This window comes from Chrysemys picta, chromosome 9 (assembly GCF_011386835.1).
Source record: "Chrysemys picta bellii isolate R12L10 chromosome 9, ASM1138683v2, whole genome shotgun sequence".
In the NCBI taxonomy this organism is placed as follows: Eukaryota; Metazoa; Chordata; order Testudines; family Emydidae; genus Chrysemys; species Chrysemys picta.
In genome coordinates, this window is record NC_088799.1 from 26679913 (window position 1) to 26745960 (window position 66048).

The following is a 66048-nucleotide window of genomic DNA, read 5'->3' on the forward strand; positions in this document are numbered from 1 at the left end:
TGAAGGAGAATAAATTTAGACCAAATTCCCAAAGTCTTTAATCAAACATCTTGCTTATTACATTTCTTATTCCACAAGTCGAACATTTTCAACATTTTTAGAATACTACTTGGGAACAAAGCATAGCTATTTACAACAAGGTGGATACTAAAAAAAAAGGGGGGGTGGGTGGGCGGAGAGCATAAGATAGTAGTGAGATGATTATGATTAGTGTAACTAGTAGTCATCTGGACCCTTCAAATCTTTAGGAAGTTCACCTGTTCCTGTTTTTAAATGTTTTGAGGTCCCTTGAGTGTGCAAAATATTCATAGAAAACAAAACCCTAAAGTTTGAAAAGTGACTAGTGATTTCTGGTGCCCAGCTTCAGACATGTTAGAGGGGTTGGATATTTCCTAAGTGCTGAGAACCCTCTTTCTGAAAATCAGGTTCTTGTAAGGTGACTCGACTTGAGCACCCAAATCATTTTTCAAACTTTAATTGTTTCAATTCTAACCCAATATATCTAATTATTGCACCTATGGCAATCTCTGGTAGGCTTGCTGATGTCTTTAAATATCATCAAGTTTGAGGTCAGGATTATAGAAGAATAAATGGTTTCTGAGGAACTTCTGACCTGGGAAATCCTCAGAGCATACAGGGACTATCTTTTTGTTATGTGTGTACAGTGCCTAGCACAACAGGGCCTGATCCCTGATTGAAGCATCTAGGTGCTACCACAATACAAAGGCACAAATATTATTATTATTAATATCTGACATTTATCTAAAAACTGAATCCCTCTTCTGTTTCTCTCCATAAAATCAGATATGCTGTTTGCCACCCCCACCCTCCTTCCCAAAAAATCTCTGCCTCCCTCCCCCGCCCCCCCCCAAAGCTTCAATAGGACTCCAATGACTTTTAGTGATACTTGAAGGCAGGAATCTTTTTGCTGACTATCAGGCCTGCTCTTTGGGTTGTGCTATGCTCTGGGATTTCCCAAGTCAGAAGTTCCTCAGAAAGCATTATTCTCCTATAATCCATACCTCAAACCTAATGACCTTTAAAGATATCAGCAAGCCTAGCAAAGATATCTGAGACCGAGGGAGAGGGCGATGGTTATTATTCAAACTTTGTAGAACATTATACAGGCTCTGCTTTGGTTCATGATGAAGGCCGAGGTTATGTCCAACTCTATTTTTTTCTTCTGCGCCAGTTCACTCATCATTATATACAAGGGAATGACAAACGCTTGTAGTGACACTGTAGACATTATGGACTCTCACACACAGATTGGGTGTTGAGGTTCGATTTGACTCCCACAGGACTCTTTCCCATTAAATTCAATGAGAGTAGGACTGGGCCTTAATCACCCTGTTTCAGAGTAACCTCACTCTTCCTACTGAGGCCACTGACCATGTGATGCATAAACTCAGCCTCTCTCACTCTAAATCCATAGGATCCCAGGGCTATTTTTTATGTTGGACTCAGGCGCTGAAAAGCCCTATCGTTTGTAGCTTTAATTTCTCTATTCATCTTTAACAGTCGCTGCAGTGCAGGCTGCCTAACACTGATGTAAGGAAAACTTACAGAAGTAGACAAAGGGACTACCATTTTTAGCAGATAGCTGTAATTCATTCTATGCAAATTCAGTCCTCACTAATCCTACTAACTATACACATTATAAAGAATTTAGTGATGGTTTTGATAAAACCCCATTTACAGGCCACATAGGCCTTGGTCTTAATTCACAGTGAAAATGTATTTAATTGAGTCCTACATGCAATAAAATGTGAAGGAGCAAAAGAATATACAAGTATTAAAGTAATGAAGATCCTACTAAGTAGTTACAGAATATATTCCTGCTATGGGGTACCAGGCAATACCGATACCTACAAAAATATATTGCTCATCAAGCAGGCTTTCTGTTCAATTACAGCATTACTGATGAGCCAGCTTTTCCTTTCTGCCCACCTGCTGGAAGACATTTTGGAAGAGATGTCTTTTACTAATACATGGCAGTCTCAGGAGCTTCCTGCCTTCATGCTTGTAAGAGAGGTCACGTAATGCACTATAACAATTTAGATTATGCCATTGAATCCACAGTTTCAATTATAGGAGGCGTGTGTGAATATTTACTTAGAAAATTGAGGAAGTTTTCTGCAAAGGATGCTACTTAATGAAAAAGTAAAAAATTATTTGCTTTGATTCATTTAAAATTAAAAAAAATAGTTGTAGCGTGTACAAAATCCCCCGTAACAAAGTCTGCTATACTGAATTTATATCCTTATTACAGGATTAGGACCCACATAGGACTGGCTGACGTATCAGTGATAAAGAGGCCCTTGTCTATAGTGCTGGTCTATTGGTTATCATCATTCTCCGATGCCAGTGACTTCCCCACACATCAGAATGTGATTATCCATAGGGTTTTGTATAGTAGTCCTCATGATGGGCAAAATTTTCCAAAACTGCCCCATTTACTTTAAGAGTTCGACTATTTTTAAATGCACATATATTAAATCTATTATGGTCTACCAAATAAATATGTATTTGCATAATTTTAAAATTATCTCTGATCTGATACCAGCTGTTCCTTTGCAGCCATTATGGCCTATGGCATTAATACCTATTTAGGAACTTTCAGAGATACATTTACTGGCTCTTCAATACCATACAGTCTATCATACTATGTCAATGAATGCTTATGGACTCTTTAATACTTGGGTTATTGACATATTAGAGTGTTACTGTCCTACTATAAATGTGGCTGCTGCATATACACCGTATCTGTATTAAAAGTCTCTAAGTTGGACACTACTAGACATTTCTGCAACAGACAATTATCTGCATGTGAAGTAGCCACTTTTCTTGTTAATTTTTAATCCCTTATTCACAGAGGCTTTGCAAGACTTCTGTTTAAAAAATAAAATGAAAGCTGTGTGAATGCTAAATTTGTATTTTAAATTTTAGCCTGGAGCAAATTTAATCCCCTAGAACAGAGGATTTGCAAGACTTTAAAGTGTAAATGCTAAACTTGTATGCTAAATTTTAGCTTGGAGCAATTTTTTTAAAACAAAGTTTTAAACCTATGAAGATAGGATCTTATGATTTCTAGATAACGTAATTTCACAGTTTAAATGTAGGAGCAGGGCTGACTTTAGGGTTCCACAAACCTCATTGGGGTGGTCAGGGACGGAGGAGGGGGAAGCACTAATTTGTGTCTTTTTCTTGACAGCACAGGCCAAATTGGTGGCAGTGTGGTCTTTGCAACTCACCCTGAGTTTGCTGGCTCCTCTGGTTGCAGGAGGATACTCAAGTCATGGTGGAAAGAGGGATAAGAAATGCATCATCAATTTTTTTCCTCAGGGGGCAGGTTTCACATTTTGACTCCTCTTCCCCACAGAGGGAGAGGAAAGACCCTCAGTGAAGTGCAGCCTATCAGTTATGCACCTATTTGCAAAAGACCAGAGCTTTTGTCATTTGGAGAGGAGCCCTAACAATGGGCTTGCAAAAAGAAAACAGACCCTCCCCCACCCCCACATACACTAGAATCCCATTTCTAGGAGCATGGTGCTATCAAAGAGGCAGTGAGCCAAGCCTAAATGAACCCCTTCTACTAGTTCTGAAGGGCCATGGGAGAGGGAAATAAGAAAGGGGGTCTCCAACAGATTGTGGCAGGCACTAGGAGGACTTGTGGTTGAAAAATATGCTGGGAGAAGCAGTTGGGGTTGAATAGCGATTGATAAAGCATATAAGAAAGAAAGAAAGAAAGAAAGAAAGACATTGAGGGAAACCAACTGGAGGGGTTTGTTGAAGAGGGAAAGAAGGGGATTTATGACAGTGTTTGGGGAAGTGGTAGGGGGGTGAGTGGGAAATAAAGTTAGGTGATCTCCAAGGCTAACCTTGCAAGTCCTCTCTCCAATAGTCCTCAAATCAGCCCCGCTTGGAAGGAATGAAAAGCTAAGTAACTGTTTGTTAGCGGATTAATTTTTAGGACCATGGATTACCATTTAGTGTCAACAATACAGTACATTATAGGCGTTTTAAAATTGTTCATACACCCCTTTATCTTCTTTTCTGTAATATTCCAATAAATACACAAACATATAAATATTATGGATCAGTTTTTTCCTGTATGCGGAATGAAAATGTGTTTTTTTTCTGCAGTAAGACAACACTTTGTTCAACAAAACAATTAGACAGCATGATCTAAACTAAGACACTGAAAGGAGAATAATCAAATGAAATGGATTACTAACACTCGACATTTAAAATGTGTAACAACTGAGAGTTCAAGAGATGGATATTATTTTTGAACAAAGAGGATGGAAATGGGTAATAAATAGGAAAACAGAGTGGTGAAAGCAAAAACCAGCAAGTATTTGGGATTAAGTGAGTTTTTCCTTCCCCAAAGATCTCTTTTATAATGCCACAGACAATGTTATAGCACATATTGGCAGCAAAAGCTTTTAAATAATTTATTACTATATTCATTTAGTCAGAGTAATGCATTGTGGTCTGCCCTCTTCTGGAGCATGTTCACATACCAATCATTTATTTAATTTACAGCAGTGTGAATGTCTGCAATGTCAGAGCCATGAAAGGACTTTAACGGTAATTCTAAAAATAAAGCATTATATGCATACAAACTTCAGGATGTTAAATTATTTCAGTGATTTTGAAGTACAAGATCCCTCATATTTACACATTTCATTTTTTATCTAGCCCAGCAGTGTCAGAGGATATATTCAACTCCACTAGTTGATAAAGGTTTTCAAGTCCATTCTAGATTTCAGTGTACTACAGAAGTTCACTTTAAAGAGTTATTAAGCAAAGTATTCCTATTCAAGGAGAGTAGTTGTCTGGCAAATTTTACAAACAACAGATGACCAACATTTGAATGCCATAAAAAGTATTTTACAAGGAAAGGATTTTAGTCAGTTACAACTCAGAAAAATAATAAGATATTTACCCCCACTGTGTACTCAATCTCATCTCCTTATAGACCAGCCCCTCAAACATTCCCATTTTTAACTCATATTTAAATTCATAAAATTGTCCATACCATCTGGCCAGTGATTTTTTAAGTCCAGTGCCAGTGGCCATTACCAGATGTTTCAGAGGACAAAGCAGAAAATTCTGTAGTGAAAGTTTGTGGAATAACTTTTCAATAGTGAAGTTTATTCTTATGTCCCAGAAACTGGTGGTTGTCTAACGCTCTGAAATGAGGGCTATGTAATATAAATGTGAAAGTTCTCGTTATATATGTAAGTGACTAACTCTTTTCAGGTCTTGACTTCACTGATATTCAGAGGTGGTGAGTTTCATAAGTTAATCAGATTTTATATAGAAGTATTTTCATTTATCCAATATTAAATATGTTGCCATACAGTTTTCCTGAATGTTCTTTCATTCTTGCATTATGAGACGAGGTAAACCAAATCACCCAGTTTACCTTTTCTGCACCATAATTATTTTATCTCTATCATGTGCCATTTAATTCACCTCTTCTCTAAGCTAAACAGTCCCAATCTTTTCAATCTTTCATCATATAGAAGACTTTCTATTCCTCTAACTATTGTCATCCATCTGAATCTGCTCTGTATCATCAATATATTAACAAAAATATTTTTGTTGAGGAGTTACTCACCTAAGTCCTGTCCCCAAAGTCATATTACAATCTTTAAAAAAATCAAGGAAAGCAGCAGCACACAACTTTCCAACTCTAGAGGCAGAAAAAATGCATTATTTTTAAAAAATTGATTTTGCTCAATCTATTTTTTTTGTTATACCAACAGGAATGATGCTCATGGAGTTGGAATATATTTTCAATCAATAGCTTCTGGCCTTATCATATGACTCAGTTTAGCTTTGGGATTTAATCATCTGCAGATCCAGTTTACTGCAGATCATGAAAAACGATTTCCATTTCCTGACCAGACATTGTGCTAAACTACTTACGGTGATATTCTTTTGTGACAGTCTGCCCCTTTTTCAAGACTATGATAAATTTTGTACAAACTATGCCTTGTAAGATATCATCTGAAAGCTCAGGATTTGCTCATCAGTATTGTCCTGATAAAATATGTGGCAACATTGTATGTAAAGTTATAAGATTCTACTGTATGATACTGTAACGCTGAGTCAGCAAAGGTTAAACAATCAGCAAGCCGGGTGATCTGGAAGCAGCTGTTAAGGACATATCAAAGGGGTGTTGGCAATGGTAAACACGGCCATTCCTGATAGATAGTTATCAAAGGCACGTTAAGTAGACTAGAATCTTTAACTTGTTTGCCTGTATTGTTAGAGAATCAAAGTGTTTGTGTATTGATCTTTTAACCACAGCAACTTTCTCCTTTCTTTTATTATTAAGCCTTTAGTCTTATAGTTACTAAAAGATTGGCATCTGTGTGATTATTGGGTAAGATCTGAGACTCGTATTGACCTCAGGATAAGTGTCCAGTCCTTTGGGATTGGTGGACCTAACATGGTGAATCAGGTTTTCACTAACCCCTCACTATATTAGACTTGGCTGTCTAGATGGAAGTCTAGGGTTGGAACACTTAAGGGGACTGTATTTGGCTTCTTGATGACCAGCATGGTATTACAGAAGCTGTTTTGTTACTGGCCTGGTGAATCTAATTATAGAATAAACCACCAGCTCTGGGGATTGTCTGCCCTATTCCTTGCAGTCTGCCTTGAGTATAGCATCCTCAGTGTGCCCATCCAGGCACCCAGTCATAGATGTTAAGACATACTCCAAATCTGGGGAAGCAGCCACAAATCAGTTTCTCAGAGACAAAAAAGGCAAACTGATGCCTCAGCCAGGTGTCAATGAAATCAATGGATCATCACCCTGTTAAGTGACCATTCTTTGCATCTTGCCAAAGAAACAGCTGGAGGTTCCCATCCCCACAGACTTTGTGTCTCCTGAACCCCAGCTGGAGATGATTCTCAAAGAAAAGGAAAAAGTATAAAGATGGGGAACAGGTGCCCCAAATCATCCCTCCCTTCATTTCTACTCATTGCATTGACACCACTTGAAGGACAAAGGAAGCATCATTGGACTGGGGAGGGATCCTGGCAGAAGGAATTCAGCCAATAAGACTGATAAAACATGTGGTGAGAGAGACTTTCGCTTTGAATTCACTTAGCTTGTTAAGTTAAGCGTTAGTTGGGTATTACCTTTTATTTCTTTGTATCCAGTTCTGATTTTTATGCTTCAATACTTGTAATCACTTAAAATCTATCTTTCTGTAGTCAATACACTTGTTTTGTTGTTTCATTTAAACCAGTGCGCTTGGATTTAAGTGTTTGGGAGACTCCATTGAGATAACAGGATTTGTGCACATCATTTTCTATTCATAAATGATAGACTTCTTATGAACTTGTCTTGTCCAGGAGAGGGCGGCTGGGCAATACACACACATTTCTGGGGGAAAGTCTGGGACCGGGAATTTGCTGTTGTGCTCTGCAGTGTAATTCAAGAGTGGCTGGCTATAGCACTCATGCTGTGTAGCTAGGAGTAATTTACATGCTGGAGGCTGTGTCAGAACAGAACAGATCTTGTTGCTTTCACAGTGAAGCAATGTAAAAGGCATCCCAGGTTGCATAATTAAGGGGACACAGCTGTTCAACAGTCCAGGTTGTACCCTGGGTAATGTCACAACTCTATATGCCATAATGACCTGTTCATGTGAAATGTTGTTGCACAGAAAACTCTGTGCATGCATATGTAGTGAACAGGATAAATGAATGAAGTTATTATTAACAAATTTCTATGTCACTTTTCAAACTTAATTCTCTATAAACATCACTACACATGAATTGCCAAAACCATGACTCAAAGGTGTTTTCTACAATCTCTCCTCAATAAAACTGCGTTACCTTCATCTCCTTGAGGAGATGAGCAATACTGCACAAAAATGGAATTTAACTTATTCCTGCAGGTTGGCTTTAGGCTCCAGTGCTGAATGTGAAGGTCAATATAGTCTCAAAGAAGAAAAGAAATGTAAGTTTTAAATGTATAATATATTGAATACCTTTCTTATCTGTGTCAAGGGTATCATTCAGAATGTAATTTAAATGCTTTGTTTGGATAGGCTTATTTCGTTTTATTATTTAACTAGATCACATTAAAGTCCCAGTAAATGCATGGAATTATGTTTATTTTTTACTGTTTTTCTCTGTATGCAGAATAGCATTCTTCCTAACCCCCTCAGAGGCTAATTTTCTCCCACCACTCCTATGTTAGCTGACAGTGACCTATTATAGAGATTATTTTCCAGATGCTTTTATCATAATCCCTGAAAATTTATTCCCAAACACATCAAGGCAGAATACTTTAATGTTATCCTTGTGACTCTGTGGAAAGATGCATACATCTTGAGGAGAGGTTTGAAGGGGGAACAGGGTAGTGGCTTTACAGACTAGTCTGGGGAGGATATTCCATACATAAAAGAGCTGCAAAGTAGAAGATACAAAAGATACACTTGGGAAAGGAATGGTTACTAGGCCAACTGAGACTGGCATCAGGAAATCTTTCTGATACTGGACGTTCGAGCCAGTACCAGAATCTAAATAATTGGATTAATATATTTTATTAGTCTTTTTTTTTCTTTGAAGCTGTGCATTATTCCACATACATTTAATAGAATTCTCATTCTTCCATTCCCTCGCTTAATGTATTTATTGAGAAGTTCAACAATTATTGCCAGAGCCAGTACTTTAAAATAAACTGATGACAATTTATCATAAAGAAAAAAATATCAGGAAGGTCAACAATCCAAAGATGTTGTTAATAAATTTAAGAGTATAAATCTTGAAAGAGTTATTAAACTAAGTAAATCATTGCTGTATTTAGCAATTTGGGGAGGGGATCTGGTGGGGAGGTGATGATTGCTGCATCCTGGGCTTGCACCATCTACCCTGCCACCGTGATAGGGAGCAACACTGCCCCCCACCTCCAGTGAGTACCCCTGCTGCAGGTACCCCCTCCAATACCCTGGGCAGTATCCTCTCCAGCTCCCCTCCCACCCCCCTGGGCAGTATCCTCTTTTGAGAACCTGAAATATGTAACCCTAGACAGGAGGCCACAAAACAGAAGAGCACCAAGCACCAAGGTCTTCTACAGTTTCATAGAACACCTGAGAGTAGTTTTCTTGGGCTGAGAGACCCATATTTTGACCACTCCAGCTAAAAGAAAAAATTTAAAGTAAGGATAATGTGCATGATAACATGATACAAAGGAGTACTGTCCGGATGAGAATTATTCTTTCTACTTCCGATTACATGTTGAGTATTAGAGGAACTCAAATCTCTTTTTTACAACCCATCCGGTCCAATAAAAGAAGCCTCCTTAATTAAAGTTGGAATATACTACTAAAAAAAGCAACCCCCACTCAAAAGAACTAAAATAAGCCAGTTCAGATGCTTTAGAAATTTTTAACTGTTCAATCCAAAGCAAGCTGGCAAATCTTCTTGTCCAAATGCCCTTAAAAGATTACTTACTCATATTAAAATTTAAAACCGCTCTAAACTCATTTCTTGTAGCAAAGTCTTCCACTTACTGCATATTAGAAGGCCTGGGAGTAGCTATTTGTTAGGGAGATTACATGCAAGATCCATATCTAATAATGCTTTCCCAAATACTACTAAGTCAAGAGTACTGAAACTCCTGAGGTTCCACTGGGAATGGAAGTGATACCAGAGGAGAGCAATGATTCTTTAAGCATCCCTCAGTTCCTGGACATTTTGCAATATTACCCCAACAAAACAGTTACTTTGTTAAGAAGCTGAATTGTAATAATAGCAATTTATTTGCATGATATGCTCCTGATAGTCTGGTTTTGTTACGCAACTTCTTGCTCTCTCACTTTTCATACATTGCTTGGTCTCCTCCTCCAACTGGAAGAATTAGTGACAGATAGCAAGAGAAGGCTGTTATCAATTTAAATTCATTTTAAGATTCCTTGCCCAAAAGGAAACCTTGTTGAGGAAAATAATAAATATGCTCTTTACTAAAGTTATTTATTCAGGGAGGGAAGTGGCAAATGTAATAGATTTTAGCAATTAATTTAGAAGCATTCCTTTAGGCAGAGAAAATTTTCAGCACTGTGTTTTAAAGGCAAGAAAAGAAAGAATCAATTAAGTGTTTCAATTCAATCTCAAGCGTCCTAGAATATTTGCTAAGAGTAATGAACTACTGAGAATCTGTCCCCATTCTCTATCTTCCTTCTCTCCAGTTGGAACACCAGAATAGAATACTGCATACACAATCAAAGACAAATTATTAAACACAGGGCCCAAAACTATGGAGTCCTCATTTGAGAAAACTCCCAAAAACTTGAGGCAAGTTTTGCCTTATGGAGCAAATCCAAACCCCAGCACTCACACCAAGTATCTGGGCCAAGTGCTGGAGAGATGCACGTATGGGCAGAATTCCCCAGCTTGTATAGTTTCTATGGAGTCACTCCATGGCCATAATACCAGCTGACTCTAGAGCCCTTCTACAGACCCCCCTGTTGAAGCAGATGAGGTGATCTATGCAACAGGGAATCTCCTGGTCCCTCCCCATGCTCTGCCCCTACATTGCTATCATGCTGGGGACCAAAAGGAACAGGGCTTCATGCAGAAGATGCATGGATTCCCCCCACAAATTCTGCTGCACAGGGGCTTTCCATAGACACAGCAGGAAGGCTGCATTTACACCTAATTAAGAATTACAAGATCAGAACCTTAATGACAGCTTGTCAAAAGAGGGGTGCAGGAAGGTAGAGAGTCCAAACCACTTATCCTAAATAAAGTGTTTTGAGGTTGTACAATTAGCAAGTACCCTAGTTTCCCAGACAGCTGCAAACTCAGACCCTGTCTTGAGACTGGAGGTTCTCACTGACAGACTAGCTATTGTGAGATTAGTCCCAAATTCATTTTTACTTTTAGATATTTTCAGTGAAATATAAGATTATATATACAAACTATGTTAAACATTATTTTCTAGGTAGGATAATAGACATGGTGAACAGAGTGAGGAGACTCAGGGAGTTTGGTGGTATAAGGTTAAATGGATAAGTGATATTAATTTATTTTAAATTGCAAGCATACTGGGAACATAGATTAGCCAACTGCAAGTAAAGGTCTGCATAATTGGTTTCTTTCTTCTGAGTTCAATAGGTTTGCTGTGGAGAAGCTGTAGAGGTGCTGTAATTTTCTTGGCGTTGAGGAAAGCTGTAGAGTTTGCTGCCAGCTGGGAGAACCCATTCTGAGCTAATGTAGGGGCTGATTAATCTCTCACCTACTAGCCTCTTCCAAGGTGCTAAAAAGCCTGCTCCAGTCTCAAGACCAGGTCATCTTGGGAGATTAGTTTAGGCATGGATCAGTTTAGCAAAACTTTGCTTGATTTAGGCAGACACACATTCTAGCTTTGAGAGAGTTTTGCCAGGTAAAGGCCTGCAACAGCCTGAAAAGATTCTGCATAGCCTGGAGAGAGACATGTTCTAACTCAGAGAGTGTTTACTTTAATTGGGAGAGGTATTATGAAGTTGCTATGGGAGTTTTTGTAACTTAAGTTATTTCCGTTCCTACAGGATCTAAAATTAGAACTATGTTTTCCCTGTATTTTTTGATGCTTCCAAGTCTTACAGTTCACACCAGTTAGATTGCTGTGCAATGGAGACACACACGTGTTAAAAAGATTTTTTTTTTAAACTTAAAAATCAAATGTATACTTTCTATTTCAGAAACCCCAGTGTCAGGATTAGTAGAAAAAGGAACAAGTTTGTTTCTTGAAATTCACATACAAGAACTATGCAGATCTATACCAGCTGAGGATAAATATCTTATGTCTTCTTTAAGATCCAAATTTTCAAAATGGCCATTCATTTTGGGGGCCTCCATCTCTGGGTGCCTAGCTTACAGCTTCTTGAAACTAATTTTCATAAGGGCCGAGCACCCACAACTCCAACTAAAGCCAATGGAACCTCTGGGCCCTCAACACTCCTGAGGGGGGGGGGGAAAAACCAGACCTACCGTTAACTCAACTTGGGCATAAAAATTGAGGCATCCAAAGCAATTGGGCACTTCTGAAAATGCATGTGCTAAGTGTTTACTAGTGTGTTCTCTTTCAGTGATTAAAAACTGATTTACAGAAGTGACCTCAACGTTTTGGCAAGGCCAGGATTTGAAGCTTAAATTAAAACACTTGCAGGACAAGTTGCCTGGTATTCCCTGCCCAACAACATTCACACTGCCCATTCTGTCTATATGTGTTAGAAAACAATATATCCTCAGTCTTTTTCCCCCCCATTTTCATTTTTTTTTGTGCATTCATACAGTTTATTTATAATGCATTTGAATTGGCTACCCTGTAAGTCAATAAATAAAAGAGCATGAGCTCTTGATAAACAGCAGTTAACTTTTTATTGTTTAACTTCATTATACAGTCAGGAATCAGTTTTTTAAAATATAGGAATTCTGGAGGATAACATAACAGAAGTAAAAATGTAAAGAATTGATATGTAATTGCCTTAAATTCTCAGTTAATTTCATTACAAGTCTTCCATTTTCTTATGCCATAAACTTCATAGTATTACTGCTGCTTTATTCATTTTCTCTCCACAAAAAGTAAAATGATGTTACAATACAACTCAAATTTCTAGTCTAAAGCTTATATTCAGCAAAGTGTAAATCATGTTGGGGATGGGAGGAAGGGGAAAGAACCATTATAATTCATAATACACGAACTGCATGTGTATTATGGATTAATGGGCTAAATTGGTAAAATAATGTAATAGCTTCAGCTAATTTTGTTCACACCATAAAGCCCTAACTCAGATTGAATAAGGCCTTAAGAGCAAAATATGAAAACACTAGTGGAACACTTGCAGTTACCAAAGATAAGAGATTGCTAAATACCTGGCCTGCATTTCATTTAGGCAGTAATCCCATAAATACATATTTTCCCTTTGTCCATTTGAAAAAGATCTACCTCTTCAAAAGTTTATATGAATCATAGAAGTATCTAAAATTATTTTAGCTATTCAGAAGAGGCAGTGTCCATAGCTAATATTGAGAATAAAACAGATGTGGTTAACAGAAGTTTTTTAGAAAGAATTAGTTTGAAAATGCTTCTTTGAAAAGAAAGAAAATACAAGCTTTTAAAACTTTAGAAATATCCAGGAATCAAAGATGATCAAGTACTGGCAACTGATGCCAATAAGCAAGAAACAAGAAATAAGCAGGAAGCAGAAACAGTACCATGTGACTTAGGGCTTAGACCTATACATCCCAAACAAACAGAATAACCAACAGCTACATGTAGTTAAAGAATAGAGTGAAATAGGGTTACCATATCCAGCAAATAAAAAAAGAGGACCCTCCACGGGCCCTGGCCCCGCCCATTTCCCCACCCCCAGCCCCGCCCTAACTTCGCCCCCTCCTCCCTCCCACTCCCAGCCACGAGGAAAGGGCTGCCCGAGCGCTACCGGCTTCACGGTTTGCTGGGCAGCCCCCAGACCCTGCGCCCCCGGGCGGCGCTTCCCCAGCGCAGCTGGAGCCCGGGAGGGGAAGCACCCAGCTGGGGGCGCAGGGTCTGGAGGCATGGGGGCTGCCCGAAGCTGGTAGCACTCGGGCAGCCCGGCTCTTAAACAGAGCCGAAGAGTCGGGGAGGAGCAGAGCCGCCGCGGCCAGAGGCTCTGCTCCTCCCCTGACTCTTCGGCTCTGTTTAAGAGCCGAGCTGCCCCAGCGCTACCGGCTTCGGGCAGCCCCCATGCCTCCGGACCCTGCACCGCCGGAGCCCGGGAGGGGAAGTGCCCGGCCGGCGGCTGGGGTCCGGAGGCAAGGGGGCTGCCCGAAGCCAGCAGCGCTCGGGCAGCTCGGCTCTTAAACAGAGCCGAAGAGTCAGGGGAGGAGCAGAGCCGCCATTTTTCCGGACATGTTCGGCTTTTTGGCAATTCTCCCCGGACGGGGGTTTGAGTGCCGAAAAGCCAGACATGTCCGGGAAAAAGAGGACGTATGGTAACCCTAGAGTGAAATGTTTGCAGAAAGTATTAGAATACTTAAATTGGTAAAAACATCTATTTGCAGACAATTCACAAACAGAAAGCCCCCCTACTAAATTCACCACAAGTTGTTCACAGAAAATAATTTGCTTAGCTCTAAACAGGATTTCTCTTTCACTACCTGCAACTTAGGCAGATACAATGGGACATTCAAGATGCTGTAGAGCAGGGGTGCAAGTAGGGCGGTACCCTCCAGTATGCAATACTGGCAAGAGATTTTTAGAAGGTATGGGGTACCGGAAAGACTTGGGGCTAGCCCCCCCCTCTGGGGGGGCTGCCCTCTACTCCTTAAAGGAGCAGAACGGGGCTATTAAGGACATTCATTCTTTATATGGCTTTAACAGCACAATGCATATGCTAACAAACTTAAACAAAGGCTTTGTTTAAGTTTGTTAGCATATGTTTTGTGCTGTTACATTGGTCAAGGGTCCTCAAGAGGGGTGGGGGGACCAAACGTGTTTAAACAGTGTTTTTGATTCTGTTTCTCCCCATTGATCTGAATTATCCATGACATCCATACCGCATAACATTAAGTACAAATCATTAGAGGAATGCCTCTGCTTGCACTGACCAGAGGATGTTTGGATTCTGATGTCAGCCTAGTTCTGCAGCCTGATGTGAATCAGGTGTTGTCCCCAGTGTTCCTAGAATTCTTCTTTGCAGCCAAACTAGTCTAACATGCATTTTGTTAACTGGTACTCGAGCAGCAAAATAAAGAAAACAAATGCCTCGTTTTCCAGCTTTGCTGGTGAGAGAACTATAAGTGAAGATTATAATGCCAGACACTGACAGCCTTAAACCAGCTGCCTCAGGAATCTGCCAAGAACTTTGCTGAAAATATGTTCCTCATCTTATCACACATCTGCCCACCTTTATTCGAATGAAGCTCCTTCTGATCTGATATCTCAGGCATTGTCAGTTTTATCCAGAACAATTTACAAACTTGGAACCTAATCCTGTAAACCCTTAATCGTTTAATCAATCCCATTGAAGACAATGGGACTATTTGCATGACTATGGACCACTTTTGTTGCCTGGTAAGAGTTTCAGGAGTCTGTTCCTATAAAGGAAGTTGCATCCCCCATTGAAATGCAATGTTTGGGTACAATACCATAAAGCAGTTTAGGATACAGTTCTACTTACAATTTATCTTTTAATAAGTCATACATATGCTAAAATGGCTCCTCACCCAACTCCCATATTCCATATAAACAGACTGAAATACTACATATTTGGTGGGAAAGTGAGTAGTTAAGCATGTTGATGTTTGTATATACTTAAGGGGGGTAACAGAGGGGACAGGAGAGCATGGGGTCCCTGGGCTGGGGCAGGGAGGAGTCATGTGTCCCCCCTTATGTCCCTCCCATGAGTGCAGTACCGGCAAGAAATGATTTCTACTTGCATCACTGCTGTAGAGGCAAGTCTTCATAGCTATCTACCATTTCTGAACACTTAACCTAAATTGCCTTCCACAGAGAGGAGAGTGAGCTGCTTGCCTGTAAAGATACCCAAATGATAATCTGTCTTTCAGTCAGATTTGGGCAAGAAATCAGTTGGAAGACACCTCCTAGTGAACTACCTGCTTGCAACATATTTTGCTGGTCTGGCAGACACACTTAAACCTCCTTTTTCATATCCTGCCCTCCAGACGGACGCATTCACAAGTGCTTTTCTGTGAGATGATCTTTCTACTGAGGGCAGATGAACAGTTACTTGCTTATGAAGTTATGCCTGCTTAAGGGTGCCACTTCCCCCACATTTTTTCAAATCTCATTCTGGGGGAGTGCTGCATCACTTGTTAAAATGAACCAACTACCTTGCTAAAATCTATTGAGCAACATAGGCAGTTTATTTTAACAAATGCTGCAACCTCTGTGACATTTCAGGGCACAATTCAGACTAGTGGAGGACTGTGTCACTCTGCCCTGCAACCTTGGGAGCCTTACAATGCCTTGCTGAGGTAGCTCCTTCCAGCATGCAAGCCACATCCTCAATGTGTGTGTGTGTGTGTAACTTAGGGTTGCCAGGTGTCGGGTTTTCGACCAGAACGCACAGTCGAAAAGGGACCCTGGCGGCTCTGGTCAGTACCACTGACTGGGCTGTTAAAAGTCTGGTCAGCAGCGCAATAGGGCTAAGGCAGGCTCCCTACCTGCCGTGGCTCTGCACGGCTCCCAGAAGCAGCAGCATGTCACCCCCCTCTGGCTCCTATGTGTAGGGGCAGCCAGGGGGCTCCACACGCTGCCCCCGCTGCAAGCACCAGCTCTGCAGCTCCCATTGGCCAGGAACCACAGCCAATGGGAGCTGCAAGGGCGGCGCCTGCAGATGGACAGTGTGCAGAGCTGCCTGGCAGCACCTTCGCATAAGAGCCGGAGGGGGGACATGCCACTGCTTCCGGGAGCGGCTCGAGGTAAGTGCCACCTGGAGCCTGCACCACTCACCCCCTCCCGCATCTCAACTCCCTGCCCCAGCCCTAATCCCCCTCCTGCCCTACAAAACCCTTTGTCCCAGCCCAGAGCCCCCTCATGCACCCCAAATCCCTCATCCCTATCCCTCCCCCCACTTCAACCCCCTGCCCCAGCCCAGTGAAAGTGAGCGAGGGTTGGGGAGAGCGAGTGAGGGGGAGAGTGAGTGACGGAGGGGGAATGGAGCGAGCAGGTGCGGGGCCTCGGAGTAGGGACAGGGCAAGGGCAGGGCCCTAGGGAAGAGGCGGGGCAGGGATGTTCGGTATTTGTGCCATTAGAAAGTTGGCAACCCTAATAACACAGGGCAGTAGTGAAGCAGCCCACTTTTAAACAAGGCCACTTTATAACCTCCCTAAAAAGGCAATAGGTCCATGGTCTTGATTAATGATAAAACTAAATATCTACACTACTAGAATTTATATCATTTTTATTACCTATATTGCGGCAGTGCCTAGATGCGGCAAACAGATCAGGGCCTCCTTGTGCTCAGCGTACACTATTTACATACACATCTTAAAAGACAGTCCCTGCCTCCCAAAAATGTTTAATTTAAGATAAAACAGACAGAAGGTAGGTAACAGACTTCCTGTATGATGAGTCATTTTCTGTGCCTATTGCAGAGCAAGGAACTGAACCTTGATTTCTCAAATCCTAATCCAGTCCCTTAACTACATCATGACCATCCTTTCAGAACTACCTTACTCCACCTCCAACTGAAAAACAGTGCCTCTACCACTCCCTTTGGCATGAGACAGACATTTTAATAATAGCACAACTAAAAAGCCATGCATCTTTCAAGAACTGGACCCACAGAAAGTGGTAAAATGTTGTTAATCACAGTTCAGTATTATTTCTGGAATGCACTGACATTCATTGATTTGAATTAATAAAATAAAGCTATTTTTCAATCAGGGCAGTGTATGATTTATTTCCAGTGGAACTATGGAAACAGATCACAGTCCTTGCTGTAGTGATCTATCACAGCAAGTATTTCAGTGGTACAAAGAACTGTTTTCCAAACCAAGACCATAGTCCAGTGATGGATTGAGTTTCTGCAGTCCAGGAAAGACTTAACATGCAGTGCAAATTGCTATACGTAGACACGGAGAGCTCATGCTCATTTAATGATTTTCATCCAAGTTGAATGCATAACTCTTTTTAATAAAAATATGAACTTCAGTAATTTAAAAAGAAATGTTAGGCTTTAAAGGATACTGAAGGGTTGTGCCTATGAGTCAGACATGCTTAATCACAATTGGCCTAGTGACAAAACTCTAGAGGATTTTCTGCAGTGTGTTAAATAGCAGTCCATTTTCAGGCAACTTGTACACTCATTTTCCTTTGGGTGTATTCCAGGAACCACAGCTACTGCTGTAATTATCTTTCTCCTTCAGGAAGAACCTTAAAACTTGAAGATACTCAGGTGCACAAAAATAGGTTTTTGTGGTATTTGACGATATTTTTGTAGCAAATTGGTCAGGTGGCAGAGCTGTTCTTGTAGAAAGACTTGTAGAAAGAACAAGAATCTCGGCACATTTGCACAAAGCAAATTTAAGATTGTGCCCAGTTTTTCTTTAACCTTAATGGGAAGGCTGAATATAACCTAATGATTCTGGGGCAGAGAATAGCAATAGAATTCTGTTCTCCATGCCAAAAGAGGTTTGGGTTTTTTTTCTTTTTTTTCTTTAACTCCTCCAGAACTGAAACAGCGCAGGGGAGACTGCATGAGTCAGGAAAGAAAGCACAATAAAGTTAAAATGACATATTTAATACTAGAAAGACAAGGTGAGTGAGGTAATATCTTTTATTGGACCAATTTATGTTGGTGAAAGAATCACACTTTCAAACTATGCAGAGCTCTTCTCAGAGGTGAAAGTAAGCTGGTACGCCTCGGTACGGCGTACCGGCAAGAGCCAGTGCGCCATACAGGGGCAGCCCATCTTCCCGAAAGGGCCTGGGGCTCCCAGCAGTGGCTGGAGCCCCAGGCCCTTAAAATTGCCGCCAGAGCCCTGCTGCTGGATCGTGGGGTAGCGGCAGCAGGGCTCCGGGAGTTATTTAAAGGGCCGGGGCTCCCTCTGTCTCTTCTGCCCTGGGCCCTTTAAATAGCCGCCGGAGCCCTGACGCCGCTACCTCAGAGCTCCGGGGGCTATTTAAAGGGCCGGGGTTGTAGAAGCAGAGGAGTCCTGGACCCTTTAAATAGCCCCCAGAGCCCTGGAGTAGCGGCGGACCCGGGGCTCCCGCTGCCAGAGCCCTGCTGCTGCAGCTACCCCAGGGCTCCGGCAGCTATTTAAAGGGCCCGGGACGGTAGAGGCAGGGGAACCCCGGGCCCTTTAAATAGCCCCCGGAGCCCTGCTGCCAGAGCCCTGGGGTAGCAGCGGCAGCCGGGAGCTCCGACAGCAGTTTAAAGGCTTTTGTTTCCGGCTGCCGCTGCTACCCCAGAGGGGATGGGGGAGGGCACTGACCCCCCTCATCCCTGCCCCTTCTGCCCGAGGCCCCGCCCCTTCCGGGAGCCAGAGTCGGCCCCAATCCAGCCCCATACCGGTAAGACCCTATTTCTACTTTCATCCCTGGCTCTTCTTCAGGTCTGGGAAAGGTACTCACAATGTCACAACTAAATACAAGTATAAATAGTTAACATATTCTAAGGGACTATTCAAGGGGATGTGTCCCATTAACACATCACCAACAGAAGTTGGTCCAATAAAGGATATTACCTCACCCACCTTGTCTCTCTAATATCCTGGGACCAATATCACTATAACAACACTGCAAGCAACAGTAATGTACATTAGGAAAAATAGGAATTCTTCTCATCCCAAAGCATCTTTACAGGAGCAGTACAGCATCACCATTCATTTCCAGCCATGTCTTGTTCCTCCATTAAGCCCAACCTTGTCACATCCCTGCTTACAATGTCTCACCATCCAGTCAGTGGTCAGCCTCTAGGTCTGACTGACCTTGATTGTGTCTGCATTATTTTTGTTGGCATCCTATCATCTGTTTGTTTTCTACAGTGTCCCTACTATCATAATCTTTTTGATTGCTGCCAATCCTGTACCCTGATTTCACATCCTTCTTTCCTTCTAACTTTGTGTGTCTTAAAATCATCCCACTTAACACCTGCCATCTTCTGAAGAATGCCCATCTCTACTGCCGCCAGCTTTCTGGCAACCATTTCATTTAATGCAGCTTCTTACAGATCATAGGATAACACTATTAGCAGGCTGGTTTTATACATTTCCACTTTAGTACCAAGTGTAATGTTTTTTGTCAGTCCATAATTTCAATCAACGTCTGTGCATCACTCATACCTAAGGTTATGTTTATGTCACGAAAGTCACGGAATCCATGACTTCCAGAGACCTCCATTACATACTCTGCATCAGCCCCAGGGCCGGGTCTTGAGCTGGCAGCCAGTGGGGCCTTGGCAGGGTTCCAGCAATAGGCGACAGCAGCAACAGGCAACAGGGCCCCCTACAAGGTTCCAGCGACAGGCGACAGCCTCGTGAGGGGGCCCTCCTCAGGGTTTCAGTGACAGGCGACAGCCTCGTGCGGGGAGGGTGAAAGGGGGGTGCCTTGGGTGAGTGGCTGGGGGGGATCCCATTTTCTCTTTGGGAAATATGGTCACCCTGCATCTCCCAGTGGCCGTGGGTGAAGGGGGGTCCCCATCTGCAGCTTCCAGCTGCTGCAGGCAGAGGGGGTACCCCTCAGCTCTCAGCCAACATGGGTAGTGGGGGAAACCATGGAGCCGCAGCACCCAAAGTTACAGACAGGTCACGGCTTCTATGAATTTTTATTTATTGCCCACGACCTGTCCGTGATTTTTACTAAAAATAACAATGACAAAATCTTAGCCTTCCTCATACCTAAAGCACATCTCCTTTTAACGTCATCCTTGATGGAACCAATCAGCACTAATCAAGCTTCATAGGTAGGGCCCTACCAAATTCATGATCCATTTTTGTCAATTTCATGGTCATAAGATTTTAAAAAATCATAAATTTAATGATTTCAGCTATTTAAATCTGAAATTTTGTGGTGTTGCAGTTTTAGGGGTCCTGACCAAAAAAGGAGTGTGTGGGGGGGGGAGTCGCAAGGTTATTGTAGGGAGGGATTATGGTACTGCTACCCCTACTTCTGTGCTGCTGCTGGTGGCAGTGCTGCCTTCATAACTGAGCGACCGGAGAGTGGCGGCTGCAAGCCCAGGTCTGAAGGCAATGCCTCTGCCAGCAGCAGTGCAGAAGTAAGGATGGCATGGTATGGTATTGCCACCCTTACTTCTGTGTTGCTGCTGTCAAGGCACTGCCTTCAGAGCTGGGCACCTGGCCAACACCCGCCGCTCTCCAGCTGCCCAGCTCTGAAGGCAGCACAGAAGTAAGGGTGGCAATACCACAACCCCCCAAAATAGCGTTGTGATCCCCCTTCAACTCTCTTTTGGGTCAGGACCTCCAATTTGAGAAATGCTGGTCTCTCCCGTGAAGTCTGTATACTATAGGGTTAAAGCACACAAAAGACCAGATTTCACAGGGGGACACAGGTTTCATGGTCTGTGACACGTTTTTCATGGCTGTGAATTTGGTAGGGCCCTATTCATAGTTACATGTACTATTTTGCTTATTTTACAATTGTGCCCCTGTTGCATTTCAACACTTTATCTATTGTCCCTTTTCCAAGATACAATAAATGCCAAGAAGATGATATCGTTGTAAGTTCAAGTCAACATCACTAATTTTTCCAAAGTAGCAAGGAGTACCATCGTTACTTCAAACATGTCTGCCAGCTGTACCATTTCATGTGCATAAGCTAAAAATCTTAACTGTAGACTCCCAATGTCACACCCTCCCACTTGTCTACCATTCTTAAAGTCCAATTTAGGAACATGAAAAGAGATGGTGATTCCATTGCCCATTGTCTTACACCAAACTTTGACTTGAATCAATTGCTTAATTTTCCACCAATTCCTACAAAACTACAGGAGTCTTGATACATAACGTTTATAATTACAGTTATATTATCTGGAGCACCATACGATTTTACTACTTTCCATAATACTTCCCTTTAAAATGAATCAAATGTCTTCATGAAGTCAATGAAAACAGCAAACATCTTTAAGCCCCATTCTCGCTTCTCCTCCCCTCAACCCTCCAATCAACTGTTGGAGCATGAGTATCTGATCAATGCAACTTCAGCCTGCTCCCTTTGCCTACTACTTTCTCTAAAACGGGTCAACAGATTAAGACCATTACTTTCATCACATGTTTTCCTGGTACTGATAATAAATGTATACCTCTATAATTAGTCACATCAGGAGGCTCTCCCATCTTCAGGATTAGTACATTTATTGCCTTTAGCCAGTATTGGCTTTAGACATCCAGTATCTCCTCTTGCTCCCATACCTTCTTATATATTTTTTCCTAACCCTTTCACAGCACTTGACTTACTGGCTGTTAGCAGCTCAGCTGTCATATTGTCTATTCCTGCAGCTTTCCCATTTTTAACTGACTCACTGCATTTTCTATTTCTTCTTCTGATGGTGGTTTAGTGCTGATATCCATTCTGCCTTGCAAGCTACCTGGTTCATTAGCATGCCTAGAATGCACGCATCTGGATCAACAGGGTTCAGCCCTTTGTTAAAAAGGTCCTTCCATACTTCCAGCACCTCTTCGGCATTTGTCATCAGTTCACCAGTAGCCTCTTACCACTTGTATCACTGGCCTGCGGTTGCAGTGCTGTTTAAGAGGGATAGCTCAGTGGTTTGATCATTGGCCTGTTAAACCCAGGGTTGTGAGTTCAATCCTTGAGGGGGCCACTTAGGGATCTGGGGCAAAATCAGTACTTGGTCCTGCTAGTGAAGGCAGGGGGCTGGACTTGATGACCTTTCAAGGTCCCTTCCAGTTCTAGGAGATGGGAAGCCTCTCTGTAGCCATGAAGAAACCAAAGTGAAGCAGTGATCCTGAGCAACTAGTACACGATTTTTTTTAAACAAAAACATAGGTAGCTTTACACCAGGAGTGACCAAACTTACTGACCCTTTAAGCCACATACAATAATCTTTAGAAGTTCAAGAGCCACAAGAAATGCACAACTTGCCCTGTGGGGCAGTGCCTGCCAGGCTGCGGGACTTCTGCCCCAAAGCCTCCCCCACCCTGCTGGGCTAAAGCCCCTAATCCCACCAGGCCGCTGCAGGGCAGAAGACTCGAGCTCCAGATTTGTAGGCGGAGAATGGGGGAGGGTGCATCGGGGGCTCCAGGAGCCTCACTTTAACTGTAAAAGAGCTGCATGCAGCTCATGGGCCACAGTTTGGCCACACCTGCTCTATACAGTCACTCTCAGTTAATTCACGTCGGGGTATCCAAGAGCTGATCTTAACTGACCCTTTCGCTGTTCCAGTTCCCATCATCACAAATAGTGAACTTGATAGGAAGCATTTCTAGAGCTATGTGCCATTAGTACCAGAGAGTACTTTCTTGATTTGTTTTAAATATGAAAATTCTGTACAGCAGAATAGACTTTATAAAGTGATTTAGATTAACCTGCTGTCATTTTTCAGTTAGCAATACAAGTAGATTTATATAGATACTACATTGTCCACCTCTTTTCTCATTTGCAGTTTCGCCTCTTTACAATACAGAATGCTTACTGAGTAAAAAATGTAATCAGTCCTTGGTCTCTGAAATGACCCTGTTGCATGAAAGAAACACAGCTGTTATCATTTTAGCCTCTGTTGCCCTTACCCAGTTTTTAACTCCTCCGGTACATCAAGAGATTTCTGAAGCCCTCTCAATCTAGTCAAAGGTTTGAACTACCTGAGGTCATGGCATGAAGTACTGTACAGATGGTATCTGCAGATAGAGTATTTGAGTATTTCGTTGTGAACATGACAGACTTCCTTTGAACAGAGAGCATAGACTATATTTCAATCAGAGCCAAACTGCATTTTTGCAAAGTTACTGCATTTACCACTGATCAGAAAAAGTGTGGGCACAGAAATTTTGTATACCCAAGTTGCCTGTGTGTGTCAGATAGTTCACCAACCCACTTCACACAAAACAAGTGCTGTTTATCTGGTGTTATGATTACGATCAGTTGAATAAACAAAAGGTACTGTGGAAAACAATGGCCTCTTAAGGACTAAATTATCTCCAGTTACACAGAAGAAAGTATTTTGAAGCACTCTCTGTATTTGGATTCTGTAGTAAAGTGTGCCCTGAGCTAAATTCCTCCTGGAGTTACATAAATATATCCTTTGATCCTTTCAGTGGGTATATGTTTTAATTAGAGTTTCTTGCACTTTTGGAATTCTGTACAAAACATGGGTCTGAGAGGCAAGGTTTTGAATCAAAATCAACCCTTTCCTAAGTTTCAGAGTAGCAGCCGTGTTAGTCTGTATCCGCAAAAAGAACAGGAGTACTTGTGTCACAAGTACTCCTGTTCCTTTCCTAAGTCTGAGGCTGTTCATATCTAGGTTTTTGGTTAAGCCTTTAAGGATAAGGGTCAGCTATGGCTGTGATTAGTTTGAATCTGAATTTTTCCCAGAGGGCAGAGCAACTTACATGTAGTTTGGGTGCAGGCCCATTTCAAACAAGAGAAGGAATTTGACTCTATTGCATGGAGTGAGGACTGGGAGGGAGTGTCTACTATCCCTTCAGTATGTGCAGATATCCCTCATAGACCCTAACTGGGGCTAGGTACAATTAGACCTGGAAGTATGTGATATTCGATTATAGACCTCAATCAGTCACGTGCTATTCAAATTATTTCTTCCCTGCTTATGAGTTCATAGCTAATGGGAAGATGTTGAGGATAGTCACCCTTGTTTGCACTCCTCAGTAATACTTCCGTGAATTAGATTCCAGTGGATTTTTAACAAAACAATTATACATTTTGGGTATTAGAATAAAATATATATTATATTCATTTAACATCCTCCCACCCTTATCGTTGAGTTTGTCCTTGTTGAGAAATCTAGGCAGAGGAATCAATTTAAATCTCCAGCAGCACTTCCCAATATTCAATAACTTTCTCACATGAAGATGATTTTTTTTCTCTGAAAATAGGGATGGAGAATAGAATACAAGGAAGTAGGTTAGCTGTTTGATCTTTACGTCATTCGCAATCATCCAGTCAGGTTGAGCTACTGTTCATTAGCACATACCACAATTGATACTAATCTTCTTGGTTAAAAAGGCCCAAAGCGTTTTCATCTGCCATAATTAGATGCATGGTACAATACATTATTTTAAGCACTTGTGCAAATTGTCAACTTTGACAAACCACTATCTGTTGTGCACCAATGAGCTGTAGTGACAAAACTATGATACAGAGAAGAAGCCAATCATTAAAAAAAAAAGAGAGATGGGAACCCACGGGTTAATGGTTACTGCCTATACATCTCACTAACAGAAAAATAGCTCCATGTTCAAAGCAATTTAAGTGAACTATAGGCAACAATTGCTGTAAAAGACAGTTGACAGCGAACACTTGGGTCAGGCACATTAAATCCTAGTGGGCTTCCTTTGTGCAGCAGAACAGCTGCACAAAGGTAGGAAAATTCACTTGCTCAACACCCAGAACAACATGGCCATAGCATAACCTGGATTAGGATAAAAGCAGGTTGTGTGATAGACGGGGTATTTTAGAAACTTCACACAGGGCTACAAGCAGTTGGAAGCACTGTCTGTAGGAGAAGCAGAATCCTCAAATAGTACTATTTAGCTGAAATTTTGAAAGAGAAGATACTTCTGTGAAATATTAGTTACAGTTTGCTATGGGTACCAAAGCCCCATTCAAGGGAGTATATCCTACTGTGTGTCTTACTGACAATTGTCTGCATCTACTTCTCTCCCCTAACAAGAAATTAACCATTCTAAGAATCCAAACTTTTCTAGACAACTTGGAAGCCAGTTACTAAGAATTATTTCTTATGATTTAATCACATAAAGTTACTATAAAGGTAAGCTTTCTAGTGGCTGGGTGCGGTGATGATACAGACAGAAGAAGCACTGTAGAGCTGGGACACTGCACCAGGGAGATAAGAACTTATTCTCAGCCTCTCCCCATCTATCTCCATATTAATCATGAAATTGAATGCTCTAAGTTGTGCATTTATCAGACCGTATGCATGCACCTCAGCTCTCACACACATGTATACCCAGTGAGGGCAAAATGAACTGGTATTCAGGCTCTCTGGAATTCTGCAGCTATGCAATATCAGCACCACAGAATATAGGACATCTCCCTTGCCTCAGCAATTGGCCTGGAAAGAGCCCTGACAATGCCTTCACTTAGCCTGGGGATTGGGGAACTTTGTAAATCTTTCTGTCCCCATTTCCCACAGAAAAGAAATCATCAGGGATTCATAGACAAAACATATTTACCACTGTTTCATTTCAGATACTCTTTACTGTTTTTTAATCACTAGAGTTCATTGGCTCCTTTTCCTGAGATTACTAATGTTTTTTGGCTCTTTCCATTCATTGCAGGCCCATTTTATTTAAAGCTGGTCTCCTACATGTTTTGGTGCACAGATTAGGGTGACCAGACAGCAAGGTTTAAAAATCAGGACGTGGGTGGGGGGTAATAGGAGCCTATATAAGAAAAAGACCCAAAAATTGGGACTGTCCCTATAAAATCGGGACATTTGGTCACCCTAGCACAGATTGAATACCAGGGGCTCCTTTCAACCTTGTAGGAGTTGGAGTAAAGCACACCTTTTAAAGAAATACCAACCTGGTTTTTTATGCAACAGTGATGCAGCAAGATCTGTATTTGCACAGCAATGCACATCTACCACTAAAAATTAAGTGAGTTCCATACCCTGATCCCACTAATAAATATAGTCCACTAATATACAGTTAGGATTACCATATTTTAAAAAAAACAAAAAGAGGACACTCCACAGGGCCCCGGCCCCACCCCAACTCCGCCCCTTCCCCAAAGTCCCTGTCCCAACTCCGCCCCCTCCCCTGAACACTCCGCCCCCCCGCTCCTCCCCCTGCCCTGCTTCCCACGAATCAAATGTTCGTGGGAAGCCTGAAACAGGCAGGCAGCAGGTAAGTTGGGGCTGGGGCTGGGGCGGTGGGGGCGCAAGGAGGCATGGCCCAGTCCGGCCCCCCCGGCCGAGCGGCTCTGGCCCCGGTGTCTCCGGCCTGGCCCGGCTCGGGCCCTGGGGCGCCGGTCCCGGTTCCGGCCAAGCGGCTCCGGCCCGGCCCCGACCCTGGGTGAGCGGTGCCGACCGAGCACCTCCAGCCCCGGTCCCAGTGACTCCGGCCCGGCTCCGGCCCCGGTTCCAGCCGAGCGGCGCTGGCCGGCGGCCAAGCACTGCAGGCCCCAGTGGCTCCGGCTCCAGCCCCAGCGGCTCCAGCCCGGATCCAAGCCCCACGACCCCTCCCTATTTTCCCGGACATGCCCGGCTTTTTGGAATTTCCTCCCGGACGAGGATTTGAGGACCAAAAAGCCGGACATGTCCGGGAAAATCCGGACGTATGGTAACCCTAATACAGTCTAGTCATCTGAACAAAGCATTTGATAAGAGGACAGTTTTCCTATTCTTATTTTATATCAAATCATCTATTTTCATGTACTACTTTGGTCCCCTGCTTAAAGCTTATCATATTAAGAGTTCAACCTGATAAGAAAATGTGCGGTTTCTGTTACAATCTGCTCGGGAAGCAATCATTTATTACATTCGTAATTTTTACCTCCTTTGTACCACATCTCAGAGATTTCCCACTCTGTTATCTCACCATACAGTAATTCTCTTTCATGTCTCTCCTGTCTAGAAATTGGATGCATATTACTGTTATTTGCTCCAGGTCAACCTGATTGAGTCATTTTGTTTCACTGGAATCGTCATCACATTTTAACTCTGATTGGTTAAACTACTGCATAATGACCTAAAATGCCCATATCTTATTCTGTTCTCTCAAAACAGCTTGTAATAGTGCCTTTTAAATTAATTCCATGCTCAGCTGTAAACTTGGTTGCTGCACTTCATATTACTCTATTATTTCATTAGGAGGAGGCACTTGAGAGAATGTATTTGTTCTTTTAAATTTCCTCATGCTGTTTAATTTTCTTTCTTGTATTTTTGTTCTCCTTGTTTAAAGACTCTAGTGTCTAAAAATAAATAAAATACCAGGATTTATTATACAGTGTTTACCAGAGCAAGCCAGGGAGAGAATGACTTCGAATCATAGGGTTAGAAGGGACCCCAAGGTCATCTAGTCTAACTCCCTGCCAAGATGCAGGATTTGTTGTGTCTAACTATCCAAGACAGATGGCTATCTAGCTCCTTTTGAAAACCTCCAGTGAAGAAGATTCCACAACCTCCTGAGGCATCTGTTCCATTGTCCTACTGTTCTTACAGCTAGGAAGTTTTTCCTGAGATTTAATCTCAATCTGCTATGTTGTAGTTTGAACCCATTACCTCTTGTCCTGCCCTCTGTGGCAAAAGAGAACAACCATTTTCCATCTTTTTTATGGCAGCCTTTCAAGTATCTGAAGACTGCTATCATATCCCCCCCCCCTTAATCTCCCCTTTTCCAAAGTAAACATATCCAGTTCTTTCAGCCTTTGCTGATACGGCTTGCATTCCAACCCTTTGATCATCTTTGTTGCTTGCTTCTGAATCCTTTCCAGTTTCTCAACATCCTTTCTATACATTGGTCACCAAAACTGGACACAGTACTCCAGCTGAGTCTTAACCAGCACGGAGTAGAGCAGTACTATCACCACCCATGATGTGCATGCTATGCCTCTGTTAATGTAACCTAAAACTGCATTTGCTTTTTTTCCCAACAGCATCACATTGCTGACTCACGTTGAGGTTGTGATCCACCACAACTCCCAGATCCTTCTCAGCCGTGTTGCTGCCAAGCCAGTTATCCCCCATTCTGTATTTGTGCATTTGTTTTTTCTTCCTTAAGTGTAGCAACTTACATTTTGTCTTTGTTGAATTTCATTTTGTTTTCTATAGCCCAGTTCTCCAATTTATCAAGTTCCCTCTGAATTTTAGATCGATCCTCCAAAGTATTGTCAACCTCCCCTAGCTTTGTGTCATCCGCAAACTTTGATCAGGATGCTCTCTATACCTACATCCAGGTCATTAATAAAAATGTTCAGCACCAGACCCAGAACAGACTGTGGAACCTCGCTTAAGACTCCCTCCAATCCAACATCATTCAATTAATAATTACTCTTTAACCAATTGTGTATCCACTTAATGTTAGTTCAGTTGAGCCTGCATTTCTCCAGCTTACAGAATGTTCTGTGGGACTGTGTCAAAAGCCTTGCTGAAGTCCAGGCATATTATGTCCACCACATTCCCCCATCCACCAAATCAGTTACCCTGTCAAAGAAGGAAATCAGGCAAGTTTGGCATGATTTGTTCCTGGTAATCCATGCTGGCTGCTAGTGATTACCTCTTCATCCTCCAGGTATTCACAAATTGAATGTTTTATACATTGCTCTAGTAGCTTCCCAGGTATTGAAGTCAGGCTACTGATCTATAGTTTCCTGGTTCCTCCTTTTTAAAGATGGGCACTACTTCTCCAGTCTTATAGAATCATAGAATCGTAGGACTTGGAAAGGACCTCAAAAGGTCATCTAGTCCAGTCCCGTGCACTCATGGGAGGACTAAGTATTATCTAGACCATCCCTGACAGGTGTTTGCCTAACCTGCTCTTAAAAATCTTCAGTGATGAAGACCGGGACCTCTGGGACCTCTCCTGTCATCCATGAGTTTGTAATTATTATTGCCGGTGGCTCCAAGATTTCTTCAGCTAATTCCTTCAGTACCCTCAGATGAATAGCATCTGGTCCCCACTTCCCTTGAGCAATGCACAGAACTGCGGGGGGGGGGGGGGCAGGGGGGAGGCAGGAAACAAAGTTAGGCCATTCCAGTCATATGAGAAGCCAAGAAAGTCAGTTTAGGGGGAGGGATTTTCAAAAACATACATACAGCTGCCAGCAGGAGTTGGTTCAGGGAGATGAGTACCAAAGTTTCATTGCAGGTACCATGACAGATAGAGTTGCCACTACCAGTGTTTTTCTTAAAGCCCCAGCTCCTGCAATCATTATTAAAGTTTCTAGCCCTTATGGTTGCAGAGAAAACCTTGAAAATATGACCCCAAAGCACCCTAAACTATCAGAAACCAGAAGGCACAGAAAAAAAACAATTTTTTTGAAGTCTCGTGACTTTTAGGTAGGCTATGTCCTGATTATTATTTTTTAAGACACTTTACATTGCTGCTGATACCCTGCCATCATTGCCTTATCATTACTTTTAGTTTACAGGTCTCCACCAGTTTTCAGTCCCCAGCACAATGTTCCTGCCCAAATCAAATTGCATTAATTTTTTAAGCAAGATTTCTTGGTACATGATATCATATATACCTGATAATATCAGAGACTGAAAAGCAATTTTTGCAACTGGACTTAACGGACTATCAATTTAGTGTACTTTCTGTAAGTCCTTCGTCATAAAGAACCATTGCAGGTTCAAGCCTTCACTAGTATCACAAGCAATTACTGGTTCTAGCTTTTCTTGGATAATACTACAGCTGAACTATTTTTGTGTTTTTTGTAATAAAGACCTTTAAGCAGAAAGCTGAACTCTACTTCAGCTATATCATTTCTAGATTCCTTTGAGTAATGGTCTTTGTGTACAGTATGTCTCCATTGCTCCTTATCCTCCTGTCACCCATTTTTATTTATATGAATTCATAGGTGATTAAACCACCACTACTCCAATATTCTTCTACCTAACTTTCATGCTCCATCCTATCTTCAGATTACTAAATCATGATACACGCCAAACAGAAGCCATAAACAATCTGCAAAGATATACCTTTTGCTCCCAGAAGAAAGTCAATTCATGCGTACTGATCACGATGTAGTATTTCGCAACATACCACATGGTAGACAATTGTAAAGGCACACACTCAAGAAGAGAAAATAATCCATGTAGTGCATGATATGCTGAGATGACAGACTCCCCAACCATAGCAAAGAGAACAATAGAATCTCACAGGGTACTGCACGAGGAAGCACTTAGAAATTCACCTTGGTTTACACGCTGACCTTTGCCAACTTGAATGACACACAAACTCTACCAGAGGGGAGGCTGGAGTGGCAGAAACACTCTGCTCAAGAGCTTACTGTGACCAGTGCTAGAAGGAAGTTACATGACAAGACTATCTGCAGATTCAACCTGTCTCCTCAGGAGTCTGTGCTGGTGGGGCTACTATGGATCCCTCCAGTGAAAGCCAGAGCCGTCCCTCACACTAGGGGGGACCCTAAAGGAGAACAACAATGGGAATAGTGCCTGGTCACCCCTGAAGATACATCCCCATTTGGAGCAAATCTGGACTTGTTGGCACAATAAGCTGCCATTTAAACCTACCTGCACCAGCCACAACCTATGAAGAATAAATTTAGGATTTTGATTTACGTAAGAACACTGAAAGTCAGATGGTTAAACAATGCTCAGCTTCTGTTTGATAAGACCTGTGATCTTATTTCTAGGAGTGGTGGCCAAGTTCATTCTCTTGCCATCTTAATCTTAGAACTCAGAGGATGAGGCTAACATAAAGAGTCTAAACTGGTTTTAGCAAATGGGTCTCTCTCTTTGTGGAAGAGTCTACTCACCACAGGTGCCCTCTTGTGGCTGGGCATGGTGTAGTGGCTTTCCTCCTCTGGTGCTGCCTGCTGACAGCTGCTCTGGCCCTGTGGCAGTCTTTCTGTGACTTGGCCTTCTGGCCAGGTCACTCTTAGTCCTGCCCCTTCCAAGGAAACCTGAATCCAGCCCAACTTCAGACTTCTGGGCCTTGCTAACTCTTGGCTCCAGGGTCTTCAAACTCCCACTTTCTACGCTGGATTCCAGCCCAGGGATCCTGTATGAAGCAGAGGAGATCTGTTTGTTCAGACCCTCTGCTGTATCCCTGGGCTGCTAAGCCTTTCTCACAGCCTCTTGCCGGGCTGACTCTTATGCAGATCTCAGAACAAAGGAGATCCAATCAAGTTATAAGAAACAAAAAGATTCTGCACCAGGCTCACCTATTCCAAGCAAGTTCTGACATGGAGGAGTATGTAGCTGGGATCACCCAGCTGGTCTTTCCTTCCAGACAGTCTTTGGTTAGACTCTAGGCCCAGCCAGGCCTTCCTTCACAGTGTTACTTTCTTTCAGGTCAGCAACCACTGAGTTAGGCGTTTCCTCTTTCATCTCCCTTCCTCATCCCCCCTCCCCCTCACTTGACACCTTGCACAGGTGTAACAGGTGAGGCTAAATGGACCTTCTGGTCAGTGTGAGTCTGTATGCCCCATCACACTCCTCCACTCCCTCTCCTCAAAGCAGGAGCTCTGTTTCCCCCTAAATTCTTCTCCTTTTGCTGCAAAGACAATCCCTTTCACCTCTCTTCCCCTCCCCACTTCCATCCCCCCACTCACACTATGGCGAGTGCCAGAAGAGGCAACCTTCTTAGTGGGCAGAAAACCTCATACACTCTACACATCCTACTTTTGTTACTGTGGGGGTTAGAAGTATCTGCTGGGCATGGTGCACCTAGGGTCAGTTTTCAAGAATGCTCAGCTCCCATTAAGACACCTAAATAATTGGCCAGATTTTCCAAAGCACTCAGCACATTGGGTTCTGAGTTCTTTTTGTATGTCTGGCCAAGAGTTACTGTTTCCTTGTCCCTGTATTGGCACAAATGAATCAAGCTTCACATCAATAAAACCAGCAGTAGGTAAACTATATCACGCTGAATTTAGCTACTAACAATATTAACTAAAACAAGTGTAGGCCTTCTTAGAAGAAAAGTCACCAAGAGGATCACATCTTAAAGCAGCAGGAAACACGGGATTTATTTCAGGAGTCAAAATGCAAGCTGCTGAATTGCTCTTGTTTGTCAAATGACTATTATGTCATGTGAAAGGTTATTTCTGAGACAGTGCTTCTGGAAAATCTTATGTGAACACATCAACTTGCCAAGTTACGCCAGAAAAGTCAGTGAGCTAAAGAAAGCTTGACACATAGGCTTGAGTTAAATATCTGGCTCTGGTTCATTTACATGCCATGAATTAGGCTGAGCTAAGGAAGAGTCAAAACCACTGAGAATTCTGGCAGCAAGCTTTCAGTGAGCGTACAGTATATTATTTTATGAATTTTTTTGTTTTCATGTTCATGTGTTGCTTGTATAGTCTGCTCGGTGACTCTGCTTACTTTTGGCTTGTATACCTGGCTGAACCAGCCCCTCTTCCCACCTCACATCCTCAAATATCCTCCTTGCTCAGACCCGAAATATTTTTTTGACCCCTGTCACTTTGGAAAAGTACTAGGAAAAGATTTTAAATGATCTATTTACAAAGATGTTAGAAGTGTCTTATATAATTAGAGCCAAACTCTGCCCTGACTTTAGCTCCTGTATTACGAGTGACTCCATGAAGGTCATTCACAGAGTATTTGGACTTATATATACTGTACATTGAACTTTAATTGCAGAACCGAATGGAAAGTACCATTAAAACAATCTTGTTCTTGTTTGTATTAGGGTACAGTCCCAGACCGCACCACCTCATGGTGTAGGAAGGCAATCACCCTCCCTCGGTTTCCCTTCAGCTGTGGTGGTTCTCTCAGCCTTCATTGCTGTTCAGTTGCTCAGGTGGTGCAGCCCTCTGGCTAAGAGAGCACTCCTGGGTTCAGCTCTCAGTCCTCTAAGCCACCTCTTCTTTTTCTTGTACAGAGGAGACCCTAGTCACTGCATCCCTGCCAGGGTGGCAGCATAGGGGAAACCACACAGCCCAACCCCTTCTTCAGTTCCTTCTTGCCGGCAACTCCGACAGAGGGGAAGGTGGGGGGGAATGGAATAGATATGAGCAACACATCTCGAAGAACATCAGTTACAAAAAGGGTGAGTAACCATTTTTTCTTCTTCGAGTGCTTGCTCATAGCAATTCCAGTTAGGTGACTTCCAAGCCTTACCTCGGAGGCAGGGTCAGAGTCAAAGTATTGCAGAACGAAGTACCACTCTGCCAAAGGCCGCATCGTCCTGAGACTGGTGGATGATGGCATAGTGCAACGTGAAGGTGTTCTGAAGACCACGTGGCAGCCCTGCAGATCTCCTAAAGAGGTACGGGAACCAGGAAGGCTGTCAACGAGGCCTGCACTCTTGTGGAGTGAGCTGTGATGGCAGGCGGAGGAGCCTTTGCCAAGTCATAACAAGCGTGAATACACACTGTGATCCAGGAGAAGATGTGCTGGGAAGAGACTGGCAAACCTTTCATCCGCTGTTGTCTTGCGGAATGGCTTCGTGCGGTTGATATAGAAAGCAAACGCCCTCCTGATGTCCAGTGAATGCAGGGGTTGTTCACAAGGGGTGGCATGCAGTTTTGGGTAGAAAACTGGCAGAAAAATGTCCTGGCTAACATGGAAGTGGGACATGACTTTGGGAAGGAAGGCCGGGTGAGGTCTAAGCTGCACTTTGTCCTTGTACGGAGGCTCAGACGTGAGGGCCCGCAGTTCAGACACGTGTCGTGCCGAGATGATGGCCACCAAAAACAATGGGTAAATAAATACAAAGATAAGCAGAAGAGCTAGGAATTAGTGGAGCACTTGCGAGCAAGAGACCACTGTTCCAACAACCGTCACTGGTGGTAAGAAGGAACTGAAGGGGGGTCGGGCTGGCAAGGTCGTATATAGAGCGCCATATTGGCACCACTGCAGGGGGCTCCCCAGCCGGCCCGATGGTAGCTGCTAGGGAAAAGTTTCCAACAGCCGTGCACATGGCGCGTGGACAAACCTAACTGGAATTGATATGAGCAAGCACTCGAAGAAGAACCAACCTTCTGCAGGTCACTCATGGCTCCCCCTTTCACTGACCTCAAGCTGAATTCAATGCTCAGCAGGACTTTGTCATGCTCAGGAGATAGCCACCAGACTGGCAACCCTCCAGTCTCAGCGTTGTTCAGCTAATCCTTCCTGAACACCTATTCTTGAAGAGATAATGTCTTGGAACAGGGCTAGCCGGCCCCAGACCCACACTGTCCTTATGGGATAGTCCACCCAGATTAAATTGTTTAGTATAATTTTTACTTAGAAAGTTGCACTTTTAAGCACTACAGGTGCACAAGTAAGTAGTGTCCCATCTCATGTAAAATGTACATTTTGCAACTACTATTGTGCAAGCTTCTATCACTCCCACAGTCATTGACCGAAAGTAATTATGTGCACTTTGATCTACAGTAGAACTTCAAAGATATAAACACCAGAGTTACAGACTTACCGGTCAACCAGACACCCTGTGCAACCAGAAGTAATCAATCAGGCAGCAGGGGAGAACAAAAAATACCCAGCAAATACTGTACTGCCTTGGGGCTTTAGCCCTGGGACTCAGGGCTTCAGCCACAGAGGGGGGTGGGAGGTTGGAGCTGCAACCACAGGGTGTGGAGGATGGTCAGAGCTCCCGGGGGGCGGGGGGGGTAAGGGGGGCAGGGGTTTGGGGCTTCTGACCCTCGGGAGCACCAGGCTTTAGATTGGGGGGGGGGAAGTGCTTGGGCTACATTCCCGGCTTCAGCCCCATGGGGGGGCACTGTGGCTCGGGACTTCAGAAGCCGGGAATGGAGCTGTGGGGCTGAAGCCCTGAGCCTCCCCATAGGACAGAAGCCAGGAACGGAGCCACGGGCCTGAAGCCCTGAGCCCCAGCACTCCCCCACGGCCAGAACTTGAGAACAGAAACGTGGGGCTGAAGCCCCGAGCCCCGGTGCTCCTCCCAGGTCTAAAGCCCTGAGCCCTGGTGCTCCCGTGGGGCAGAAGCCAGGAATCCCCCCACCCATGTTCTCCCCTCCCCCGCCCCCCCCAGCTGAAGTCCATAACGTCTTGTTCAGAGTTAAGGAACATTTCAGAGTTACGAACAATCTCCATTCCCGTGGTGTCCACAACTCTGAAGTTCTACTGTATCTACAGATTTAGTTACAAGAGGGTGTGGCTCACTCATCCATGTGACGGATGTTGCAAACACACGCAGCTTCCGTAGGGGTTATTGTTTAAGCTTCCTAAAAAGGTACACTGCTTAGAAAGAGGGTGTGGTTACTGGTAGCTGCTGGCATATGCCACTCACGGATCTTGGAGAAAAAGCAAAGCGCATGTGCTGGACGCTCCTCAGAACTGCCGGGACAAACACAATGAAGTACAAGGGAGCTGCAGACCTAAATGCCTGGTCAGGAGATAGAGGTATGTGGGTCCCTACCCAGAGAGTGGTGATGTTTGGAGGACTGAAGGCATTGAGCAGACCACAGAGGGGGGTCAAAGTTATAGTTATCCCAATACTGGGACAGTTGGTATATATTTTATTTTTCCACATATACACATGAATACTAGTATGAAATGTGCTTTCAGAGCTCGATCTGCAAGGTGCCAAGCACTGCAGCCCCAAGCTCTTGCTTAATTTTAAGCTTGTGAGAGGTCGCTGACTTTTGGAACTACTAGTGTTTAAATTTAAGCATATACTTAAGTGCTTTGCTGGACTGAGACCTAGAGTGCCCAGTAGCCTAAAGAATCAAGCTCCCAGTGAACATTTGTGGAAGTGAAACTCAGTTGTTCAAACAGTCAGAAAGTGAACACAAAAGGAATGAGCATGTTTCAAGTTAACTCATCTTTAAATCTGAGTGAATATTCCCAGAAAAAAATTGCGGTATTGTGCAGCAGTATTAACTACACTATTAATGAATATATTTGTACAGCTTTGTATGCAAGAAAAACACAGTGCACAGAGGGTGAGATTTGCATGAATGGGCACACTATGACAGTTTATAAACAAAACAAAAAAACCGTACAGACACGCTGTAACTAGGAGAAGATTTAATTTGAATGAGTTTTCATGACTTTTTTTCTAACATTCTAGGCAGCCAGCCCTTCCATTCCACATTGCCTGAATTTACACTAGCTTTGGCAGCAGGACAGGACATATTTTTCAGAAAGATGAACTACTTCTGCATAATGATTTAAATATCTTGTGCACAGATAGGCTTTACTTTAACTTCAGGCACATTTTCTCATTTTCCACCTATATTCCACTGTAAAGTGTAATAGTTGTGGCCTGTCCAAGGAAAATCCAATTCCTTTAAATGATGGGTAAACTTCAAAAGGCTCAAAGGCTTTCAGGCCCAGAAGTTCAAATACTTAGCTGAATTTTATCCTAAGTGTTTATACCACTTGCATTTACAAACCGGGCTGGAATTCCCCTTTCTCAGCTTGTCCTGCCACTTTATGGTTGAAGGCCTCTGGCAGAGTTGGAACTGCAGTTATCTTGCACTGCCACAGATGGAGACAGAAAATGCATTAGCATTTTAGTAGTTTTCCCTCAACATTTCATGTATTTTGACCTTGAACATCAGAGGGCAAAAAGGGAAGCCTTCCAAATTATTATTTCTTTCTGGTAGCATCTACAGTGTGCTAGGCAGTTTCCAAACATCCCTTTCCTAAAGAATTTACACAGGCACAATCCTGAAGCGTATACAATAGGGTTGCGAGGCGTCCGTTTTTTGACCGGAACACCCAGTCAAAAAGGGATCCTAGTGGCTCCGGTCAGCACTGCTGACTGGGCCGTTAAAATTCCGGTCAGCGGTGTAGCAGAGCTAAGGAAGGCTCTTTGCCTGCCTTGGTGCCGCACGGCTCCCGGAAGCGGCCAACATGTCCAGCTCTTAGGCACAGGAGCGATCAGGGAAGCTCTGTGCACTACTCCTGCCCCCAGTGTCTGCTCCGCAGTGCCTATTGGTGGGAACCATGGCCAATGGGAGCTGCAGGGGTGGCACTTGTGGATGTGGGCAGCACGCAGAGCCCTCTGGCCCCTCCGCCTAGGCGTTGCAGTGACATGCCGTCCGCTTCCGGGAGCTGCATGGAGCCAGCGAAGGCAGGGAGCCTGCTTTAGCCCCGCTGTGCTTTCGACCAGATGCTGCCTGAGGTAAGTGCTGCCCGGCTGGAGCCTGCATCCCGATCCCCCTCCCACACCTCAACCCCCTGCCCCAGGTCAGAACCCCCTCCTTCACCCTAACACCCTCCCAGAGCCCACACCCCACCCCCTGACCCACCCTTGCACCCCCTTCCATACCCTAACTCCCTCTCAGAGCCCGCACCCCTGCCCCAGCCCTGCACCCCTCCCGCACCCCAAACCCCTCATCCCCAGCCCCACCCCAGAGCCCATACCCCCAGCTGGAACCCACACCCCAACCCCTCATTTTGGGCTGCATTAGTAGGAGCATTGCTAGCAGATCAAAGGAAGTGATTATTCCCCTCTATTCAGCACTGGTGAGGCCACATCTGGAGTACTGTGTCCTGGTTTGGGCCCCCCACTACAGAGAGGCTGTGGACAAATTGGCCAGAGTCCAGCGGAGGGCAACGAAAGTGATTGGGGGCTGGGGCACATGACTTATGAGGAGAAGCTGAGGGAACTGAGCTTATTTAGTCTGCAGAAGAGAAGAGTGAGGGGGATTTGATAGGTTTCAGAGTGGTAGCCGTGTTAATCTGTATCAGCAAAAACAACGAAGAGTCCTTGTGGCACCTTAGAGACTAACAAATTTATTTGGACATAAGCATCAGTGGGTTTTAGCCCACGAAAGCTTATGCCCAAATAAATTTGTTAGTCTCTAAGGTGCCACAAAGACTCCTAGTTGTTTTTGGGGATTTGATAGCAGCCTTCAACTACCTGAAAGGGGGTTCCAAAGAGGATGGAGCTCGGCTGTTCTCAGTGATGGCAGATGACAGAACAAGGAGCAAAGGTCTCAAGTTGCAATGGGGGAGATTTAGGTTGGATATTAGGAAAAAACTATTTCACTAGGAGGGTGGTGAAGCATTGGAATGGGTTATGTAGGGAGGTGGTAGAATCTCCATCCTTAGGGGTTTTTAAGGCCTGGCTTGACAAAACCCCGGATGGGATGATTTAGTTCGGGTTGCTCCTGCTTTGAGCAGGGGGTTGGACTAGATGACCTCTTGAGGTCTCTTCCAACCCAAATTTTTTAGGATTCTATGATTTCTGGCCCCACCCCAGAGCCCGCACCCCCAGCGGGAGCCCTCATCCCCTCCCACACCCTAACCCCCTGCCTCAGCCCAGTGAAAGTGAGTGAGGGTGGAGGAGAGCAAGCGACGGTGGGAGGGGGGATGGAGTGAGTGGGGGGTGGGGCCTCAGAGTAGCGGCATGACAGGGGTGTTCGGTTTTGTGCAATTAGAAAGTTTGGCAACCCTAGTGTACAGCGGAGCAGACAAGTCTGAAAAGTTCTTCAGATAGTTGTTCAAAATGCTTGAATGGACAGATGGGCTCCTCTTGAAGCTGAATTTTAGACATTTGCTTCATTCACACATTTAAAGGAATCTGTGGACCTAACTCAACGATTAGTGTAGGGGTTGGCAACCTCTGGCACGCGGCTTGCCAGGGTAAGCACCCTGGAGGGCTGGGCCGGTTTGTTTACCTACCGCGTCTGCAGGTTCGGCTGATCGCGGCTCCCACTGGCTGCGGTTCGCCGCTCCAGGCCAATGGGGGCAGCGGGAAGCCGTGGCCGGCACATCCCTCAGCCCGTGCTGTTTCCTGCCACCCCCATTGGCCTGGAGCAGCGAACTGTGGCCAATGGGAGCCGCGATCGGCCGAACCTGCAGACGCGGCAGGTAAACAAACTGGCCCAGGCCCGCGAGCCACATGTCAGAGGTTGCCGACCCCTGGAATAGTGGATACTGAAAAAAAGTAATTTAAATTTAGTGCTGGTGACAGGCTGTGGGACAACATTCCCAGAAAATAAGTCCTCTATTTATTTAGAAAACAGGTGCTTAAGGTATGTAAGTCACTCCAGACCATATAGTTATAGTGCCTCAACTCTGAGCTGGAAGGGCCTCTGCCTCAGGGAGGTAAACTACTCTATTCCCATGCCACTTCAAGCCTGAACCATGCTGTTTGGACTTCCATCACAAGTGGCAACTGCAATAAGGATTTAGGCTCTGATACAGCAAAGCATCATATGCTTAGGGTATGTCTACACTACGGGATTAATCCGAATTTACAGAATTCGAATTTTGGAAACAGATTGTATAAAGTCGAATGTATGCGGCCACACTAAGCACATTAATTCAGCGGTGTGCGTCCATGTACCGAGGCTAGCGTCGATTTCCGGAGCGTTGCACTGTGGGTAGTTATCCCATAGCTATCCCATAGTTCCCGCAGTCTCCCCCGCCCATTGGAATTCTGGGTTGAGATCCCAGTGCCTGATGGGGCAAAAAACATTGTCGCAGGTTGTTCTGGGTACAACCTCACCCCTCCCTCCATGAAAGCAATGGCAGACAACCGTTTCGCGCCTTTTTTCCTGAGTGAACACAGCAGACGCCATACCACGGCAAGCATGGAGCCCGCTCAGCTCAAGACAGCAGTCATGAACATTGTAAACACCTCACGCATTATCGTGCAGTTTATGCTGAACCAGGACCAGAAAAACGAGGCAAGGAGGAGGCAGCCACGGCAGCGCGGCGACGAGAGTGATGAGGACGAGGACATGGACGCAGACTTCTCTCAAACCGTGGGTCCCGGCGCTTTGGAGATCATGTTGTTGATGGAGCAGGTTCTATCCGTGGAACGCCAATTCTGGGCCCGGGAAACAAGCACAGACTGGTGGGACCGCATAGTGTTGCAGGTGTGGGACGATTCCCAGTGGCTGCAAAACTTTCGCATGCGTAAGGGCACTTTCATGGAACTTTGTTACTTGCTTTCCCCTGCCCTGAAGCGCCAGAATACCAGGATGAGAGCAGCCCTCACAGTTGAGAAGCGAGTGGCGATAGCCCTGTGGAAGCTTGCAACGCCAGACAGCTACCGGTCAGTCGGGAATCAATTTGAAGTGGGCAAATCTACTGTGGGGGCTGCTGTGATGCAAGTAGCCAAAACAATCATTGAGCTGCTGCTACGAAAGGTAATAACTCTGGGAAATGTGCAGGCCATAGTTGGTGGCTTTGCTGCAATGGGATTCCCTAACTGTGGTGGGGCGATAGATGGAACCCATATACCTATCTTGGCACTGGAGCACCAGGGTACCCAGTACATAAACCGCAAGGGTTACTTTTCAGTGGTGCTGCAAGCACTGGTGGATCACAGGGGACGTTTCACCAACATCAACGTGGGCTGGCCAGGAAGGGTTCATAACACTCGTGTCTTCAGGAACACTACTCTGTTTAAACGGCTGCAGCAAGGGACTTACTTCCCAGACCAGAAAATAACCGTTGGGGATGTTGAAATGCCTATAGTTATCCTTGGGGACCCAGCCTACCCCTTAATACCATGGCTCATGAAGCCATACACAGGCAGCCTGGACAGGAGTCAGGAGCTATTCAACTACAGGCTGAGCAAGTGCAGAATGATGGTGGAATGTGCATTTGGCCATTTAAAAGGTTGCTGGCGCACTTTACTGTCTTGCTCAGACCTCAGCCAAACCAATATCTCCATTGTTATTGCTGCTTGCTGTGTGCTCCACAATCTCTGTGAGAGTAAGGGGGAGACCTTTATGGTGGGGTGGGAGGCTGAGGCAAATCGCCTGGCTGCTGATTACGCGCAGCCAGACACCAGGGCGGTTAGAAGAGCACACCAGGAAGCGCGGCGCATCAGAGAAGCTTTGAAAACCAGTTTCATGACTGCCCAGGCTACCGTGTGAAAGTTCTGTTTGTTTCTCCTTGATGAAAACCCGCCCCCTTTATTGACTCATTCTCTGTAGGCAACCCACCCTCCCCCTTCGATCACAGCTTGCTGTCAAAGGAAATAAAGTCACTATAGTTTAAAAATCATTTATTCTTTATTAATTGATTATAAAAAGAGGGAGAGAACTGAGAAGGTAGCCTGGGTGGGGTTTGGGAGGAGGATTGGAGGAAAGGAAAAGGCCACTAAAAAAGGTTAAAATAATGACAGCCTTTTGCTTGGGCTGTCCACTGGGGTGGAATGGGAGGGTGTACGGAGCCTCCCCCCGCGTTCTTACACGTTTGGGTGAGGAGGCTATGGAACATGGGGAGGGGGGAGGGAGGGTTATACAGGGGCTGCAGCGGCAGTCTGTGATCCTGCTGCCATTCCTGAAGCTCCACCAGATGCCGGAGCATGTCTGTTTGCTCATGCAGCAGCTCCAGCGTTGCATCCTGCCTCCTCTGATCTTCCTGCCCCACCTCTCATCTCGAGCGTCTCTTCTCTCCTCACGTTGGTCCCTCCTGTCCTCACGTTCACTGGCATCTTTCCTATACTTTGAAACCATGTCCTTCCACTCATTCAGATGAGTTCTTTCATTGCGGGTGGATTCCATGATTTCCGTGAACATCTTGTCTCGCGTCCTCTTTTTCCGACGCCTTATCTGAGATAGCCTTCGGGACGGAGGAGGGAGGCTTGAAAAATTTGCAGCTGTTGGAGGGAGGGAAAAAAGGAGAGAATTTTTTAAAAAGATACATTTTACAGAACAATGCTTGTACTCTTTCACGGTGAACAACACTATTCACATTACATAGCACATGTGATTTCTGTGCAAGGTCGCATTTTGCCTCTTAATATTGAGTGCCTGTGGCTTTGCTGCTAGAGATCACAGACACAGGTCCAGGCAACAGAATTCGGCTTGCATGCGGCCATGGTAAGCCATTGTCTTTCAGCTTCTGCACCCTCCTTTCCCACATACCAAGCAAAGCTCATTGAATGCTGCGGTTTTCCTGTTAACCTTCAGCAGCAGAAAACAAACTAACCCCCCCCCCATCCAATTCTCTGGGATGATCGCTTTATCCCTCCCCCCACCATGTGGCTGGTATCAGGGAAGATCCCTGCTAGCCACATGTGAAAAGCTCAGCGCCAATCCCCTCCCCTCCCCCCGCGCTTGGCTTACTACAGGGAAGGATTTCTTTTCAGCCACAGGCAAACAGCGCAGTAGGAACGGCCACCTCTGTCCCCTTAATTAAATTCCCGTATTTCAACCAGGTTACCATGAGCGATATCACTCTCCTGAGGATTACACAGCGAGATAAAGAACGGATGTTGCTTGAATGCCAGCAAACACCAGGACCATACGCTGCCAGGCTTTGTCATGCAATGATACCAGATTATTTGCCACTAGCATGGCGTGGTCAAGTGTCCTACCATGGAGGACGGAATAAGGCTGCACTGCCCAGAAACCTTCTGCAAAGGCTTTTGGAGTACCTTCAGGAGAGCTTCATGGAGATGTCCCTGGAGGATTTCCGCTCCATCCCCAGACACATTAACAGACTTTTCCAGTAGCTGTACTTTCCACGAATGCATCCCAAGTCCTCAGGGCAAATTAATCATTAAAAAATACTTGCTTTTAAACCATGTTTTATATTTTAAAAGATAAACTCACCTGAGGTCCCTTCCATGGGGTCATGGTCTTGGGTACTGGCTTGGGAGGGTACTTCAGTCAGGCTGAGAAAAAGATCCTGGCTGTTGCGGAGAATGGAGTGTGCTGTGTGCTCTCCGCAAGCTCGTCGTCATCCTCCTCCTCCTCCTCTTCCCCGTCCGCAGAATCCTCAGGTGTGGCTGATGAGATTACCCCCGCCTCGGAATCCACGGTCAGAGGTGGGGTAGTGATGGCAGCCCCCCCCTCTAGAATTGCATGCAGCTCAGCGTAGAAGCGGCATGTCTGCGGCTGTGACCCAGAGCGACTGTTTGCCTCCTTTGTTGTCTGAGCTCCTTGACTTTCACGCGGCACTGCTCTGAGTCCCTATTGTGGCCTCTCTCCATCATGCCCTTGGAGATTTTTTTCAAAAGTTTTGGCATTTCGTCTTTTTGAATGAAGTTCTGCTAGCACTGAATCCTCTCCCCATATAGCGATCAGATCCAGTACCTCCCGTATGGTCCATGCTGGTGCTCTTTTTCGATTATCGGCCTGCATGGTTACCTGTGCTGATGAGTTCTCTCTGGTCACCTGTACTCTCCTGTGCTGGGCAAACAGGAAATGAAATTCAAATGTTTGCGGGGCTTTTCCTGTCTACCTGGTCAGTGCATCTGAGTTCAGATTGCTGTCCAGAGCGGTCACAATGGTGCACTGTGGGATAGCTCCCGGAGACCAATACCATCAAATTGCGGCCACACTAACCTAATTCGAAATGACAATATCGATTTCGGCGCTACTCCGCTCGTCGGGGAGGAGTACAGAAATCGATTTTAAGAGCCCTTTATTTAGAAAGAAATGGCTTCATTGTGTGGATGGGTGCAGGGTTAATTCGATTTAACGCTGCTAAATTCGAATTAAACTCATAGTGTAGACCAGGCCTTAAAGTTAAACATATGTTTACGTAGTCCCACTGAGGTCAAGCTCCACAACACTCCGTGCTATGGAGACATCTCAGGGACTGTCGTCAGTCCGTGGACCAGTTGTTGAGAAACACTGACTTACAATATCTTCTTCTCATGCTTCCTTAATTTCCATGGGAAGGTCTTTCCTTTCTGTACAGAGCTCTTTTGAATACTGATTTGTCCTGAAGTGTCTCTCACTGTCCAATAGTTCATTCAGTCAAAATGGGGAAACTCCCTCACTTGTACTGGAAGGCTCGGATGCCTTTCCACAATCTCACATACCTTCGCCCCCTCTCATAGTTCCCAGAGTGGAGCTGCTGGTCTTCTTGATTAGAGCTACAATGAACAGCTCCCCCCAGTGGGCCAGATTTAAGCCATACATCATATTCTAACTTTCACTTTGGACAAAACACTCAACATTGCTTTAAATGATTGTTACTATACATAGGGTGACCAAATGTCCCATTTTTAAAGGGACAGTCCTGTTTTTTGGGACTTTTTCTTATATAGGCACCTATTACCCTCCACCCCAGTCTCGTTTTTTCACAGTTGCTATCTGGTCACCCTAACTATACATAAGTAGACATCAGCAACAAAAGTATTCATTCATTCTTACAGAGACCTAGTCCTGTTTCACATTAAAAGAATACTACAGCATTCTTGTCCAAATCACGATTCTGCCACCCACACTCCCAGAGGGGTACTTAACTCTGCAAACAATTCCACTGACATCAGTAGGACTATTTGCAGAGTCAAGTATTACTCAACATAGGAATTCCTCTCGGAATCTGGACCTACATAATAGCACACAGATCAGAACAAACCAGTTATTTTTATAAGGAAGGGCACAGTCACATCCTCCTAGCACTTAGGCTGCCAATGATATTCACTTTTATTTGGGCAGATTACATCAAGTACTTCCAACGAAAATCCCAGTCAATTGTTACAAAATAACTTTATTTGGTAATCATAGAGACCTAAAATGTTAAGTCTGAAAAAGACAGTCTCATTCACACTGCATCTGGCATACCAAGATTTGGTAAGCGGCTTCCATATTCTCCCTCCCCGTCTTTAGGGAGTTTTTTTTTTTTTAACAACAGGCAAAAACTTGTTTTACAACTCATCTCCGACATTTGTACTCTTAAGTACTTGAAGGAGTCTTTGGAGCACTGAAAGCGAAAAGCATGTTTCAGCCCTGCTAGCTTTAGAAAAAGAGAAGAGATTCCCACAGAGACAAACTAAACAGTTGCTCTGGGTTACAGCCAGAAATCTTTCCAGTTGCTCCGATAGCCAGGAAACTTAGGTGGAGATGGTTATGTATCAAAACAATGATGATAATGGTGAAAAGAAAGATATGGGTATGATTGGCCAATAACGTTATTCTGTTATCTGGATCTCCCATTTTTAATGTCTAAAAGGCCCATCTGGCTTCACCCCATCTTTTTTTTAGGAAAAGGCTACATTGCTAAAACAGGAAAAAGGGGGCAATCCTTATCTAGTTCCTCTCTCAAGGCTAAATCCCTTGGACTTGTTGCATAACTACTGGACAGCTCTAATACTAATGTCTCATCAGACATCTCCCTTGTTATTCCTATTGAGAGTCTGAGCGGTAAAGTAAGCTTTTCATTGTAGCTTTTATATTATAACTAATATAAAGTCCTAGGACTTTAGCAGCATTAGTGAGTAATCTACATTATTACACAGAGCCTAGCACTGGGGCGGGAAAAAAGTGGGGATGTTTTAGTTTTCATCACTAGTGGTCAGCATGTAAAGGTTAAGGGAATATTGAACAATGGATTATATGCAATTTATACATATATGGGAATACGAATGTTTCAAACTAAAATTTAGTTTTACTACTTAGTTTACTAAGATTGAACATAAACAGGAATGGTACTGTGTGTGTAAATATGTGCCTGAGCCCCAGCGTTCTTAGATCTGGAGCTGAACCTTCTCATCATGTGGGACGTTAGACTTGAATCAAACCCATCAATCTATCCACTTATGAGACCCGATTCTAATTTTACTTAAACCATTATAAACCAAAAGTAACATCATTGAAGCCACTGAATCTGAAAGATCTACTGTACTTCACAATAAGCACAATCTAAAAACTTCAAACAGGTTTGCTACCCTTTCCATTCTTCTAACATTGTTAGGACTACAGGCCAAACTTGGAATTTCACCTCCTTGTCTCTAATGCTTCCTGCTGTCTTCTTAGCCCTGGTCTACACCGGGAGTGAGGGGGGAAATCGATCTAAGTTACGCAACTTCAGCTATGTGAATAACGTAGCTGAAGTCGACATACTTAGATTGACTTACCGTGGTGTCTTCACCACGGTGAGTCGACTGCTGCCACTCCCCCGTCGACTCTGCCTGCGCCTCTTGTGGCTCTAGAGTACAGGAGTCGACGGGAGAGCGCTCGGGAGTCGATTTATCGCATCTAAATTAGACGCAATAAATCGATCCCCGCTAGATAGATTGCTGCCCGCCCATCTGGCGGGTAGTGTAGACATACCCTTAGAAGTTGATGGACATGATGTGCTGTCTGCAATGTAAAGAAAACCTGTATGTCTATTTGCTTTTTCTATGAGTAATACAAAAGGGTCTGGAGCATGGGCCACATACCAATACAACTGAATATAATTGTAATGCTTTACACTACTTTTAAAAGGAGTTTATTAAACATAACCCTTAACCCAAGCTATGCAGAATCCTTGTAATTTTCCAATAAAACACTCAATTAAGTGGGATAACAGGAAGCTGCTTGTTAAGCCTTAAATTGTGCCTGCTGTCAAGAAAACTGTTTAGTTTGCTCATCTTCTGAGTATCTGGTTTCATCTGTGAATCATTTCCCTCATATTCTAGCTAGTGGATTAATTCCTTGTTATTCTACAGTCTCGAAGAATATATCAAATAGCTGTTCAAAATATTAGGGCTTAAATACAGAGGCGGGCACTGCGGTTAGATTTAAGTATCTACACATCAATCATATTTAAATAGAGTGTGTTCTTTGCTTGATGACCAATGAATATTTAAAAAAATTATAATTGAATTTAGTGCTAATGAAAGATGCTAGAATCATAAGCCTCTACATAACTGCAAAACAGGTGAAGCACAGATAGTGTCTGTGTTACATTGCCCACACCACACTACCAAATGTACCTCAATGATGCACTATGGGGGACCACTTTTAGGAGAGAGAGCAGCAGCTCCATTCATTTTCCATGCTAGTTCAATCCTTGGCACTATTGGGGACACCCATGGTATTTACTTTATATAATTTTCTATTGTTTTCAATAGTGTAGAACTTATGCCCTCACCCTGAGCGGGTTTTGCTAGACCATGCTCAGGGCTCGTGAGGCTCTACTCAGTGAATCCCTTGACCACAATTCCTCCCAGACCAGCGCTGCTTCTGCATCCTTTTCCAAAAGGGCATTCCACCACCAGGAGTTCTGCCCTGATAACAATGGGCATTATTTAAGTCTCCCTTTATCATTATCCTTAGTTTTATCCAGAATCTCTGCACCACAACCTTCGCTAACAAAGTCACAATGTCTTCATAGTGCCTGAAATCTACACTATAGAGTCCCTCTGTTACTACAGGATTGGTGTTTCTGTCCTTTTATCTATTATGGTAAAAGATTAATGGTCATTTTTTTGTTTGTTTTTTTAAAACATGATTGTTCTAACTGTGACCTCTAGAACTGGTGCGAAGAAGATCCAAAAGTCTTTTTGTGAAAAGTTACAAACTTGTTTTCATTTCAAATGGTTCTAAATGGAATCTAAATTTCACACCATCTGTAAGGGTATTTCTATACTACCCGCCGGATCGGCAGTCAGCGATCGATCCAGCAGGCAGCGGTCGATTTATTGTGTCTAGTCTAGATGCAATAAATCAATCCCTGAGCGCACTCCCGTCGACTCTGACACTCCATTGGAGTGAGAGGCACAGGTGGAGTTGAGGGGGGAGCATCAGCAGTCGACTCACCGCAGTGAAGACACCGCGGTGAGTAGATCTAAGTACGTCGACTTCAGCTAAGTTATTCACGTAGCTGAAGTTGTGTAACTTAGATCGATCCCCACCCCCTAGTGTAGACTAGGCCTAAGTGTTTTTACTGAAAACATTATCAAACACTGGTTTTTGTTTGTTTAATGAAAACCAGGGATTTCAGTTTACCCCAAAACCTAGGTTTTGGAAAAATAAAAGTGTCCACATTTTTGGTAATGTTTTAAATAACCAAAACTGGAAATAAATTACATTTTTTCCAAAAAGCATCATAGAATCATAGAAGATTAGGATTGGAAGAGACCTCAGGCAGTCATCTAGTCCAACCCCTGCTCAAAGCAGGACCAACCCCGACTAAAGTAGTTACATAGAAAAGACTGTTTAATAAAAACAAAAACAAAAAAATTTGCTCGCAAACTTTCAACCAGCTATAGTGGTCTCTAATCCTGGGTGCCCAAATTAAGACTATTTAGGCCTCATTTTAAAGAGTGCTGACTCACAGGTTCCTTGAAATTTAAGTTAGTGCTGTGGTTCCTCAGCTCTTCAGAATGGGAAAACAAGCAACAACAACAACAACAAAGCACAGGCATAGGTATTTTAAGTTGGGCACCCAAAAAATTAAGACATCCTAAAGCTTAGATAAATGCAATTTATCAGACATAAGGAAGGAACAGCTTTAGAGCGAGGACCACACCTTTTTAATTTTGATGAGTTAGAGTTTCAAGTTGTACATCTCACTCTAACCAGCACCACTAACTCAAAACGGAGTTTATTTTTAGAACAGTTGCTACCATTAAAACATAGTTGGATCCTTTCCATGGTTGACTCAGAAATGCATCCATTCCTATTTCTGTTCCTGTTCTAAGTACTTTGTCCCCACCCAAAATGAAACAAAGGCTGTATTGGAAGCAAAGCCCTGTAAATATGCTTCCAGATAATGTCTGTGCTAGTGTGTCTGATTAAGTTAAACATCTCATGATGTAGTCCTGTAAGCCAAAAATGGGAAACATAGATGTGATAGGGATTAGGCAAGTCAGGAGTAAAAGTTGATATGGCAGGAGCTGTAGCTGTTCCCAGTAACAGTCAGCTGGGTAAAGCTGCAGTAACTTTGGTCATGTTCCTTTCACACTCACTCTGGCCAGTAATTCATAATTCAGCCTGTTTAAGCTCTGAACACATGCTATTTGGACTGTGTTTAATTTAATGTGAAAAAAAAATCAAATAAGCTATCTCAAATATTCAAAGCCTGTTTGCAGATAGTTCGTTTATAGAAAAGGCCAAAATTCAAATACCTTTTTGCTTCCAACAGTTCTAATCACCACTGATCCACATTCTGCTGCCCAGCCTGCTAACAGGATGAAGTTATTTGTAGGAAAAGTCATTTCTCCCCTCTCCCTCCCCCACCCCCCATTGTTGCAATATACAATTGTCACAGGATAATCTATACACAGAAAAGACAGACAAATTGAAGGGCTGCCATTGCACCACCTCTTGAACAATCAAGATCAAAAGCTGCTACAAATCTCGGAATATTTCAACTGTCATAATAATGCAATCAATTACAATGTCCCCTTTAAGGGGTCAGAACCTTATTCAATGTGACAGGTATGCTACAGCCTCTCCTGAACTGGAAAAACAAAACAAAATTATTCTTGCATCCTAATGCAATAAAACATATTCATGAAGAGGGGTGTCAGATCTAGTTTACCATGAATTAAGAAGTGATACACTGGCACACTGTGTGACCTTCTTTGTATCTGAAATCACGTCCAGCGTCAGTACAAAGATCAATACTGAGCGGAGTTTGTTTGGCATTTGGCATGAGGGGATAGTTTATGTCCTATATCACTTAAATTACAACACATACTATTGTTCAAGTAAAATAAGAATTAGGATGATTTAACTTTAATAATATAATTTAAAGCAAAGCAATGACAGGGTGTAGTAATATTTCTAATATAAGCACACATATGGTGTGTTTTCAGAAACAAAGCACATACCCTCCAGTACTAGAGATGTGGTGATACTAGATAGTAAGGCCACGCCCTGCATGTACCAATATTGTTATCCAGATGCTTCCTGAGAGCAATATGGATTCAGTGTCTAAACTGGCATGGAGTGGAGCCAATTCATCCATAGATAAATCAGATGTCAATAAGCTTTACATTACACTGGAAAACAAAATTAGAGCAGTCTAATAAAAGTAATCTCAATGGAAAGCAAAATGCTAAAGCAATCTGAGAACTGGTAGTAGTTCTTGAATACCAATTTCCTTCAGAAAGCAACTGATCTACTTTTCCATCATAATACTATGGACCTAATTCTTCCTTTCAAGATAATTTTCATTAGGATCTCCCATTTCTGTCTTTCCTCAGCACTGCCTCCTTGAAGATGTGTTATGTGCCTTCTGGTATTTCCACTATAGAGATGTCTGATGTTCACAGCTTTTTGTCAATAAGGTTTCAGAAACACAAGTAGCAAAAATGGCAATGGATGTGGGTCTTATAGAGATTGCTGGTAAGCCAAATTTATGCTCTTTGATCACTACAAAAGAGTGATGGGAAACAATGCCCATCTGGCCATAAGTATCTTAAACTTGGGACATCACTTTTGCCCAATAACTCTGAAGCTAAAGAGTACTGACTTTTAAAAGCCATAAAGACACATAATGACATGACTTTCTGCACCCAGTTCAGGGATAATATAAACACTGGGGTAAGTTGCACATTAAGTGTAAATTGGGCAGAAAGTAAATGTTTAAGTTTCATCAATTTGAAATTCAGTAGAGATACAAAGTGATCACAAATCGCAAGCAAAGGGAGGCAAAAGGAAAAGAAATTAATAAGACTAAGCTATAGCTCTTACCCTCTTTGTGCTTCAGTTTCCCCCCCTCTGTAAAACTGTAATTATAAATGTTATGTATCAAGACTCCTTTAGTTTCCCCCCTCTGTAAAATAGGGATAATGATACTTTTCTTCTCGGAAAAGTGCTTTGAGATCCACTGATGTAGTTGTGAGTTTGTGGCCTTAGTTGTAGGGGTTGTTTGTTGTCTTTCTGTCTTATTTGCATTTTATGTAAAACAAAATAAGAGATTTAACAGGTGTCAGTGAATGGGGTCTGAAATACAGATGTCTCTTAACAGCACTTCTAGTTATCATAACCTTTTTACAGGATGGTGTAGGTCTGCTTCTGCCACCAGGTGATTGCTCCCACTTTCTTGCAAATAGAGATTTACATGCATTGAACTCTCAAAAAGTTGTATTTCTTCTATTAAAGATAAGATTTATGATGATACAGTTTTATTGGAAAATATGAAAACAGACTTAAAATGGGCTTGGTTTACAGGACATCACATTAGCAAATGTGTTTAAAACTAGTCCAGTCTGCATCCTTGAGGTGCCAGTCGTCATTCTGAATAACAATCAGCAGTACGTTCTGGATGTGGTCAGAGGGCTGCAATCTTTCATCAACATACTCACCCACCAGAATTTCCCAATCAGATTGTGCTGCCACTGGTTCCTCTTTTTTGTTTTTTTGTGGTTTCTCCTCTTTGGAAATATTCTGACAGTACTTCAGGGAATGCAAAGCAGCCGTATACTTGCCATCATTGTCATGATGCAGAGGGATGCAGTGATCAGCAAAGGGTGAAACTGTTCAGATAAACATAAACACACGTTAAAGTTCTGATTCTCTAAAAAAGGGATTCTAGTATTTCTCAGTTTCATGTGAGGTTTCCTTAGAATAGCCTATTTCATGGTATTCAAGTGCTTCTGCTTTTGTGTGGCTGAAACTGGGCAGTGCAGATGGTGACGTATGCTTAAAAATAATAACTTAGACTTTTTGATGAGTAGCTCAAGCTGATCTTTCTAAACCTGTTTATGTATCTATAGTAGTCATAAGCATTTAATGTTGATGTATACATTAACATTGATAATGGAATTGAACCAGCAGTTCAAACTTGTACACTCACAAATAGTTTAAGGTCACCCATCAGGCCAGTGGCGGAGCCAGGAATAGAATCCAGATATCCTGAGTCTCAGTCCAATGATTTATCCACAAGGCCACAATTCCTCTCTATTACAACCAGCTAATACCCAAAAAGTAAAATAACTGAAGGGGAGGTTAGTGTGGATGTTCTCAACCTCCTGACTGATGAGAAGATGGTCCAATAAGAGACAGAACATTCTCTGAACCTCAATGGCTTTCTGATCTCAAGGGTCTCCCACCTGATGCTTGTGTTTGCTGTTCCTAGGGGTTTTCATGTGTGTGCGCGTGCATGTGCACGTTTTCTGTCTCCACAGGAGCATTCTCAATAGTATTCAGGAGCTTTTCAAGAACCCTGAAGCCAGTGCCCTCCAGATGGTTGTGACAATACTTTAAAGCCACCCTAGTACACATGCAGTCTAGATTTTCTAGAAAGTGAATTTCTCCAAGTGGTTTGGTGAAGTTAGGTTAAAGGAATAGGTGGGGGACACTGTCTGTGAGATGTTGAGGCTGTGAGTTTCACCTTTCTTTGGAACACTTTTCCGCAAGACAAGATGACTAACAAACCTAAGATTTTCTGTATTGTTTCAGAAAGCCACAGGGCAAACAGCTTTTGACATTTCAAAAGGTTAATTTAGAGTTTGATGACATAAAAAACAGCGGCTCCATCAATAGCAACTGGTGAATTAGTAGACTTATGACTCACTTTCAGTCTCAGACACTGATTAAACCAATACTGGAGAAGACAGCTCTTCCCTCCCCATAGTGTTAAGTGGGGACATCTGTACTCCCTCCATACCCCTCTCACCATGCCAGGATGACTCTGGCACCCAAAAAATCACTTTTACGCAAGAGGACTGGTAAGTTTTATGAAAAGACTGAGCCAGTCTAAGGAACTCTCAGGTGGTTTCCTCATACTGTCAATTGGAAGCCAGCAATGCTCAGGTGGCTCTTGGCAGGGGAAGCAGTTTGAGGAGTCAGGACGTCATCTGCACTTTTTAGGCAGCCTCAGAAACAAGTCCCCCCTCCATCACTTACACCTTCCAGATTGCAAGAGAGGAGGGGGCAGCAGACTCCCCAAGATTGCCTGAAGAGTCCAGCTGCCAGCCCAGCTCCCCAGCAGATCTTCAGCACAGGCAGAGCTACCCCAGCAGGTGGCAATGAAGAGCCAACTCCAATGCTGATGGCAGGGAGCATCAGACCCTAATTCCTCACATTCCTGGGTGGGGCAGAAATGAACTAATATCTTGCTCTCCTTACCCCCATATCCCCACTTTCTCCTCCCATTGTGACAGCTCATCTCACTCCCATCACCAAGAAGCAGGTCAGATGAGCAAACTATGCTTCTAAACAATGCCCCCCCATTACTGGCCCCTTTTCCCTAGGGGCAGAAACCACCCTCCCCCCACTAGAGTGCGAGCTTAGCAAATCACCTCCACACCATCATAATAGCTCCCCATCTTTGTCAAATGATGTTTAAGAGGGAGTAACTTACCTCTTACCACATTGATGTGGCTGCTGCTTCAGTTTCTCTTGCTCTCTGAGAGGCTATCCCAGCCAAAACAAAAATCTAGCAGGAATATGAAGTCTGACAAACAACTGAACCCATTCTCTGTCTCCCCGCTATAGGCCTATAGGCCACAACCTTCCCTCAAAGGCTTGTTCAAGGGTTCACTAGTAGTTCTTTAACCTACATTTCTCCCTCTTTCTCAGTGTTCCAGGCCACCATTGAGGTCTATGAGTTTTCTCTCCTTTCCAGGGTATTACACCCCGTTCCTCAGGGCAAAAGAGACACTTCTACCATGCCTCTTCTGTGACCTGCAGCTCTGGACACAGACATCAGGTCTGACTCCTACCTACCCCCAACTCCTCTTTCCTCCAAGGCTACTTTCCATAGTCTGTCCCTCCCCTAGATATTCCAGGAAACCCTTTTGTTACCACCCCTGCTCTAGCCTTCTGAGCATTCTTCAAAAATGCCCACATAAGCTTGCTCCTTCACAAGGCTCCTTAGTCTACTGCCCAGGGCTGCTGGAATACCATATATTTGGTCAGTTATTTATTATTACTACTTCAAGCCAGGGGTGGTGGAAGTACCCCCAGTTTTAGCACCACTGCTGCTGCCTGTATTCTACCCTAGCCCTTTCATAGGCTTTTTCCTACAATCCCTTCTTACAGGAAACCGCAACACAAACGCTACTCTCTCTCATGCAGCACATAGGGAAGTTACTTATAGCCCCGCCCTCTTTCCCAGCATGCCTCTCTCTCAGGCCTACAGTTTCCATGCTCCTTAGGAATTGCCACCCCCACAAGGCCTCTATGCTGGGCAGAAACCATTATCAGGGCAGAGCAGCTCCTGGAACCTATTTTAAAGGGCCAGCTTAACCTGTAACAGGGGGTACTGTGGCAATGGAGTTCTGGCATTTGAGGATACACTGCCTCCTTGGAGGTAGGGGGGGAAATGAGAGGGAAAAAACTGACCAAAAACCATCCCTCTCCCCCAAGAAACCCCTGAATATTTCAACCAGCTAAATGTTGTAATAATGGGACTGGCATCTTTCTTGCAGGGGTTTAACTGGAAGTTGCTGTTTATCTTTGTTTCTTACATGTTACAAGAAACTCACTAGTTAAAGGTCAGTACTCCTCACACAAGTTTTGAGGCTGCGTCATCTGAACTGGGACTTGCTATTTAAAGGATATATACTAATGCACTCAAAATGGACTAGATCCTGCTCCAGCTGAAGTCAGTGACAAAACTCCAGTTGAATTGTGTGGGATCGAGCCCAAATAGCTGCCAAGTGGTTAGCCCCTGAATCAGTGATGACAATTTGAGTTAAGGGTGAGCATTCAGCATCTTACAAAACTGGGACAGAATTTCTTGTGCTAATCCTCTGGTTTGCTTTGTGATTTGTCATTTTTGGGGAATTTCTACTCCTACATTCCACAGCATAGCAGCTGGCTTCTCATTATGTGGTGAATTAATAAAATCACATTTTGTTAAAAGGAAAGCCCCTGTCTCTAAAGCTATTATTTCATTACTTGCACCCAAAATTTAGTGCAGATTTTCAAAAGCAGTTAGTGATTTGGGGGTCTCTATATGGTGCACCTTAAAGTGGACTGTTATTCAGAAAGTACATCTAAGAAAGGACTTAGTCTAAGACTTGGCATTGCTCAGATGATGAAAATATACAGCTTGCTAAAGGAGAAATAAAATTTTTCTTACTTAGTGAACATTTGTCATGGTAAGAGATGATTCAGAAATGGACAACTGCAGCAATATTAAAGATAGATAGATATACACAAACATATACACAGTACAGTTTGAGGCAAGAATTTTTTATTTCATACACATGCTATATAGAGAGAAAGAGAGAGTACCTGTTTGTTGTAAGAAAGAAAGAAAGAAAGAATTCTTGCCCCCAAACTGTATTTTGCCAGTAAACTTGTTTAATTACTTAGATTTCAACAAATATTTGTGATATTACTACTCTCTTGTTTCATTTGCTTTGGCTACAAAACTTATTCCAAACAAACATGCTGCAGTGCTGCTTTTTAACCACATGAGAGCATAAAGATCACATTTCTTGGATGTGAATTTTACAAGATTAACTGCAGCCACTAGGACGGAGTGCCGCCTGCAGCCTGTCTCCTAGATAATGACCTTTTTAAAACCACTGCAAAGCTCTGCACCCTGCTGATCACTGAAAGGGTTCTTGCTATGTTACTCTGGGTGTTTTCATATACTCAGCTTAACCCAATCTCTTCCTCTCCCCCCCTTTTTTTGCCATTAGGTTAGAAGGTGCAAAGTCATTCATTCGCATTGCAAAAGTTCTCCCTTAAACATTTCCTCATATAAAGAGGTAGCCAGTCCGTAATACTTACAATTCATTGTTATCTTGTATTTGTGTGTAGATTGCTTCTAAAATTGTATTGCATTATTAAATTGGATTTTTCTTTATTTATGGGGCTTGTGTTTTTATGGCTGATTCTTTGTGCATAGTGAGATAATATTTCTTGAAAAATGGAAGATCGTGTTTGAGTATAGGTAGGGATTGAGTTGGGATTTTATTTTGTAGTCTCAGACTATTTTAAATTATTCATATCAATGGTTTTTAATTATTGATAAAAGCTAATATTAAAAGAAATTATCAAAAAAACCTCTGTGCAGATTATGGGACAGAGGCCAAAAAGTATTTTTCCATATAACGCTCATACTGGAATAGGCAAACTGAGACATGCTTTATCACTAAAACAGTTCCCACTGAAATTAAATGTTCATATAATATTAAATAGATTTAACATTTTATGGGATTAAATATGAGTCAACTTTAGGATAAAAGTGTTATTAAATTATTGCACCTTTCTCATGCATTTCAGGTAAACCACAAATACAGTTGCTGGAATATGGTACCTGGGATGAATTTCATAAAAGCAGTAATATTAGAAGATTTATGGAGCAAGCGATGGGCGATGCAAGCAGATAGATCTAGAATATCAGCAGAAGTATTTGAAATGGAAAAATATACTATGTTTTTCACTATGGAAGGCACATTCAAATAAAGGATTTTGTTTGTTTATTTGATTTTAAGGGACAGGAAGGAGTAAATTTGAGACTCACAAACATTTATAGAAAAATGTCCCTTTAAAATAACACTTTCTGCTTCCTGTTTTTGAATACACAAAAATCTTTATAGAGACAAAAATATTCCCTCCTTGAGGTAACAAAAGAAGGGGGAAATGATTAAGGACAGGATAATCTAACTGGTTGGTGGGATGGGTAAATTAATGGTCCTGCAAACACAGTTACCACACTTCTTGGCTGGAACCAGCTCTTGTTTTTCTTATGCTGAAGGAGAGGAGGTTCTGTTTTATAACTAAATATAACCTACAGTGAATATTCATGCAAAAGACATTGCTGTCACACTGAGAATGACTGAATGTGCTGATGAAGTAATGCTAAATACAGCCTTATGAACTTGTGAACTTCAATGTTTTGGTGGGACTGAGAGAATGTTTGCTGCTTTTGGTTTATTTAAAAAAAATGAGACAGCAAGGAAGCAGTTTTTTTCTCTTCTTGGTTTCAAGAATCTATTGCCTGATTCAGTTTAGCTGTGAAATTAACTATCTTTATAAATGCTGGAATTTAAGCACATGCTTGCTAGTTAGTTTTATAAAATGTATATTTTTATGCACTCACATTTTACTCGTTCCTTTCTCAAATAGTAATTACTATGTATTATGTGTGCAGTGCCTATAAATGTGCCAATCACTTTACAAACAAAGAAAATGACATGGTCCTAGCCCTGAAGAATTTACAGTCTAAATGTTTGATCATGCAGAGCCAGGTGTCCACACTAGCAGATCTCTTCGTATGATCAGGGCCTAACAAGGGACCATCACAGCATATTATAGTGATTTTATTTTTTAAAATCCTATTATTAGCCTTTTATTCACATCAGCTTCATTTTATTGGTTGGGTTTGTATAGTTTTGAATCAACTGTAGATTTTAGGTTAGAACATGCATTGTAACAATTGCCTATAGGTGGTAAAGTTGGTAATTACATGCCGCTTGAATTGGCAACCACATTTACAGAAGTTATGAGATGCTAGTTACAAGGAAAGTTGTGAAACCTGCATTAGAGAGAAAAGGAGGAAGATATAACTTGGGTCATCTCCTCTTTACTCTTATAGTCCTGTTCGAAAAAGTTTCAGCTGAAGTTCAGGAGACAAAGTCCGTGTGGATGGGAATCCCCAGCTCTTTCTTTATCAAACTGTAGATTTTCACCCACATCCTCTTTTCTGCGAAAGAATGGCCACTTAACCAGATGATGGTTCATTTGACTTTGTTGACACCCTGCTGAGGCATCGGCTAACCTTTTGTCTCTAGGCACTGGGTTGTGATTCTTCCCCAGACATAGAACGTGTCTTTAGTAATATAATACAGTAGAATCCTGTAACTTTACATACAGTGTTGCCACACATTTTACCAGGACAATAATGATCAGTAAATTATGAGTTTTCAAATGATACCTTTGTATGAAATTTATCATAGTCTTGTAAAAGGGGTGAACATAGGGGTACATGCTGACACAATGATTTTGGATGGAAATCGCAGTTCCATATGAGTTTTGTTTCGATGTTTTGAAGTTGTTCAAACCCCAATACCACAAACAGCATCCAGGCAAAAGATTTCCTACAAACACCTGTGGAATGAAATCATTGTCTCTCGTTCTGCTTTATTCACAAACCTTGAAAGCATCTGCCATGTTGTTGCCTGGGTAAATATATGGTAGATAAGAAGTCAAGTAGATAAGAAACAGAAAAAGAAGAAACCCTATGCTGTAATGGCCACAGGCCAGTTCTGGAACAAAAATGTTTTTGATATAAAAACAAGTATGTACTTAACGCCGGCCTAGGTCAGGAGATAGCTTTAGTCCAACATCTAGAGAGGAATAATTGTTGAGGCAGGAGATTGGGGTTCCCAACAATGCGCTATTATTTTCTATGTGACCATAGGCGAGACACTCAGGTCCTATCTACAGTGCCTATATTATGGTAATTTCCATGGATAAGAGTCAACTGCAAGTTAATGTTTAATGATTGTATGTGGTATGTGTAGTAGTTCTTAAAATACATGATCCACATTCAGTTAAAGCAGCCTTCTTGTCTGATATAATATAAATGACACTGTTTGTTAAAACAGGATTTAACAAAATAAAAATCAGGCATTTACTTTTTTTTTTTTTTTTGGTCTCATAACTACAGAAATGAGGATTGAAAGAGGTAATATGGCCTAGTATATTTACATTGATATTAACCTGATGCCATGGGGAATATGAATAAAAATAAATTATTGTAAAACCATTTGCTGTGTAACCGATATGACATGATTTTGAGTCTTCATCCTGTAATTAACTAGTATAGAGAATAAAAAAAGCTTAACAGCTGCCAATCCATCCCTATTCCTTGTTAAGTGAGAGCAATTATAATCATTACAGAATTTCAGATCAAGTAAATTTAATTACCTATGTTCCAGTTAGCAAGGCTGCATTCCTTCAGAGTTCACAAGTCATTGATACTGTCGGTAAATCTATTAGAAGAGTAATACCATGCTTGTTATAACAAACATTTGACTCAAGAAGGATATGATTTATAATTTTACATGGTGTTAGGCTTTTCAGTGTCTTCTCCAACTTATCATCCATTTTGTTGTCTTAAGTAGTTATATTAATCATTGGTACCTTTACAGAGAGGCATTGACTGGACTAATAACATAAGAAGAAGCTATTTTTGAGATGCCACACAACAAGAGAAGAACTTCTGGTTGGGTTTGAAATTAATTGAGACTGCTGCATGACTCCACTAAATAGACCCCTGAGTGCTCAACTTTCCAGATCTTAAAAATGTATGAACTTGTTTCCAATTTTGAACTACTAATCCAAGTGTTGTAAGAATAACATATTTCTCTTGTTTAGTCCTTTATATGAGACAGCTTTCCTATGACTTCACTTGGGAATTTTCTGCCCATATACACAATAGTCTGGAATCGGATTTTATTCAAACCACCTTTACATATGTGTAACCCTTTGAGAGTATAAGCAAACATGTGGAGACGGATGATCAAGTAGATATAGCGTACTTGGACTTTCAGAAAGCCTTTGAAAAGGTCCCTCAGCAATGTCTCTTAAGCAAAGTAAGGAGTCATGGAATAAAAGGGAAGGTCCTCTCATGGATCGGTAACTGGTTAAAAGATAGGAAACAAAGGGTAGGAATAAATTGTCAGTTTGCATAGTGGAGAGAGATAAATAACAGAGTCCCGCAAGGATCTGCATTAGGCTCAGTGCTGTTCAACATATTCATAAGTGATCTGGAAAAAGGGGGAAACAGTGAGGTGGCAAAGTTTGCAGATGATACAAAATTACTCAAGATAGTTAAATCCAAGGCAGACTGCAAATAGTGACAAAGGGATCTCACAAAACCAGGTGACTGAGCAAGAAAATGGCAGACAAAATTCAGTATTGAGAAATGTAAAATAATGCACTTTGGAAAACAATCCCAACTATACATACAAAATGATGGGGTCTAAATTAGACATCCTGGACTCATCATAGAATCATAGGACTGGAAGGTACCATGAGAGGTCATCTAGTCCAGTCCCCTACGTGGATAGTTCTCTGAAAACATCTGCTCAATGTACAACACCAGTCAAAAAAGCTAATAATGTTAGGAATCATTAGGAAAGGGATAGATAATGAGACAGAAAATACAATGTCATTATATAAATACATGGTAAACACACACCTTGAATACTGTATGCAGTTCTGGACACCACATCTCAAAAAATCCAGATATATTATAATGGGAAAAGGTACAGAGAAAGGCAACAATAATTGTTAGGGGTATGGAACATCCATTGAGAAGAGATTAAAAAGACTGGGATTGTTCATCTGGAAAAGAGACAACTGAAGGGCTACAATAGAGATCTATAAAATCATGAATGGTGTGGAGAAAATGAATAGGGAAGTATTTACCTCTTCACATAACACACGAACCAGAGGTCACACAAAGAAATGAATAGACAGCAGATTTTAAACAAATATAAGGACATACTTCATACAACACACAATCAACCTGTGGAACGCATTGCCTGGGGATGTTGTGAAGGCCAGAAGTATAACTGGGTTCAAAAAAGGATTAGATAAAGATAAGTGCATCAATGGCTATTAGTCAAGATGGTCAGGAATGCCACCCCATGCCCCCAGTGTCCCTAAACCTCTGACTGTTAGAAGCTGGGATTGGACGACAAGGGATGGATCACTCAATAAATTGTCCTGTTCTGTTCACTCCCTCTGAAGCTTCTGGCACCAGCCACTATTGGAATACAGGATACTGGGCTAGATGGACCATTGGTCTGAACCAATATGGCCATTCTTATGTTCTAACTCAAATGGAGTTGCTCCTGATTTATATAGGTGTGAGAATCAAGCCCTATTTTTTAAAAAACTTTTCCATATTCCTGTACATGCAAGGAACTCTATGAACTGTAATATCTTAGTTCATGCTATTGTGGTTGGGAAGAGTTTACTCTGTATCAATTCTCATTTCAAACAGTAGGCTGGAACAAATTTAAATGGGCCATTCAGATCAACTTCATTAGGTACACTATCCAAGGGCAACTCTCAACTTGGGTATTTTCAGTAGGCTAAGACCAGATGGCAAAACAGACAGTTTTTGTTAATTTCATTAAAAGTATGTTGCAACTTAAAATGTGAAATTAATATACCCTAATGAAAGAGACACTTTCAAATTATTGTTGTGGATGCCTTAATCTACTTTTCTTCTGCGTGTACACATCCTGGTTTGAGATGTTGCATGAGCTGCGTGACCTGAATGTTGGATGAGCTGGTTACTGGTGATTTGCTGGAGTCTGAAGATTTTGTTTATTTTCCCCTCACAGTAGGGAGTCCTTAGCAGCAAATGTAAACTAGTATATCACCGCACCCCGACAGTTTTCACTCATTTGAGATTCTTTGCGATGTAGATACTGAACAGACTCATTGTGCTAAAAATACTAACCTGGCAATTATGCAAATGAAGCATGCACACATGGAGACACGGAACACTTCTCGCTATAACAGTAAAAGTATCACCACCTTTTTTAAAAATGAAACTGAACACCACACCTTGGCTTCCAAAAGAAGAAGAAAAACTTTATCAAGAAACAAAACCTATTTCTGAATCTATGAAGTTGACCATGACAATGAGATCTGATCATTCATTTGTCCCTAATTTGAAAAAAGCGTATATTAAACAAAACTATTAATATGAATTAGTGTATTCTAGAGTAGTTTGATTTGACAGCCATGGAAAATAAAGTCAGTATGACATAAGAATGGCCATACTGAGTCAGACCAATGGTCCATCTAGTCCAGTATCCTCTCTTCCTCCAGATGCTTCAGAGGAAGTGAACAGATCAGGGCAATTTATCAAGTGATCCATCCCCTTTCATCCAGTCCCATCTTCTAGTAGTCAGAGGTTTAGGAAACCCAGAGCATGGGCCTACGTCCCTGACCATCTTGGCTAACAGCCATTGATGGATCTAGCCTCCATTAATTTATCTAATTATTTTTTGAACCCAGTATGATGCATGACCAGAAAGGGTTAAGCATCCTGACTCAAATTCAGGATGCTTGGTAGAGGTCAACAATGTAATCAAACTGTCCCTGTCTATGCTGTATTCTGTTAATTCAGAGATCAAAAGAACATCTTAGCATTTAAATGAACTGTAAACATGGGATATCACTGTATTCATTTCTCTTTGAAATATATAGCAAATCATCTGCGAATGGTGGAAAAACAGGCAATTGCCTTGTGTTAATCTGTGTGAATAATTACCGGGCGATGCTTAGGAAGTAAGCCTACTTCAAAGTCTCCCTGATTGCTTATTGTTTACCCAGAACTGTATGGTCAAGTGAATGCTAAAACATTGTATAAAAGACCCTTGGGTCCTGATCCTGTCATCTCAGATCTGCTTAAGCTTCATCAGGGAAAGTTTGAGTCTCAAGACTGAGATCCCAGTTAAGCTGGAACACTCTAAATATGATATTGGACATTGGCCTATAACCTATGGACTAAATTCTAAAAGAACCCTTTGCAACTACAAAGCTCACCATCTCTGCTATGAATCTGAACCTCAAGAATTGAACTCATGTCTGTATGTATATTGATCTTTTAACCATACTCTATCTCTTGTCTTTTTTTTAAATAAATTTTAGTTTAATTAATAAGAATTGGCTGTAAGCATGTATTTGGGTAAGGTCTGAAAGATTCATTAACCTGGGAGGTAATGAGTCTGATCCTTTGGGATTGGTAGAACCTTTTCGTTGATAAGATTTTCATTAATCCTCATCATATTTGACTTGGGTGACTAGGTGGAAGCCTGAGGCTGGATTACTTTAAGGGAACTGTATTGTGGACTTCTGAGTAACCAGTGAGGTATAACAGAACCTTTTTGTGCTGGCTTGGTAAATCTAAGTACTGGTATATCCACCAGTTTTGGGGATTGCCTGCCCCAGACTTTGCAGTTCACCCTAATTGAGTGACCTCAGCTGGCTACTCTGGGAATCTGGTCACACCCAGTTATTCTTTCAATGGCCCTTAAAAGGTACTGACTGCTGGCTGTCCAAGGTGATTATGGTGCTGTGGACTGCTGCCCAGTAGAGGCTGAATGATACTACACTTGTATCAAATAGGGATCAATTTGTCACCAGATGGTAACAACTTTTAGTCATTAGCAACGGTGCTGGATTTGAATTGATGACCAAGCATTTTAAGCAAGTATGCTGTGTGTGATTCCTACCTTTGTTTGGTTTATTAGCTTTCAGCATACTACAGGAAGTCATACAATAGGTCAAATTAGGCGAGGTAAGGTTTCAGCTTGGACAAGTTCATTATTTTGTTTTTTGAGTTCTAGGACTTCTTCTGCAGCCAAAGCCATGTGAATGAGGTTAGCAGACGTGAATACAGCTCACCAGATGAAAGACTGGACAAACTAGGTCCTTAACTGGAAAAAAAAGTTATTTAAAATATAATTAGTATGAATTAAGAGAAGATGCACTTTCATTCCACTATGCTTCTGCCTATGGAAAGAAAGAGATTAGGTAGATAGATACAATCATAATCATAAACATAATAAGCTGGTGTGTAGTATTTTGTCCCAGCTAAATACAAAAGTCTGTGTAATTATTTGCTACATAAGGCAGAATACTACAAAAAAGTTTTTGAACATTTGTTTGAATGAAAACCAACAACTTGTTTCAGTAATATTCCTTTTTTGTTTTCTCTGAACATTCATATGTGCAATTGGCTTCGTTCACAAAGTTGTATAAATGTAAGCAAAATTTAAAAATCTCAAACATTAATGGAAATATGTATTTGTGTGAAGATTCATGCTGTCTAAAACCTATAGAAAAAGCAGCTAAGGCCTGGTCCACACTAACCCCCCACGTCGAACTAAGGTACGAAGTACCTTAGTTCGAACTTACCGTGGGTCCAGACGCAGCAGGAAGGCTCCCCCGTCGATGCCGCGTACTCCTCTCGCCGAGCTGGAGTACCGGCATCGACGGCGAGCACTTCCGGGATCGATCCCAGAAGATCGATTGCTTACCGCTGGACCCGGAGGTAAGAGTAGACCTACCCTGAGAAATCAGAAAGCCTGACATTTCAAGAGAAAACTACTGGAATCCTTGACTTAACTATAGAAAGAGGTTGGGGTTCTTTGCTTATTTTTTAGGTAAAAAGGCATGAATGAAACAGATCTGTGATGAAGTGGTACAAAAACGGTGGACTCTTCTTCACCACCATGGAAAAAGTTAATGGCTTCCTGAAAGCAAATCCTGAGCTAGAGGGACCTGCAGTCTCATAGTCCCTGTCGAGATGACAGAAAACAGCAAGGCCAGGCTTTTTCGTCCCATTGCATTTTAATGCTCTGCCTCAAAAATTCCACGAGATATGGCCCGATACTTCAATTTTTTGCTATCCATTTTGTTCTGAGCTTTATCCTCTTAGCTGAACATCAAATCATCCCAGTCAATCCAATCTGGCTACGCCTTATAAGTCTAAAATCATGTTAGAATACCTTGACAGTCTGGATGACAGACCACAGTTCAGGAGAGTTAGAGATATTCTTTATGTATTGTGCATAAATACAAGTTAGCAAATGCTAACATTTATTCTGACTCTTTGCACCTGACCATCGGGTCAGCAATAGCCTGCAGTCTCCCATTAAAGCTGCAGAAAACTCCTTGCTAGCCTGTAAAACACAAACTTTTCCACAAATTAGGGGCTGGAGACCAGGGTAAACCTCACTCTTATACTATTGGCCAAGAAGCTGTATCATATATTGTCCTTCACATCTAGCCTATAAGAGAGTCTCTTTCTATTCACCACTGCCCTAAAAGCCAGATACTCCACTAGAAGATCACCTTCACTAGATCACATGCTCTATTCAAAAGCCAGAGATCAGATTTTCATTGTCCACCCTGAATATACTGACCAGATGCACTCTGATACTGTCCATTTGCTTATTGAGATAATAGAATACCTTATGGCTAGAAAGGTAGATGACAGCATGCTCTAATGCAGGGGTGGGTAAACTTTTTGGCCCGAGGACCATATCTGGGTTGGAAAATTGTATGCAGGGCCATGAATGTAGGGCTGGGGGTTGGAGTGTGGGAGGGAGTGCAGTGTGCAGGAAAGGGCTCAGGGCAAGGAGGTTGGGGTGCAGGGTGTAGGAGGGCTTAGGGGTGCAGGCTCTGGCCTAGCGCCGCTTACCTTGAGCAGCTGCAGGGTGGTAGTGGCACGCAGCAGGGCTAAGGCAGGTGCCCTGCCTGCCCGGGCCCATGCTGCTCCCGGAAGCAACCAGTATGTCTGGCAGTGGCTCGTGGGGGTGGAGTGGGGCAGGTGGCCCCACTGCACTCTGCCCTCGCCTCTGGGTACCACCCTCAAAGCTCCCATTGGCCGCAGTTCCTCATTCCTGGCCAATGGGAGCTGCGAGGGGCGGTGCCTGCAGGTGAGGGCAGCACACAGATCCCACTGCCTCCACTCCCCCCCTTTCCCTAGGGCCACAGGGACATGGTACCGGTGGCTTCCGGGAGCGGCACAGGGCCAGGGTAGACAGGGAGCCTGCCTTAGCCCCACTGCACCACAGGGTTGGCAATCCAGCGGGCTGGATTGAAAGCCCTGGGCTGGATCCGTCCCGTGGGCCGTAGTTTGCCCTCCCCTGCTCTAATGCCTAGAGCACTGGCCTGACACAAAGGAGAGGAGATTCTATTTCACTTCACCTCTCCATGCCTCCATTGTCTGGCTATGCCAGAAGGAAGACAGGAGACAATGGGACATGGTTTTAATAGGCCGCACCTTTATTCCTAAATGTCTGGGAGTACGCTGTAGATAAAGTACATTGCAGGTAATTTCATAATCATTTACATATAGCCAGGTGGGGCTTCTGTCTGCCTTCCCCGTTTACCCATCCTGGTCTCCCAGCCAACCTGCTGCTGGGACCTCACCCCGCACCTCCCCTTGAATGAGCATTAAGGGGAGCTATAAAGGAGAAGGGGGTTGATTCCCTGCTGTACTAGCTATAGAAGCCTTGAAGCCCTTCCCTCCTCTGTCCCCCGGCTTCCACTCCTTTAAAGAATACCTCCTTTGAATCCTTTACCAATCCATTTTATCTGATCACCGTATTTCTTCCCTACAGAGTATCTGG

General features: G+C 42.9%; 1 long non-coding RNA gene across 1 annotated transcript; it reads left to right on the forward strand.

The window, feature by feature from the left end:
- Positions 1–7749: 7749 nt before the first annotated feature.
- Positions 7750–58646, forward strand: LOC135973665 (uncharacterized). Its single transcript, XR_010590615.1, has 3 exons — positions 7750–7990; positions 50176–50317; positions 56159–58646. It is a non-coding gene; the product is annotated as an uncharacterized LOC135973665 (long non-coding RNA).
- The last annotated feature ends 7402 nt before the right edge of the window (positions 58647–66048 follow it).